Raw genomic sequence first — 72,089 nt, forward strand, 5'->3', positions numbered from 1 at the left:
GAGGGCCTCCTGCATTGCAGGTAGATTCTTTACCAACTGAGCTACCAGAGGGATATACGTTAATAGTGCCTCCAACTAAGGGCTCCTTGTTCATTTTTAATAACTGAGTTTAGTCCTTTTTGGAGAGATTGCCTAAGAGTTAACAATGTAGTTTTTCCTATTTTGTCACATCACCAGTTGAATGGCATTTGTCTGTGCCGTGTAATAACTGAAAATATGGTTGGGAAAGATATCTGGGGCTGTTTTTTGTGGGAGGTGCAGAAGCTGGCACCATGCCTGCTGCTTCTGGTGGAGCTGTTTATACGGTCATGGGGTTGGCAATCAATGTGTCCAAGCTGTTTGTTGAAAGATACCATCCCTAGCAGTCAATTAAATTTAAGTCACTGATAGTGGCTTAGTGTTAAAGAATCCACCTGCTAATTCAGGTGACACAAGAGATTCTGGTTCAATCCCTGGGTAGAGAAGATGCCTCAAAGTAGGAAATGGCAACCCACTCCAGTATTCTTACCTGGGAAATCCCTTGGACAGAGAAGCCTGGCAGGCTACAGTTCATGGGGTCACGAAGAGACACAACTGACCATGCACAACATTTTGGGAGTGCCTGCCCGAGTATTTTTCTTGGGGAGAAAGACTCCAGGTATGTTGTTAAGAAAATTATTTTTAGAATTAGTTTCTCAATAGAGCTATTTTATGGAGCCACCAGCACTATAGTACAAATGTGTTTGTCAATATATAAATATTTTTAAACAGTTTAATGAATTAATTTAATTAAAATTTAATGTTTTATTAAGTAAAATCAATTCGGTAAAAGCTGTGTTCTGGTTTGAATGGCAGATTATTTGGTTATCCTATTTAAGGCCCAGGATAGCTGTTTTTTAGTTTTTTCTGACCTGCAGTGGTAGTCTGCTACCTCTTAACTTGCAGAGCGCAGCCCCTGTACCTTTCATATGCAAAGTCTGCAGACTGCATAGTCTCTGAGTCATATATATTTGTTTCCTACGAAGTCGAAGTTCTTGTATGTGTCTGTGTGTGCTCATTGTGTCCCACTCTTTGCCACCCCATGGACTGTAGCCCACCAGGCTTCTCTGTCCGTGGGATTGTTCAGGCAAGAATAGTGGAGTGGTTTGCCATTTCCTTCTCCAGGGGATCTTCCCGACCTGGGGATCGAACCCATGTCTCTTGCGTCTCCTGCACTTGCAGGTGGATTCTTTACTGCTGAGCCATTGGGAAGCTTTTAAACATTGGTAAAGTAGTTTATTATTTTCTGTCCTTGTTAGGGCCTAATACCATGCTTGGCATATATTTTCAACCTGTGTTTGGTTGAATCACGCATACAGAACCTATGGATACAGAGTGCTGAATGTATTTGTTAAATACCAGCAATTCATTAACTTTTTAAAGCTCAACTCCCACTCAACATTTTACTTAATAAATATTAGAGAAGTCAGCATGGTGATACTTTGTGCTTGGTATTTGAGAATGTATACCTCACTAGAGAATTTTGTGGATTAGATGAAGCAGGTAGTATTCTCGTTTTAAACTTGAGGAAAGTGAGGCTTAAAGACATTTTCTTGCTAAAGGCAAAGAACTTAAAGGCATTGCTAGGATTACAACCCAGGCCTCTTGAATCATTGCTTATTTTTATTTCCATTATAACCTGCATTATTTGCAATTGAATGTACATAAAGGGATTATTGGCCTTCCCTGGTGGCTCAGATGGTAAAGAATCTACCTGCAATGCAGGAGACCCGGGTTCGATCTCTGACTTGGGAAGATCCCCTGGAAAAGGGAATGGAAACCCACTGCAGTACTCTTGCCAGGAGAATTTAATGGACAGAGGAGCCTTTGGGCTACAGTCTATGGGGATGCAAAGAGTTGGACACGACTGAGCAACTAACATTTATACTTTTTCACAAGGGGATTATTCAGTTCAGTTCAGTTCAGTCGCTCAGTCGTGTCCGACTCTTTGCAACCCCATGAATTTTAGCACACCAGGCCTCCCTGTCCATCACCAGCTCCCAGAGTTCACTCAAACTCACGTCCATCGAGTCAGTGATGCCATCCAGCCATCTCATCCTCTGTTGTCCCCTTCTCCTCCTGCCCCCAATCCCTCCCAGCATCAGAGTCTTTTCCAATGAGTCAACTCTTCGCATGAGGTGGCCAAAGTATTGGAGTTTCAGCTTTAGCGTCATTCCTTCCAAAGAACACCCAGGGCTGATCTCCTTTAGAATGGACTGGTTGGATCTCCTTGCAGTCCAAGGGACTCTCAAGAGTCTTCTCCAACACCATGGTTCAAAAGCATCAATTCTTCGGCGCTCAGCTTTCTTCACAGTCCAACTCTCACAACCATACATGACCACTGGAAAAACCATAGCCTTGACTAGACGGACCTTTGTTGGTCTAGATAGGCTCTCTAGGTTGGTCATAACTTTCCTTCCAAGGAGTAAGTGTCTTTTAATTTCATGGCTGCAATCACCATCTGCAGTGATTTTGGAGCCCCCCAAAATAAAATTTGACACTGTTTCCACTGTTTCCCCATCTATTTCCCATGAAGTGATGGGACCAGATGCCATGATCTTAGTTTTCTGAATGTTGAGCTTTAAGCCAACTTCTTGACTCTCATCTTTTCACTTTCATCAAGAGGCTTTTTAGTTCCTCTTCACTTTCTGCCAAAGGGTGGTGTCATCTGCAAAGCTGAGGTTATTGATATTTCTCACAGCAATCTTGATTCCAGCTTGTACTTCTTCCAGCCCAGCGTTTCTCATGATGTACTCTGCATATAAGTTAAATAAGCAGGGTGACAGTATACAGCCTCGACGTACTCCTTTTCCTATTTGGAACCAGTCTGTTGTTCCATGTCCAGTTCTAACTGTTGCTTCCTGACCTGCATATAGGTTTCTCAAGAGGCAGATAAGGTGGTCTGGCATTCCCATCTCTTTCAGAATTTTCCACAGTTTATTGTGATCCACACAGTCAAAGGCTTTGGCATAGTCAATAAAGCAGAAATAGATGTTTTTCTGGAGCTCTCTTGCTTTTTCCATGATCCAGCGGACGTTGGCAATATTAGATAGATTAGAAACATCTATCTCCTTATACATCAAGTTGAGTACTGTGTTTTCCTTTTACAAGGATGTATATGTGTCTAATATAAGGTTATTTAAACAGTGCCACTACTTGAAATTATACCTTTGCAAAAGATTTTGGGACTCTTAATTCAGTGACTTTTGTCGTTGTGGGTTTTTGTGTGATATGTGCAATGTTTTAATGTTTGGTCTTTTTACGGTAGATCTCCAATAGCATAACCAGTGTTAACAGTTGCATCAGCGCCCTTTTGTGCCCTTTCTTGATACTCGTATAATTATAGGTTCAGTTTCGTAAGGTTTTTATTCCCCCAGCTTAATTATGTGGACATTTAGCAACCTGTTATACACATGTGGGTTGTTTCTAGTTCTTCTCTACTACGAATAACAGAGGGCTTCCCTGGTAGCTCAGCTGGTAAAGAGTCCACCTGCAATGCAGGAGACCCTGGTTTGATTCTGGGGTCAGGAAGGTCCCCTGGAGAAGGGATAGGCTACCCACTCCAATAATCTTGCCTGGAGAATCCCTGTGGAAGAGGAGCCTAGTGGACTACAGTCCATGGGGTCACAAAGAGTCGGACACAACAGAGTGACTAAGCACACACACAAATAACATAGTAACTCTCCTCGTACCTGTAACTTTAATACCTGAGTGGGTGCTAATAGATATTTGCTGAACAGAGCAAATTGTGGTAGTAAATGGTATAAATGCCCAAAGTCACAGAGTTGGTTGGTCATTGGTTCAATTTTTTTTTTTTTAATCACTCATTTTTGCAGTTGGTCTAAAGGCTTCTCTAGCTCTGACTGGAAAATAATCTGGAGTATTAGAAAAATGCCCAGACTTTGGAACCAGACATGTTTTAATTAATTTTTTGGCATATGTTAGTTATAGTGATTTTAGGCAAGACACCTACTATCCCTAAGCCTCTTTCACGTAATACTTGCTTTGTAGGAGTTAGGGGAAATCCATTTAAAGCACTATACCCATTGATGTTACTGGTAAATATGACTGTTTTTTTGTTTTTGTTTTTTTTCTCTTGTGATAATACTACTGCCTGACATTTAGTGAACCCTAAAAGTGTGTGAAAGTGTTAGTTACTCAGTCGTGTCTGACTGTGACCCCATGGACTGTAAGCCCACCAGCCTCCTCTGTCCCTGGAATTCTCCAGGCAAGAATACTGGAGCAGGTTGCCATTTCCTTCTCCATAAAGTGTGTGAAGGCACTGTATTGAATGTATGTCATTCATAATAAATTATCTTATGAGATAATAAGTAATCTCCTTTATTCCTCACAACAGCTCTGTGAGTATGGGGATCGAGAAGTCAATGGTAGTGGAGGCAGGGTTCAGACCCTGGCAGTTTGGAGGCCACGTTTTAACCATTACCACGATATGAACTGCTAGAGCTGGAGTCTCCACCTTGTCCTCTTGCCTTGTCTGGATTAGACACTTTGGGTTTGATAATTCATTTTGTTTTGACACTTTGGGCCAGGTAATTATTTGTTTTTGGGTGCTATCCCGTGCATTGTAGGATGTTCAGTATCTCTGGCTTCTACCTCCTAGATGCTGCCCGCCCCCCCAAGTGGCAATAGTGGCAGTAACAATGTCTTCAGACATTTGCAGTGTTCCGTGAGGGAGAGCGGATTATCTTGGTTGAGAACCATTGGGGGACTCTGATGTAGTTGACATTAAATTAAAATTTTAATTTGTATAGTATAAAATTTTAATTTGTATAGTAATTTGTATTTTAAAATGTATAGTATTGGAATTTTGGAAAGGGATCAGAACTGAATACGTGATCTGAAAGTCACTGTTAAGTGACATATTACCACTTTATGGATCGAGTGGACAGTAAGGAAGAAAGAGGGCCGAGGGCAGAATTGTGGAAACTTAGCACTGGCAATGGCACCCCACTCCAGTACTTTTGCCTAGAAAATCCCATGGACGGAGGAGCCTGGTGGGCTGCAGTCCATGGGGTCGCTAGAGTTGGACATGACTGAGCGACTTCACTTTCACTTTTCACTTTCATGCATTGGAAAAGGAAATGGCAACCCACTCCAGTGTTCTTGCCTGGAGAATCCCAAGGACGGGGGAGCCTGGTGGGCTGCCGTCTATGGGGTCGCACAGAGTCGGACACGACTGAAGCGACTTAGCAGCAGCAGCAGCTGAGTGAAGAGGGTGGATGAAGAGGAGCCAGAGATAGAGAGAGACTGAGAAGGGACAGTCACGGGTGGTGCTTCAGTGAAAATAAATGGGGAAAGTTTTTAAAGTTGTCAAAGTAATATACTCCCTTTGTAAATAATTAGAAAATAGTAAAGAAAGGGCTGGGACTTGACTGAACTTGATCAGTTTTACCATTTTCATTTGTCATGTCATATTGCACCTAAATGTACATTTTTTTCCGTTGGTATTTTATTTAATGGTGAAGGGAAAAATGCATTGTTTTGTCTTCTGAAGAAATAATTTCTTATTTCAGGTTGCCGAGGTGCCCAAGTAGAAGAAATATGGAGTTTAGAGCCCGAGAATTTTGAAAAATTAAAGTAAGTATATTTTAAATTATGTTAAAATTATGTCTATACTTAAGCAAACTTAAGCACATTGTCTCCTTTATTTTTTTCAACTGTGTAAAGGGCTTCCCTCATAGCTCAGTTGGTAAAGAATCCTCCTGCAATGCAGGAGACCCTGGTTTGATTCCTGGGTCAGGAAGATCCCCTGGAGAAGGGATAGGCTACCCACTCCAGTATTCTTAGGCTTCCCTTGTGGCTCAGCTGGTAAAGAATCCTCCTGCAATGTAGGAGACCTGGGTTCGATCCCTGGGTTGGGAAGATCCACTGGATCCCCCTGCAGTAGTAGCCTTATCTTGGGCAACATTCTAGTAACTATGAGTAGCAGCGCTGCTGCTGCTAAGTCGCTTCAGTCGTGTCCGACTCTGTGCGACCCCATAGATGGCAGCCCACCAGGCTCCCCCCTCCCTGGGATTCTCCAGGCAAGAACACTGGAGTGGGTTGCCATTTCCTTCTCCAATGCAGGAAAGTGAAAAGTGAAAGTGAAGTCGTTCAGTCATGTCCAATTCTTAGTGACCCCATGGACTACAGCCTACCAGGCTCCTCCGTCCGTGGGATTGTCCAGGCAAGAGTACTGGAGTGGGATGCCATTGCCATCTCCTGTGAGTAGCAATAGAAATCGTAAAAAATTTTCTCACGTTTACTTCATTTGCACTATATTTCTTAAGTAAATGTCTAAAACTTAATATATTGACAACGTTTTATAGGAAGTAAAGAATCTTCCCGCAATGCGGGAGACCTGGCTTTGATCCCTGGGTTGGGAAGATCCCCTGGAGGAGGGCATGGCAACCCACTCCAGGATTCTTGACTGGAGAATCCCCATGGACAGAGGAACCTGGCAGGCTACAGTCTATGGGGTCACAAAGAGTTGGACATGACTGAGTGACTAAACACAGCACACATAGGAAGCAGGGTTTGGTGTCACTAATTTGTATTTTATTTTGTAGGCCAGTTCATGGGTTGATTTTTCTTTTCAAGTGGCAACCAGGAGAAGAACCAGCAGGCTCTGTGGTTCAGGACTCCAGACTGGACACAATCTTTTTTGCCAAGCAGGTATGGTCCTTGGATACTCTGAAGTCTCAAGAGCGATGCTTTTTATAAACAGGATTGTTTTCCACCTGTGTGTCTCTAGTGTAGCAGTTCTCAAGTTTCTTGGTCTTAGGATTCCTTAACATTCTTAAAATTATTGAGATCCCCAAAGATCTTTATTTGAATTTTATTTATTAATATTTATCATTTAGATATTAAACTGAGACATTTAAAGTATTTATTAATTGATTTAAAAGAGTAAATTCTGTAAATGATAACATTTTTAAAATAAAACATATGTATATTTACCAAAGCAAAAGAGTAGTGAAAAGACTGCATTGCTTTACATTTTTGTAAACCTTTTTAATGTCTGGGTTAATAGCACACAACTGGCTTCTCCTATATGCTTTATTCAGTCTATTGCAATATTTTTGTTTTGTCTTGTTTTCAGTTGAAATATATGAAGAAAATTTAGTCTCACACATGTGTATAGTTGAGCAGGGAGGAGTATGTTCTTTTCTAGGAAATTATGGATGTTCTTTGATATCATATCAAAACTCCAAAAATGTTTCTCTTCTAAAGATTGGTTACAATGTGAAATCTGAACTCATATTAGTAAACTTTGTACTTCGTTTTATTAAAATCCTCAAGTTTATCTTGCTCTTCAAAAAGATCTTTTACTCATGCAGCATCTGATAACATTGTGCGTTGGTCATTTTGAAAATTTACCAACTGATTTTGATTTTGTAAATGTTAGTACATATGATGATACACATTATAACAAGTCACATTTATTAATATCATCATCTGTATAGTCAGAAAAATTGTTAAGTATCATGAAACTTTTAAACTCACAGTGGTAGATCTAAGTCTTAGAAAATTCTAATTTTCACTTTGAAGTTCACATTTTATCAAGGATACCAAATATTATCAGGTGTTTTCCTTGAAGTGACAGACTCAATTCACACATTTCAAGAAAATATCTGCCAGATACAGTCTGAACAACTGTATTTATCTGCCATATGTCCTTTCAAGTAAAAATGATGTTCCTGGAGAAAAGTTAGCTGACAGTTCCAACAGTAGCAAGGGTGCCTTTCCTGGACTTGACTGGCGTATTTTGGTTTATAGTAGAAGTGCTTTATTTGTATTTCCTGTTTCACTCAGCAAATATTAAAGAATTGTACTCTGAGGTCAAAATGAAATAAAAATAATTTTTATTGCTTCATCAAAGACGTTCTTCAGTAAAAACTGGTTTTTGTTTAGCTAGTTTTTAGAATTATACCTATGTGTCAGTGAAAGAATTTAGTGCCACTGCCTAAGTATGTTAATAAAATAGCTGCAGTGTTACCCACGATTGCTTTTGTGCTGCAGTGCAAATATGAAAGCAGGGGAAAACCAAAGACTGTCCTAGAATTATAATGGAGACAATTTTGAGCTCACAAATCCCTTGCAAATAGTCTTAGGAGTTCCCAGGGGTCCATGTATCCCATTTTGAGAACTGCAGTTCTAATGTATACAATAAACATTTAAGCAACATTATTAGATGCCTACATATTTTAGAGTCCATTGTTTGGAAAAGCTGAAAAAGAGAATGCTGAAAGAGGCTTGATTAATATATAAAATCTAAGCTAAAGATGATTACATTTGTTTGAAAATAGCACTTCTTTCTAAGACTCAAAAGATTAAGATAAACTGTTAAATCTTTAGAAAGGTGGAAACAATAAAACTGCTAATTCTCATTACTGCCCCTTTAACCAAACGTTTCCTGTTCCAGTTAGTAACTTGTTTCTCTTTTTCCTTTTCTTTTATTACTTCTTTGTTTTCCTACCAACTTTTAAGAACGGAGTGTTTTTAGAGAAATTAGAATTTTCTTGCTTTACCAAGGATTAGAAAAACATTTTATCGTATAGTTAAAGTACTTAAGTTATAGAAACGTCATGATGAGTGAATATACACCTGTGTCTATTAACCCCTCCCAACAGTTTGACTCATTCATTTAATCATCAAATAGTTGCTGAGCACTTCCTTTGTGCTGGACTTTATTTTAGATGCTAGGGGTATAATGGTGGGTAAGACAGGCATGTCTCTTTGATTTGTTATTACTGTCATGATAACAGTACCAATGGAAGCCAATATTTACCATTCCTGTTGTGTGCCAGATATTGTGCTTTAGACTATATTATTTATTTAATCCTTGCAGCAGCCCTGTGAGGTTGTTATCCTCATTTCACAGATGAAGAAATTGAGGCCTAGAAAAATTTACTTGGCTGAGGTCCCACAACTAGTACATGGTGGATCCAGAATTTAAACCCAGGTCTAAAGCCCAGGTTTGTGGTTTCACATTCTGTACTACCTCCCACATTTTCTATCCATCTGTTGACACATTCTTATTGTCATTTTTTTAACTGAAGTTGGACTGTTGTGCAAAATATTTTGCTTCTTTTTTACTTAAAATTTGATTTTGTTCCATTTCAGTGCACATAACAGTATTAGATAACATATTGAAGGTTTATTAGGTACTTATATATATCTTATTTTTTATTACTAATTTACTTGTAGTAACTGATCCTCACAACAACCCTGTGTGGTTTTATAGCTTCCTCGTTATTTCACACATGTGGAAACTGAGTCCCAGAGAGATTAAGAAACTTGCCCAAGTTATGTGGCTAGTCAGTGGCAGAGCTGGGTGCAAACCAAGGCATTGCTACGTTGAAGTCCATCCCATATCACACCACCACTTCTTTTAAAAGCATAGATCAGTGAGTTCAGTCGCTCAGTCGTGTCCGACTCTTTGCAACCCCATGGACTGCAGCATGCTAGGCTTCCCTGTCCATCACCAACTCCCGGAGTTTACCCAAACTCATGTCCATTGAGTCGGTGATACATCCAGCCATCTCATCCTCTGTCGTCCTTAGTATAAGTATCCTGTAATTTTTTAACTCACTTCTTAAAGATAAACATTTTGAGATTCTTCTCATGTAATGCAAATAATCCATTTATGAGTTGTAATATTTTGTATTTATATAAGTACCATTGTACTACAATAATTACAATAATATAGTTATAATCATAATGTGTGATATTCTAGATAGTACAGAAGAAGTAGGGAACAGATAGTTTCACCCTTCAGGCGATTTTTCTAATTTTTAAGAACATTTTTGTTATTTTTTAAAGGTATATGAGACTCTATACCCATTATACAAAAATGTAAGCATAACGGTTGTATGATGTAGAAAGTAAAGACCCTTAAAATCCCTACTCCAGAGATAACCACTTAGAACAATTTATATTTTTCAAGATGTTTTTCTGTGTGTGTCTATTTAATTATATTTCTTCCATACTAAATTGTAAACCCAGGAGTCAGGTATTTTGTTTTCATGTATACTTCCTGGCATGTGGTCAGTATCCACTAAATGTAGAAAGAATATTATAATTAAAGAGCACAGGAATTCACTAACACTAAAACACTAATGATGTCTGACTTCTAGAAGCCTGGGTGTTTTTTTAAGGTATAAGAAAGCCCTCTATAAAGAAAAAAAATGTTACTAGAGTATGAATTTATACTTTCTGGAGTTCTGTGATATTTTTCTAGTTCTGTATTGCATTTCTACCTTACTATAATTTAATGTTTTATTTGTATTACATTATTATTGCCATGTTTACTAATATTCCAGATTAGTGATTTCCTAATTATGTCATATATTTTATTCTGTACTGTGCCAACAGTTCCTGGTCAGTAACTCAACTTTAATATCAGTTCCTTTAGGGTATGTATCCTGTGAGCCTGTGTTGGAACTTTCATAGTATATATTACCTAATATATAATCCTTGGTTCTAGGCTTCACGAGCTTATAGTAATGATTTCTAATCTGGACTCTGAGGAATATTTTCAGACATTTAAAAAATTTAATTAAAATTGTGTCTATTTGTGATAAGGTCACATAGATTAAATATATAGTTATTTCTGTATGGAATCACATCAATTTAGAGAATGTAACTGCCTGTTTTACGCTAATCATACGGTGTAATTGGAAGTATGCAGGTGTGGGGGTCATTGATTAGCAAAATATTAAGAAAAGAAATTGTCTTCTGGTAATGATAATTTGTGTTTAAGGATCCAGGAATGACCTTTTTGGTAATGCTTCTCTGCGAAACATTGTTGTCTTGCTACTGTTTCACCGATGAGAAGCTGAGGTCTGTTTGATGTATTGTTAAGGTCATGCTGTGATGGTATTGGGTGTGTGTGTGACTCCGCCTGTTCAGTCTTTCAAGAAAGATCGGTTGTGTGTCTGCAGTGTGCCAGACACTGTGACAGGTGCTTGGGAGACAAGCAATAGTCAGGATCCCTGCCCTCGAAGGTGTTTAGAGTTTAGTGGAGGAGATTAGTTAAGCAGTGAAATGAAAAACTATAATGGAAATAAATGCTGCATGGAGTGAGCCATCTTGTGAAGTTTGAAAATAATCTATTAAGAGTACACTCACTTTGGACACTAACTGCAGGGTTTTGGGTCTTCAGTCCACCTTCCCTTCTGACTCTTGCAAGTTTGGGGAGTCCCCAAACCCATCCTCAGGTTCTGTAGTTTGTTAGAGTCATAGACCTCACCATAAGCTGTGTATTAAACTATGTTTCAGTCACATGATGACTTTATTACAGTGAGAGGACACATTAAACTCAGCCATGTGAAGAGACACGTGGGTCAGAGGCCAGGAGCGTTCTCTGTACACTGCTTCTGGTTGTCTTCTCCCAGGGGAGTCACAGACAGCACCAACTTCACTGGCAGTGATTGTGACAAAGTGCACAGTGTTCAGACCATCTCAACTGATTCCTGGGATGCAGTGTTTACTGGCCCTCAGTCTCCAGCCACATGAAGGCTGAGCTGTTGATCCAGAAACCACCCCGGTCACATTGTGAGACTGTCTGTGTGGTGCCCAGCCCCCAGGTGAACACAGACGCTTTTACCAGGCATGGCTCTTCAGGAGCTTGGAGGTCACCTCCCAGGAGCCAAGGGCCAAGGCCAGGCCTCTCTTAGGGCGAGGCCGAAGTCTTCACTACGCACATGAAAATGGGACTGACCTTTCAGGGAGATCTGAGAAAGTTTCCCTGAGTAAGTGACAGTTCAGCTGAAATCTAAAGGTTAAGTAGGTGTTAAGTGGGAGAAGGAAGTTGAGGATCATCCCAGATTACTACAGCTGTATGATGGAAAGGAGTAGGGCTGGTAGCGTGTACTGGAAGAAGGCCACTGCAGCTGGACTGGAGAGAACACGGGCTGGGTGGCAAGAGATACAAGCAGCACATGAGTCAGGGTTTAGTATGATCAGCTATAGAGAAACAACGGTTTATGAGAAAGACAGGTTTTTCTCTTTCCCATCCACTGTCAAAGCCAGCAGGGTGGCAGGCTCTTTTACTTTGTTCCTTTGTATGTGCTTTCTATTCCAGTTACTTCTTGGTCTGAGATGACAGTTGGAGTTTCAGCTGTTTCTTCTCAACTCCACATCCTTGACAGTAGGAGAGGACAGCACCCTCCTTTTTGACGGACGTTTTCTAGAATTTGCCTGTGCCGCCTGCTTTCTTTTCTTTGGCTAGAACTCAGTCATATGACTGTACTTGGTGGCAGAGAAGACTGGGGAGCTGTCTTCATTCCAGGTGAATGTGGACCCAGATATATGTGAGTCCTTTGTTCTGGAAGAAGGAGAAGGTGGATATTAGAGACAGACTCCCCGCTTCCTGCCAAGGTGCCGACAGAGGCAGATCATGCTTGAGCCCTTTGTCTGTATCCTAAGAGCAGTAGAAGGTTACTGAGGTGTTTTAAGAAGGGTGATATGATTAGATTTTCATTTAGAAGAGATCACTTTGGCTCCAGTGTGGGGAATGTGTTTGAGGAAGGAGTGGTAAAGGGTATGAGATGACATATCAGTTAGTAGACTTCTGTAGAAGTCCATGCCAGAGTAGGTAACACTCCTAGTAGGGATAGATGTGAACAGATTTGAATAACACTCAAGAGATAAAGTAACTAGCACCTTTAATGTGTAACGATTGGGAGTGTCTAAGGAAGAGAGCATATCAGTCAATGATGATGCCTGTGCTTTTCTTTTCTCCTTTTTAAAAAATTGACCTTCCAGTACACAAAATGGAATTACGATTATCCCTTATTCATGACATACATTCCTGCTCTCCTTTACTTCACTCATTTGGCTACTTTATAACTAGTAAGCACCTTAGAACTTACCCTAGTAAACCTGCCAAGTAAACCTACCATCTGTCATTCCGTGTCCCCCAACATGGCTTTCATCCTCCGTCCCTTCATCTGAGTAACCTGCATGTTGAATTCTGTATCTCATTTCCTTGCTTTCTACTCTATATAATTTTTTCAAATCCTGAAACGGCCGCGTGTGTATAAAATTTTAACTTTATAAAAAGTATCATGTTCTGTGTATTTATTGATAGTTACGGGGTTTTGGATTAATTTTATATTATTAAGATTTATCCAACTTATTTTGCATGGTGTACAATAGTGATTGCATGAACATGCATGAAGAGTAAGCAGTTGTTTGCTGTTGTTTAGTCACTAAGTCCTGTCTGACTCTTCTGTGACCCCATGGACTGTGTAGCCCACCAGGCTTCTCTGTCCATGGGATTTCCCAGGGAAGAATACTGGAGTGGGTTTCCATTTCCTCCTCCAGGGGATATTCCTGATCCAGGGATGAAACCCATGGCTCCTGCATTGGCAGGGAGACTCTTTACCACCGAGCCACCTGGGAAGCTTAAATAATTATTTTTTCTTCGTAAATTAGTGTTTTAGTTTTCATTTGCATCACTGTGAACTGTGTAGCTCTACTTATTTTTGTACATCTATTGTAGATGTGTGAATTTCTCCTGATGTGTAACCAGAAGTACCATACTACTCCATCTGATAGGTAAATGTATAACTTAAGGAGGAAATATCAAAGTGCTTTCTGAAGTAGAGGCTTCAGTTTATACCTGTACTAGCAATATCTGAGTTACTGTGTAGCCATGTACTCCAATATGCGGCATTGTTAGGCCTCTTTGATTTTTGCCAGCCAGCTCATTCTAAAATGGTATGTCTTCGTAGTCTGAGTTTACATCTCCCTGGTCACTAATCCTGTTGATAGGGTCTTGATACCTAGTGGCATATGTGTTTCTTCTGTGAAAGTCTTAAGTTACTTTTCTGTAGGATTAATGTACTTTTCTTTTTGATTTCTAGGCATTGTTTATATATTCATGATACTGCTTCAAATTGGTACTTTATTGTTTTACTTTTTATGGGTGTTTTTTGATGATGGAAATTTGTATTTTAGAGCCTGTGCTTTTTGTATCTTGTTTAATAAAGTGTTATCTATCTGAAGTTATGAAAGATATTTACCTATACATTTAAGTTTTAATTTTTGATATCTATGTCCATAATTCATCAGGAATTGGATTTTGGTCTATCACTTGAGGTAGGGTTTCAATTTTACCTTTTTCCCACCTAGATCACCCTTTTTTTGAACATCCATATTTCCTTATTTATCTTACATGCCACCCCTGTTGTATATGTGTTCCATACGTGTGTGTGTGTTTCCTGAGTTGTGCTGATCACTTTTGTCTGTCTCTGTGCCCATACCACCCTGATTTAATTCTTTTCACTTCTTTGTAAGTTCTCATATCTAATAGGTCATGTCTCCCCTACCTGCTCTTTTTTGGAAATATCCTTCCTGTGCTCTTCATATAAATTTCAGTCATCAAACTGTATCAAACTGTATGAAAACTTCTATTGGAATTTTGACTCGAATAACATTGAATATATATATCAACTTGGGGAGAATTTATATCTTCATGATATTAAGTCACAAACATAATATGTTTCTCTATTTAGACCTGCTTTTATTTATTTACTTTTAGATGTGTGTTTAAGCTTTTATTATCTTTAATATGTTGCATAATTTTCTTGATAAAGGTCTTTTACATATTTTGTTAGAGTTATTTTAATTTCTTGATATCTCTGTTATAAATCATCTTTTCTTCAGTTGCATTTTCTAGATGTTTGCTGCTTGTATAAAAGATAATTAATTTTTATGTCTTAATATTATATTTAGCCATCTTCCTCAACTCTGTTATCTCTGTTATTTGTTGGTTTGAGAGAAGTGTTTCTATCTAAATTACTATATCAATAATACCAGTCTTATTTCCTTATTTTGAATCCCTCTGTCTCTGTTTTTCCTATCTTATTGCCTGGTTTAAACCTCCAATAAAATCATTGTGATTTTAGAGGGAATGCTTTTACCATTTCCCATTTCAGATTTGTTTTTTCCTTAATATTCTTTTTTGGGTAAGGACATTCTTTTAATAATTTAGTAAGTGTCCTTATTATGGAAGGACTAAGTTTTTTCAGATGCTTTTCTGCATCTGTTAACATGATCACTTTTATTTTCCCTCTTAATAGGTTAATATGATTAGTTACATTTATGAATTTTTCTAATATTAAATCATTCTTTCATATCTAAGATAAGCCCTGTTGGTCATGATATATTCTCTTTTTATGCACTGTTTAATTTAATTCAATATTTGTTTAGAGTTTTTTTAACATCTATATTTTTGAATGAAATGGGCCTTAATTTTCCTTTCTTGTAATGACTTTGGCTAGTTTTTGTATTAAGGCTGTGCTTATTTCATGAATTGGGTTGAAATTTCTTCTGTTTTGTAATTGTCCTGAAGAATTTGTATAAAATTTAAATGGTCTGTTTCTTCAAATTTTGGTAGAATTGGCCTATGAAATCATCTGTGCCTGGTATTTTCTTTGTGAATGTATTTTTAACTACTGTAGCCATGTGCTAGTTAAAAGACTTATTTGGGCTACTTATTTTTTCTTGACTTAGTTCTGGTAAGATTTTTTTTTAATTTCTCCATTTTAGTTTAAGTTTACAAAATTGTTTTGTATGATTGTTATTCATATCCCCTTATTTTGTTTTAATCTTATTTTTAGTTGTATACCTGACACCTTGAGTTCTGACTTGCACATTTGGGTAATTCTAGTTTTGTTTGCTCCATTAACCTATTGCCCTTTATTATTTCATACTAGCATTATGTATGCAGAGAAGGCAATGGCACCCCACTCCAGTACTTTTGCCTGGAAAATCCCATGGATGGAGGAGCCTGGTAGGCTGCAGTGCATGGGGTCGCTAGAGTCGGACACGACTGAGCGACTTCCCTTTCACTTTTCACTTTCATGCATTGGAGAAGGAAATGGCAACCCACTCCAGTGTTCTTGCCTGGAGAATCCCAGGGACGGGGAAGCCTGGTGGGCTGCCGTCTCTGGGGTCACAAAGAGTCAGACACGACTGAGGCGACTTAGCAGCATTATGTATGGGGCTTCCCTGGTGTCTCAGTGCTATAAAATCTGCCTGCCAGTGCTGGAGACATGGGTTTGATCTCTGGGTCAGGAAGATTGCCCGGAGAAGAAAATGGCAACCCACTCCAGTATTTTTGCCTGGGAAATCCCATGGACAGAGGAGGTTGGCAGGCATACAGTCCATGGGGTCACAAAAGAGTCAGACATGGCTTAGTGACTAAACAACCACGAGCATTAGGGTTGGAGAAGGAAATGGCAACCCACTCCAGTATTCTTGCATGGAGAACCCTGTGGATGGAGGAGACTGGTGGACTGCTGTCTATGGGGTTGCACAGAGTTGGACACGACTGAAGTGACTTAGCATGCATGCATTGGAGAAGGAAATGGCAACCCATTCCAGTATTCTTGCCTGGAGTATCCCAGGGATGGAGGAGCCTAGTGGACTGCTGTCTATGGGGTTGCACAGAGTTGGACATGACTGAGGCGACTTAGCAGCGGCAGCAGCAGCTTTAGGGTAGCAACCCAGTGGATCTTGTTTGTTTTTAGCCATTTTCAATCCTTCCTGTAAACTGTATTAAACCGAACCTTTCTGAATCACTGTTTTTACTGCTATTTCCTATTTAAAATATCTTACTCCTAGGGTAAGCTCCTAATTACTTACCAATACTGATTTAGTAGATGACTAAGGACCCCATACTCTTGACTACAAGCCTACTAATACAGGCAGACCAATATACTTATTGTATCAAACATGTCATCTTAATTTGTTCCTTTTTGTACCCTTTTCTCTTCCTGGAATGAATTCCCTTCTCTGTTCTCTAGGTTCTACTATGCTTTCAGTGTTCTCTTAAAAGTGGTGGTGGGAAAAACTGGCTCTTGCTCTAGTGGGCAGGGCCTTGCTCAGTAAGCTTTAATCCAAGTGGATTCCCTCCCTGGTAGTTTTTTTGGCCTGAGGTGGCCCAGCCCTCTGGTCTGCAGGCTCTATGGTCCAGTTAATGGCAACCTCCAAGAGGGTTTACGCCAAAGGGGACCTTCCCAGACTGCTGCTGCCAGTGCCCCCATCCCTGTGGTGAGCCCCTGACAACCCACACCTCCACAGGAGACCCTTCAACAGTAGCAGGTAGTTTTGGTTCAGTATCCCGTGGAGTCATTGCTCCTTTCCTCTGAGTCTCGGTGAATACAAGGTTTTGTTTGTGCCCTCTGAGACTGGAGTCTCTGTTTTCCCTAGCCTGTGAAAATCTTGTAATCAAATCCTGCTGGCCTTCAAGGTCAGATTCTCTGGGGATTCTCAGTTCCTTTGTCAGATTCCTAGGCCGGGAAGCCTGACATGGGGTTCAGAACCTTCACAACGGTTGGGAGAACTTCTTTGGTATTATTTTGTGGGTCACCCACTTTTCGGGAATGGGATTTGATTTTATCATGATTGTCCCCCTCCTGCTGTCTTTCTGCAGCTTCTTCGTTGTCTCTGGACGTGGGGTGTCTCTTTGGTAGATCCCAGTGTCCTCCTGTCGATGGCTGCTCAACAGCTAGTTGTGATTTTGGTGCTCTTGCAGGAGGAGATGAGTATGTGTTCTACGCCACCATCTTGAACTGGAAGTCCTGTCTCTGCTTTTTAATATACTGTCTAGGTTCGTCATAGCTTTTCTTCCAAGGAATAAGCGTCATTTAATTTCATGGCTACAGTTACCATCAGTAATTTTGGAGCCCAAGAAAATAAAGTCTGTTAATAAATATTAAAAAAGTATTAATTTATCCTATAGCTATGACTCAGTGAAGATTGACTATAATTTATAATGCAGTACTTCAAGCAGTTTTAGATGCATTTCTCTAGGCATCTGCCATGTTCTTTTCGGTACGCCAGGATAAGAAGTTGTTCTCTAGCCTGTGTGTTGTGAAGTCAGGTAGCTGGCAGCATGAATGTGTGAATTGGATTTTGTGTAAGAGGTAGAGAGTGGAAGAGCTCAGATGAATTAGAGAATATATGGCCTCTTCAAGGAATTCAGACCAAATTCCTAAGGTTCTGGGGCAACCCTTCTTGTGACCTCCTGGTCTAGCCTTCCTTCTGTTGTTAAACTACTGCTTTATTTAAGTGTGTTACAAGTCAGAATGCTTTTAGTAGAACACTCAGGACTAGTTAAAGATTTAAGCAGTTGGAGACTGTATACATAGTTTATACTGCAGAAATTATTTTCTGAAATAAGTTTTAAGTTCTCCCGAAAGGATGTATATAAGGTGATTTTTACATGTTTCATGAGGACAAGGACCGCATCTCTTATGTTCACTGTGTGTTCAGCATTATCACAGTGTCTGGCCCCCAGTGGGTGTTTCAGTAAATATTTGAACTGAATGGCTGTGAACTTTTTAGTGTCTGAAAAAGAATTTTTTGCTACTTCTGTGCAGTATTCCCCCTCTTATCTGCTGTTTTACTTTCCATGGTTTTGGTCAGCTCTATTTGAAAATATTAAATGGAAAATTTCAGAAGTAAACCGTGAGTTTTAAACTGTGTGCTGTTCTGAATAGTGTGACGAAATCTCATGCTGTCCTCCATCCCACATGGGGTGTGACGCATCCCTTTGCCCCTTGTGGATGCTACCAGCTCATTAGCATAGGAAAGAACAGTTTATTTTTCGGGGTTAGTACTGTGCATGTTTGAGGCATCCCCTGAGGGTCTTGGAAGATCTCCCCCAAGAGAGACTCATGTGCTGTTTATAGCCTTACCACTTGGTGGCACTAAACTCATTTAAAAACCTAAAGAGGCATATTTATACCCATGCACGCACATAATGACTATTCTTCACACAAACACAAAACAGGCTGGTAATAAATTATGGATACTGTTAAGTCCTTATTAACTACAGAAGAGGAGGATCAGTAACCACATGATTTTCTCTATCTTTTTTTTTTAAACCCAACTTTATTGACATATAACATACACAAAAAACCTGCATATTTAATGTATACAGTTTGATGATTTTGCATAGAGTTCTTTACTAATCCTTTAAAAAAATTTCTGAAGTGATAGATTACAGATTTGAAGTTCTTAGATCATAGGAGCGTTTGTTAGTATTTTCTGCCATAGCCTCAGTGCCTAGTGTCTAGCATTGGGTATAGACTGTGTCTTTAATGTGTCATCATTTTGAAAGAATGTGTGAATGAGTATAAATTTTAACTTCTGTTGACTTCAGTCCTACCAACCCATCCCCAGATAATTTTGGCCCAAGATAAGACAGCCCTAAGTCTTGTTTTAGTTAATGACCTTTATGATGTCTCCTTTAATCATTACAAATTTTCATCCAAATTTACTAAAGAACTGTTGTTCAGATCAGAATACATATTAAAAGAAGTCAGCGGCAATGTTAATTGGATTCTGGATCTACTGTTACTTTTCTCTAATCGTCAACCATACTGTAAGGGGAATTCGAAGAGTGTGGTGTTATTACTGTTTGAGAGTTGGGAGTAAGAGAGTGTTCTCTAATGGAAAAAGCAGGCTTATCAAGGAATTTCTTAAACATACTGCAGTCAAAAGTGTAAGAACTCACAGATATTTATAAGATTTCAAAAGTCTCTGACCACAAAAAAGTGTAGGCGTGTAAGAGTTAATGAAGGAAGATGATTGAAGAATTTTATTTTGAAATCAGGCAAAATAGAAGTAATTTATCAAATTGTCAGATCATAACATTTTTGGAAAATGGTTTTTAATTACAGTGTAGTAATGAAATACAGCAGTGGGAATAAATTGTATTTTAAAAAATAATTTATCAAGTTTAACTTTACAGTGACTCTAGCTGGCATTTGCAATGATGGTCTGAGACTCTTTCCAGCTCTGTAATCTCAGCTCTGAGTAGGTGCTGTAGGGAGTGTGGCAGAAGCCCTTGTCCATAAGTAGGTTATAATCTCGTTGGAGAGACCACAAGTGTGTATGGAGCCAGCCTCCAATGTTGGCAAAGTACAGGGATTTCTCACACCAGATCACCTGACTCTTAGCTCTGTGCCCTCTGGGCAAGTTACTTAACCTCTTTGTTCCTCAGCTTCCACAAATGTAAAATGAGGATAATAATATTACTCCTTCTTCTTAAATTGTTAACTGACAGGATTAAAAGAAGCCTAGAAAAGTACTTGACACATAAGTGCTATCTAAATGTTTTCTTCTCTCAGTAGAATGTAAGGGCCTCACAATTTGTTAAATAAATAGTTAATAGCTAGAGGTTAGGGCTGTAAAGATTGCATTGAAAAATATGTGGACAGTATACTGCTGTTTATGCTGTCGTTTTTAGGAATTCAAATGAGGGAAGAAACTAATATAGATTGTTGCATAATTTCTCTAAAATTACACAGGTAAGTTAGAGTTTGCAGTGGATTCTGAAATTTGGATTGAGTATTTGTAGGCAGAAACAAGCTTATTAGGAAGTGAATAAGAGGGAAGGATAGGCTCTTTTGGTTTTATCAGGTATATTTTAGACCAGGAAAGATGGATTTCGTTACTCTAACTAGATTAGTCTTCAATTATGAGTTCATTTAATTTATTTGATTCAGCTCCAGAATTGCATAAAATTCCTGAAAATAGATTAAAAATGGAAATTACTCATGTTTATTATGTTTATGCTAATACTATATTAAGTAAAATTTGGAAGATATTTTTTTCATATTTTAGGGGTCAGTGTCACCAGTTGAAAGCTGGGTTTTTTTTAAACACATTGATAATATTTTTCCTTTTATATTTTATAGGTAATTAATAATGCTTGTGCTACTCAAGCCATAGTAAGTGTGTTATTGAACTGCACGCATCAAGATGTCCATTTAGGAGAGACATTATCAGAGTTTAAAGAATTTTCACAAAGTTTCGATGCAGCTGTGAGTACAATCTTATTATTCCTAAAATATCTTGTTTGTGGTGGTTCTTATTTTAATAGGCTACTTTTAAAACTTATTTCAGATGAAAGGTTTGGCGCTGAGTAATTCAGATGTCATCCGACAAGTGCACAACAGTTTTGCCAGGTAAAAGGACTTTATATTAAATATAATATTGGCTGGTTTATCTTTGCCGATTTGTTTCTCATTGTTTTTCTCTTCCCTGTAGACAGCAAATGTTTGAATTTGACGCTAAGACAGCAGCAAAAGAAGAAGATGCTTTTCACTTTGTCAGTTATGTTCCTGTTAATGGAAGACTGTATGAACTAGATGGATTAAGAGAAGGACCGATTGACTTAGGTAATGTGGTTCCTATTCCTGGCATTTCAATTTTGATGAAGAAAAAAGGATTAGATGTTTACCTTTGTTTCAGTCACAGTGTGGTGTAGGTTTTGAAAGGGGAGGTGATGTCCTTAAGCTCTTCAGTCCTTTATGAAACTAAGTAATAGACAGTGAGGACATGTTGACTACTGTAGTTTCATTGGGACCTTTAATTTTTTCCTATGAGAAAAGTGTTTTTAGTCCCTAGATTACATAATTTATTTTTGATTTTTCAGTTAACTTTTAAAAACTACTTCTTTCAGTGAACTTAACTTGTTATTGATAAGAAATATGATCCCATCCCTGTCATCTGTGGTAAAATATTTTCCCTTGGATTTAGATCTTTCAGAATCTCTGTAATTCAGTGTTCAACAGTCTATAGGAATGTTTTTCTTCAAAGCTTCTATTTAAATAGTGCAGTACTGTGCTGTCCTTTGTGCCAAAGGGTGGATTTGTCCTGATCCCACCCCAACTCCAGCCTGGAGCTCATGATAAATGGTTATTGAGTGAGGCTGAGGTGGTTCTGATCTAGTAATGAACTAACAGACCCACAAAAGAAGTTTAACTCCGTATTTTACCTCATTAAGTTTTCCTTTTCTCTTTTTAAAGTTCGGTTTAAGTTCAGTGAAACCTGTTTTTATGAAATTGGAAAAGACTCTGATGCTGGGAGGGATTGGGGGCAGGAGGAGAAGGGGATGGCAGAGGATGAGATGGCTGGATGGCATCACTGACTTGAGGGACGTGAGTCTGAGTGAACTCCGGGAATTGGTGATGGACAGGGAGGCCTGGCGTGCCGCAGCTCATGGGGTCGCAAAGAGTCGGACACGACTGAGCGACTGAACTGAACTGAACTGAATGTTATTTGCTATTCGCAAAACTTTTATACTTCCAGATTAAAAACTAAAAATTGAAGTTTTATTTTGCTTATTCTATTCGTACTGCCCACACCCATGCCTGGAACCAGTAGTTCATCTAATGCAGATTTACATGTTTAAAAATATTTATTTTTCTATGTTTCTTAAAGAAAATTAATAGAGTGTTCTTTGAATTATGTAGAAGTTGATTTTTTCTGGTTGGGGGTTGATCTGATCTCTGCATTTTCTCTCTGGGCATCTGTCTGGTCAGCCACTCTGTATTCATTGGATCCATCAGCTGTAAAGGACGTAAACTATAAAACAGAACGGCCAGTTTTGCTACGCAGCTGGGGCTATGCTAAAATATAGGTGAAAAGGGAGGATTAAAATAACTGGGTAAAATCAGTTTTGCGTTGTGTGTGGATTTCAGTATTTTTTTTTCTATAGTTGTGATGGTGGGGAGTCAGATAAGGATTGAATCCTTATTTTGTCACTAACATGTGAGCAGGCTTTTCTTAGCCCTCAGTTTCATCATCTGTAAAATGAAAGGCAGTCATCCTTATCTCACAGAGACAAAGAGTTTTAATGAAATAATTCCCTAATTCATTACTTTCTCAAACATTTGTCTAGCACCACTAAGGGACACAATAATGTGACAATGCAAATTACGATAACTTATCATTTCCCCATAATCATTCCTGAGAAAGTAAGAGTTGAAGCTTAACATAGTTATGCTAAAAAGTTTTTTACTATAATGAATTTGCCAAAATATTAATAAAAAATACTTTGAGTAAACTTTTGAAATAATATTGATGTCAAATCTGAAGTAAATGCTTTTGCATTTCTTCCTAGGTGCATGCAATCAAGATGACTGGATCAGCGCAGTGAGGCCAGTCATAGAAAAAAGGATACAAAAGTAAATGCTCAGCTTATCTCTTTGGCATAACGAATGTCCTCATTTTTAAACATTTCTTTAAGCCTTTTTTTTTTATTGTTGTTTTAACAATACTTACCAAACTTTTTCTTTGGATTGGATTAATATGTTCAGGAAATCATACAGAAAAATTTCTAAATTCTACATAATAATAAGTTATCTTGTCTTCATAGGAGCTAAATATGCACATCTCTGTTTAGGTAGATACTTTTTACAGTTATTTTGTGAAGTTTATTGTTTCAGGGCTGTCTTTTTTATTAAATTAATTTTTATGTTGAGATAATTATAGATTCACATTAAGTTATAAAAATAAATCAGAGAGATCCTGTGTACCCTCTACCCTTCGGGAGGAACATCTTATAAAACTGTGGTATAGTGTCACAGCCAGATACTGATGCTGATGCAGTCAAGATGCAGGATAATTCCATCACTGCAGTGGTTCTTCATGATGCCCTTTTATAGCTGCAACCACTATACCCCTGCTCTGCCACCCCCATCCTTAATCCCTAGTTCTATAATTTTTGTCATTTTAGGAGTGTCACATAAATGAAATCATAAAATATGTGACCTTTTTGAATTGACTTTTTTCACCCAGTGTAATTCTTTGGAGATTCATCCAGGATGTTAGGATTATCAGTAGTACCTTCTTTTCTATAGATGAGTAGTAGTCCGTGGTATGGATAGTCTATTATTATTTTTTTTTTGTCCATTCAGCTATTGAAGGACATCTGGATTATTTTCTGGTTTTTGCTATTATGAATAAAGCTGCAGTAAACATTTGTGTACATATTTTTATGTGGACATAAATTTTTGTTTCTCTGAGATAATACCTAGCTGTATGGTAAATGCATGTTTGATTTTTTTAAAGAAATTGACAAACTCTTCCAGAGTGGCTGTACTATTTTATTTTACATTTCCACCTGTGGTATAGTATAAGTGATCCAGTTTCTCCACAAGCTAGCTAGGATTTGGTTTTGTCAAAGTTTTTTCTCTTAGCCATTTTAATAGGTGGGTAGTGATATTTCCTTGTGGTTTTAATCTGTGTTTCCCTAATGACTAATGTTGAAGATCATGCCTTTTGTTTATTTTGTAACTGAATTGTTTGTTTTCTGACTGTGGAGCCTTGAGGTTCTTTATACCACCAGTCCTTCCTCAGACACTTGACTGAAAACAGTCTCTCCCGGTCCCATCGACCCATCCTCCATCGTGGTCTTTCACAGAGCAAAAGCTCTCCATTCCAGTCTAGCCCAGTTTGTCAGTTTTCTCAATATGTATTTTTGTTGTCCAACCTAAGAAATCTTTGCCTAAACCTAGGTCCCAAAGATTTTCCCCTTTTTCTCTTTAAGGGTTTATAGGATAATACTTTACGTACAAGTCTGTGATGTATTTTGAATTAATTTTTGTGTGATGTGAAGTTAGGTCAAGGTTCATTTTTTTGCTTCATATTTTCAATTGGTTTAGCACCATTTGTTAAAAAAGGCTATCCTTTACTGAACTGCTCCTGCACCCTTATAAAAAAAAAAAAAATCCGGTTGGGCACATTTGTGTGGTCTGTTTCTGGGTTCACTCTTCTGTTCCACTGATCTGTTTTTTTCTTCTCTGCAAGTACCTCACAGTCTTGATTGCTGTAGCTTTATTATAAGTATTAGAATAGTCTGATGCCTCCAACTTTATTCTTTTTCTTTAAAGTTGTTTTAGCTGTTATAGTTATTCTGCCCTCCATGTAAATTATAGTGTAATTTTGTATCTACAGAAGTTCTTGTTGGGCTATTGATAGGAATTGTGTCAAACATCAATTTTAGGAGAATTGGTATTTTTTTTTAACTCAGCTGATGCTTGCAATCCATGAACATGATATGACCTTCCATTTACTTGGATCTTCTTTAATTTCTTTCATCAGCATTTTGTGGTTTTTAGCATACTAATTCCATACATGTTTTTTCAGATTTATATCCCCAGTAGATCATGTTCTTTTGACTGATAACGAATGATACTGTATTTTAAGTTTTAATTTCCATGTGATCATTGTTAGTGTATAGAAATAAAGTTTAATTTTTTTTCTTTCTTTGTCTTGCATCCTTCAACCTTGCTGAACTCACCCACCAGCTTTAGAAGCTTTTTGTGAATTCCTTGGCATTTCCTACATAGATAATCAGATCATTTGCAAATAGAGACAGTTTTGAATTTGCCTGTTTCTAATTTTGGTTTTATCAGTTTTTAAAGCTTTATATATTGTTGCAGGTCTGTTGTTTGGTGCATGAACACTTAAGATCACTATTTCATTTTGGTGAATTGACATTTTTACCATTATGCAATGCTGTCCCTCTCTAGTAATTTTCTTTACTCTGAAGTTTACTTTATCTCCGGTTCATAGTCTTTTCTTTTAGCACTTGAGAAATGTTATGCCACTCCCTTCTGGTCTCCATGGTTTCTGCTGATAAATTCAGTTATTCAGTGTGTTTTCACCCTGTAGATACGGTTAACTATATTTGTTAACTTTATTCCTAGGTATTTTATTCTTTTTGAAGTAATTGTACATGGAATTGTTTTCTTGGTTTGTCTTTCTGATAGTCATTATTAGTATATAGAAATACAATAGTTTTTATTAGCTATTAAAACTATTAATAGCTCTAATAGTTTTCTGATAGAGTTTTTAGGGTATTTTGTATTTAGTTTCATGTCATCAACAAATAGTGAGTTTTGCTTCTTTCTTTCCAATTTGGATGCCTTTTATTTCTTTTTATTGTGTGGTTGCTGTGGCTAGGACTTCTAATACTGTGTTGAATAAAAGTGGTGAGAGTAGGCATCCTTGTCTTGTTCCTGATCTTAGAGGAAAAGCTTTTAGCTTTTCACCATTGAGTATGATGTTAGCAGTAGGCTTAGCCCTTACTGTGTTGAGATATGTTCCAAAAGTTTGTTAAAGAGTTTTTAATCATGAATGGATATTGAATTTTGTCAAATAGTTTTTCTGCTTCTATTGAGATGATATGTGATTTCTCCCCTTTGTTTTGTTGATGCAGTTATCACACTAATTGATTTGTGTATGTTGAACCATCTTTACATCCCTAGAATAAATCCCACTTGATCATGATGTATGATCTTTTTAATGTATTGTTGAATTCAGTTTACTAATATTTTATTGAGAGTTTTTGCATGTGTGTTCACCAGGGATATTGGCTTGTAATTTTATCTGAAGTGTCTCTGATTTTTTATCAGGGTAATGCCATACTCAGAATGAGTTTGGAAGTATTCTCTCCTCTTAATTTTTTTTAAAATAGTTTGAGAAATATAAGTATTAATATTAACTGTTCTTTAAATGTTTGGTAAAATTCCCCTGTGAAGTTATCTGGTCTTGGATTTTGTTTGTTGGGATTTTTTTTTTTTTTTTATTACTGATTCAACTATTGTTATTGTTTGTTGTTTAGTCTTTAAATCATGTCTGACTCTGTTGCAATCCCAGGATCTTCTGTCCATGGGATTTTTCAGGCAAGAGAATTAGAGTGGGTTGTCATTTCCTTCTCCAGGGGATTTCCCAACCCAGGTATCAAATCCACGTCTCCTGCGTTGGCAGGCATATTCTTTACCACTGAGCCATCAGGGAAACCCTACTCATTCAGTTATATAACTAGTAATCAGTCTATTCAGATTTTCTATTTCTTTCTGATTCGGTCTTAGAAGGTTGTTTCTAGGAATTTATCCATTTGTTGGCATATCATTTTTCATAGTATTCTCTTATGATTGATTGTATTTTTGTGATATTGATTGTAATGTCTCCTCTTTATAAAAGCTTTCTTAAAATGTCAGTTTTTATGGTTAGCCAATTGGTAGATTTGTGTTTACCCCAGAGAATAAGGAAGTAATCAAAATAGATTATCTTAATTATAACAGTGTTACATTTCTTTATTACATTATAAACTGTCATTTTTTCTTAGGTACAGTGAAGGTGAAATTCGATTTAACTTAATGGCCATTGTGTCTGACAGAAAAATGATATATGAACAGAAGATAGCAGAGTTACAAAGACAACTTGCTGAGGTTTGTGGCCATGTGTTTTATGTACAAAGTTCTAGTTATTCTCTCAGGGAAACTATTTTCTTTTCTTCTTTCCTTCCTTCCTTTTTTTAAAATACAGATTTAATCAAGTATCCTGAGTGGTGGTTAAGATAATGCACCCTGGAGTCAGGCTTCCTAAATTCAGCTCCTGCCTTTGCCACTTAGTGAAAGTATGATTTCGAGTGTATTTCTTTGTGCCTCAGTTTCTTCATGTAAAGTTAAAATAATAGTCTTTACCTTAAATGTTGTTGTGAAGAATAACTGAGATGATATATATATACACAGACCACTTCAAAAAAGTGACAAATAGTATGTACTAAATGCTGCTGCTGCTGCTAAGTCACTTCAGTCGTGTCTGACTCTGTGTGACCCCATAGACGGCAGCCACCAGGCTCCCCCATCCCTGGGATTCTCCAGGCAAGAACACTGGAGTGGGTTGCCATTTCCTTCTCCAATGCGTGAAAGTAAAAAGTGAAAGTGAAGTTGCTCAGTTGTGTCCGACTCTCAGCGACCCCATGGACTGCAGCCTACCAGGCTCCTCCATCCATGGGATTTTCCAGGCAAGAGTACTGGAGTGGGGTGCCAAGTGTTCACAATTAACTATTTACTGTAATTTAATTATATAATTAAGCAAGTTAGAATATATTTGTTACAGAATTAATTGGGCACATTAGAGTCACATGTAATCTTTATTATTCCTTATGATGATTATCTTTCTAGTAAATATGATTGGCAAAGAGAATTAGTAATAGACAAAGACTTTTGTTTACATTTCTTTGATCACATTTTCCTGAGTATGTTTAAGCACATTTATTTTATAGCTAACAGAAGATTGTAACAATTCAGTACATTATACAATGGATGGTTTTTAGGTAAAAATTCATACATATTGTAGAACACAGAAATTTGGGAGAAATACTACTTCTTCCTTATGCTTACTTATAGGCCCTAAATAAGTATTTCTTTCATCCTTTAATATTACAGTTATTAAGCTGATACTCCATCCCCGATATTAAGATCAAAATTGGGAAATGACTGTACTATGTTTATCATCTAAAAATGTTTTAGACTTAAGCCTCAGTTATTAGGGTGTGCTGGTTCTTTTTCTTTTCCCCAAGGAGGAACCCATGGATACAGATCAGGGCAGTAATATGTTAAGTGCTATTCAGTCAGAGGTTGCCAAAAATCAGATGCTTATTGAAGAGGAAGTACAGAAATTAAAAAGATATAAGGTAGGTGTTTTTCTTTTGTTCCTTAATGTTTTAATATAGTGTAGTGTATTTTGATGTGAAGGTATATTGACTGCTTGATTGCTCTTCTCCCCATTATTCACATGTTTTCAGAATGTGTTGATTCGCCTGGTACCCTACAGAGGTAACTAGTAAAGTTTCTTTCCTTTTTATTTTTCTTCAAGTATTATTATGAACAGATATTTAACATCTGTTGCTAATGTTCACTGCAGTTATTTTTAATGCTCAAATTACCCTGTCTTTGACCATTAGGAGGCACATCAGGCTATCTCCCAAGTTCTTTGGATGTGACTGTCTTCATGTCTGATAGCTTCCTTGCTTTCTAGCATGATAAGATGTTTCAGACTCTATCTTGTGCATTTCCTGCTTCAGACTTGAAATTGGCCATTTTTTTCAAGAAGTCCTGAGTTCTTTTGGTGAGAAATGGTGTTTAGAAACCATTAGCAACCATTGGTTGCTCAGGGTGCTTAGCGATATTGATTCTTCATTATTTCCAGGACTTTTCAGAGCTAAGAAATACGTTTTTACTAGTTTCTTTTTTTATCTTTGAAGAGAAAATACAATTGGAATTCATGTTAATACTCGAACTAAGGATTAAAGGGCTTTATATTTGAAGTTAAGCATTTGTGTCTTTTCAGTTGAAAATCTTGGTTTCTATCAGCATTAACATATACTTACTTGCTTTGTGCTATATGTATATGTATATATGAATGAAAAGGTTCAGAATAGCAATGCTAGTAGTGTTAACAACTGAGAAGTGTTCTCGTAATTTTTTTCCTGAGGATATATTTCATTTTGAATGTGCAATCAAACTAGCATATTTTAAAATTCACTTGGAAAAATTTTCTCTTGGTGTCATTCTGTCTCCAATTTAGTACATAGCTGGGTTCATTTTTTAAATTTTCTTTCCAATTTTTTTAGGGTTTTAAAATTTTTAAATTATGTCAACCATTGTATAACTCAGGGTGAAATACTAAGCAAGCCTATCTTCAGTTACGTCATTTTTCTTCATTTGCAGTCTGTCTGATAAACCTTTTTCAGAAATGGAGAAGAGTGAAGAACACTTTTTTAATTTTGTAGGACGTTGGAAACAGTACTTTGTTGATCTGTCATGTTTGTCATGGTAGAAAAAGCAGTTTTCATGTGAAGCTCAGTCTCAGGCAGGGATTGTTCTTCTTTCCGTTGTTTACGATAGTGTGAGAACGCTGCTTTGTAACATACTTAACAGCCAACAGTGTGATTGCTAAAACACATGGACCCTGGGTAGGCAGGATTTCTTTAGGTGGAGGTGGTAGGAGCTGGCTCCAGAGTGTTCCAGACAGGAAAAAGAAGGCCAAATTCATGGAGACAGGAAAGTAAGGGATGAAAGCTTGAATGTTATCTTCTCTTTTATGTGGTATTAAAAAACTGCCTACTATTTATGTATTCTGGTGTAGTGTTGTTACATAATTAACTAATTTTTCATGTTTGCCTTAAGTATAACACTGAGTTTTAGAATGTTTGCTTTGTTTGAGAATGCTTTGTTCAAAAATTGGGCTAAAAGAATTAGCCAAAAAGAATTCTCAGACCAGATATAAAATGAACATGCTAAAATTTTATTTACTTCATTAATTGAGCAAACCTGTAAGATGTCACAACTAGTTCAAAGGAGAAGTCAAAGAAGCTCAAATTTATATAAACTGTAGGAATGCCAAAATGAATTTGCAAAAGATGGAAACTTTTTTTTTCCTATGGAAAGGGAAGTAAATTGAACCTCTACCAGACAGTGACAGGCTGCAGTCCCGTAACTTGGGAGAGTGTAGACAATGCATAGTTTTCCACCGGAGCACAGATTTTTCCCTACAGCTATTCCCTTTTTGGTCAAAAATAATCAAAGAAAGATTGTTCTTAATCACACAATAAAACTGGTCTTATTAAGTGTGGCCTTATTGTTTGCATAGGTGTAGTAGCAGGAGTGTTCATTTATCTTGTAGGCCTTTTTAGTTTGCTTTCATGAGTTATGTTTTCATAGATTATCTCAGATTAGACTTTTAAAAGCCTCCGTTGTTTGCTAAGCCAAGAGTAGGATGCTGTACCCCAGAGAACTCTCTCCACATATTTATTGTAATTTATTCTCAGTGGCAATGGAAATCTCATTATTTCTAATGCTTTTTGTATGATAACGGAGGATTTTCTTTCATTTCTATGTTGAGCTAGATCCAAAAATTAAAATATCAGAAGCTTAGTGAAAATAGTGTGGTTTGATATGTGTTTCATTTTCAGATTGAAAATATCAGAAGGAAGCACAATTATCTGCCATTCATTATGGAATTGTTAAAGACTTTAGCAGAACACCAGCAGTTAATACCACTAGTAGAAAAGGTAAGTCTTTTACTGGTGAGTACTTAAATTAGATTTAGAGTCTCTAAAAAATGTTACTTGACTTGAGTAGAGATAAAATTTGTTGAAGCTTTGCTTTTACTTACTTGTTTTTCAGCTTGAGAAATGCTGGATAGGTGTCATATTGCAAAATAAAAATAAGGAATTGCTTTGTTGCTTTAGCTTTCTGGAATCCTTAATGTTAGAAATTCAGATTGTGCTATATTAGAATGAAATTTAAAACATCTTTCTTTCTTCAGCTGAAAACAAATTATTAATTTTAATTATTGAAGTAATAGATGTTTCTCATTTAATTTAGCAAAAATTTGAATTATCATAGAGTTTAAAACTAGAATGAGCATTGAAAGGGGGAAAAGCATAACCTAGCCTGAGAAATAGGTTTCCTTATTCCCAACCTATTACCCTTTGCACTAAGGGAAAACTACTACAGGTTAGTGAAAAATTCTGATTACTAGGATTTTTTTCTTCCATATAAGGCACTTTAAGAAAAATTTTGAATAAATAAAGCGTATTTGTTTTTTGAGTTTATATGGTAAATCAGTGTTTCTGAAAGTGACCACTGGATACTTTTATTTATTTTTTTTATTTTTAACTGGAGGGTGATTGCTTTACAATGTTGTATTGGTTTCTGTGACACAGCATAGATCTCTTTATAACACTTGTTACCTGGCCCCTCCCCAGACAGTCTGGTTTAGGGAGGGAATCTGTAATAAGTTCTCCCAGGGGATTCTAATGAAGCTGGTCAGTTTACCACATTTTGAGAAGATAGTACTAGGCAAGTACAATTTTGGACCGTTAACTTAAAGACCAGAATACATTATAGATGTTTTTTGTTATTAACTTTAAGTTCATGAAGCACAGATACATTTCAACCCAACTGTTTGATACCATCAGGAAATCTGAATAATTCAAGATGTGTGTTCAGGTTTTTGTGTATACTTTATTATATAGATCCTGAACATGCTATGTACTGTGCTTAGTTGCTCAGTTGTGTCCAATTCTTTGCAACCCCATGGACTGCAGCCATCCAAACTCCTCTGGCCATGGGGATTTTCCAGGCAAGAATATTGGAATGGGTTGCCATACCCTCCTCCAGGGTATCTTCCCAACCCAGAGATCAAACCCAAGTCTCCCACATTGCAGGCAGATTCTTTACTGTATGAGCCACCAGGGAAGCCTGAGGATACTGCAGTGGGTAGCTGATCCCTTTTCCAGGGGAACTTCCTGAACCGGGAATTGAACCATGGTCTCCTGGATTGCAGGCGGATTCTTTACCAGCTGAGCTACCAGGGAAGCCTGAATTACCAAGGAAGTCTGAAGCATATGTTCAGCCTATGAACATATGCTTCAGCTTTTAGCATTAAAAGTAAAATTGTTGCAGGAACACTGCGAAATCTTCTCTTTACCCATATAGATTTTTTTCTATTCATGTATCTCAAGGTAGTAAAAATCATAAAAGTCCAAAATGTGAAACTAATTTTTAAAGGTTTAGAAACAATTAGGGTACTGTAATCCTCAAGATTGCCTGATTAACTGAGTATCTAGATATTAATATTCTTTGTATGAAACACTGTGAAATATTTCTCTGTTGAAAATACTAGAATATAGACTGCTATGGCAAATTATATGATATATCAGGTATTAAATATAGATAAATATTATCAGGGACCAGACAAATACTTTAGAGAAATTTTAAATGTATGTATTTTGCTTTAAAATTGGTCCATGAGTAAACTTTTTTGTGCAACTTTAGGACCATTTTTATTTGACTTTAATGACAGTATATTTCCATAATTTTTTTAAAAGCACAGTTAAAACAGCTTTCCAATTTTTGCATTAGAACCATAATTCCTTGGTTCACATTGTATTGGACACAGGGTGGCAGTATATGAATGCCTAGTGTTAGTAGAATACTAACCCAGTCTGTTCTTCATTTGTATTTGTTTTACTGAAAGAGTAGTTACTGACTTTCTTGTTCTTTGACTAATAATACTGCACAGGCAATATTGAGATGTATTTATTTCTTATATATATGCACCATCTGTTACATGCATAGATTTTGAAGGGAATTCAGATTCAGTATTTGATTAAAGTTTTTGAGATGTTTTGATTATCCAACATTTATCTAACTGAAACTGTATTTGAGGCAGTCTGTTAAAGTCAACAGATGTACACATAAGACACATCTCTGTCTTAAGCAACCTAGTTGGGGAGAGGATAGGAATACATAATTATAGTACTGTGCTGTACAATATTATTCTGATAAGTGCCAGAATAAAGTCATGCAAGAGATTCTGGGGGAAGCGCAGGGTAGCTCCTAAATATTAACTTTATGCCATTTAAAATTTTACATCCTCAAATTTTTACATCTGTTGTTAGAATTAGATGCTTAATTTCTACCAGTGAATCAGCTTCTTTAGTACACAAATATATTTTTGTTCATCTTATTTTGGAAAAATCATATTGTATTGAAATATCAGTTTCTGCTGATAACTGTAAATGTTAAAAATTAAAAACAACAGATCAAGATTAAATTTTATAGTTATATACAATATAAAGATTTCAGCAGTGAAAATTACTTAATAAATAAGTAACACTTCTGAGAAAAAATTACATGCAGAGTTCAGAAATGGATTATTACATTAAAACCCATCCTTCTTCCCCACAATGCCAAGTGAAAGAAAAATTAGGGACGAAGTGTGGAAGGGGTGGAAGGAACCGAACAGGAAGGTATGGCTACTTTTGGCGGTGTTGCTAAGAGCTAAAGCTGTCCAGGCTCCGATTTTTGAGAACAGCGGCATTTACTTACTGCCTGTGATGGCTTGGAAATATTTAAGCTGTGAAAATCTGTTAATTTTACAAAATAATAAAGAGCACAGACTTTGATTCTCCCAAGGGCCTGTGCCTTTAATGAATTAGGTTAAGATCTTGCCTTATAAGTGTTCTTGTTCTATGAAGCTTCTATTCTTATCTGATTAGTTCATTGAATGTATGTTAAATAAAAACTGCTCAGGAGGTAATATAAAAATGTATAGTTATAAAATTTCTTGTGCCATACCTCAAATCTGTTCCTTAAAGTATGAAATAAAATCAGCAGATTAACGTTTCACTTGTGAAACTTTTACTGATTCAGATATACTTATAATTCTTTAAAAATTTTATCCCAACTTTTATATATGTTTCTGAATCATTTTCTATCTCAGGTTTTTAGCAACCACCAATACCTACCATAGTTTAAAATCATAGATTTTGTTACTGTGGGGGATTCAGAGCAACCTCAGAGTATTGAATTTTGTCCAAATTTTACAAAGACATTATAATTCAATTGGTATTAAATAACTGATGTACAGAATTTACTTTTTCTAGCCCTTAATAGAGACAAGGTAGAACATAGTTGTTCACAATAATATCTATGTTAATACCTATGATTACAGAATTATCTGATTTGAGTCAACAATTTTTAATATCTCAATAGCACACTAAATAGAAGGAACATATTTCTGAACCGTGAACATTTTTTCGATGCTATTTTGAAATACAGTATTTTTTATTTTTCAATAAAGGCCAGAATACAAACTTTTGGTTTAAATCTCAGAAATGTTACTTATTATTAGCTGTTGCTTTTAGGCAAGTTATTTATTTTACTATAGAATCTATTTCCTCATGTAAAATTTGGGAATAATACTTAGTTCACATTATTGGGGATTAAATGAGATCTTTTTGGTCAAGGTATATAGTTATTTTTAACTTATTTAATTTACCTTTAGTTTTATCTGAATTATATATTTTAATACGTGAATGGGTACTCTACATGTCTTTGCTTATTTAATTATGTTGTAAAATTTGTTATTAACCAGTTAATTCATTCTTATTAATCTTAGTAAGGTACCTGTATATTCAGACATCATTAAGAAAAGAATTACACATTTTATTTCCCAGTTACATCAAAAATGGAATTGTGTTTTTATTATTTGGAAACAGAAAACTTCTTTGAGAAATCATATGCATCAAATTACAAATTATTCTTTTTAATTGAAAATGTTTACATATACAATTTAAAAAACTATATGGTACATACAACGTATTTACTCTTAATATATTGTAAGGCATAGCATTCAGTTTTGTCATACAGTTGTATAATAATTTTATCACCTAATGCAGAATAAAAAAAGATTATAGTTCTAATCAAGGAAGGTTTTTTCCTTAATTGTATAATATCAAGGGTTTAATTTACTTGATCCTTTCTGATTCAAGTGCCATAGTGTAAAGAGCATTATATTCTAGTCTTGTAAAAGCTTGCTTCTCAAATTGTCACCTGAGGGCCAGCAGAATTGGCATAACCTGAGAGTTTGTTAGAAATTTAGATCCTCAGGCATTTTATTGAGTCAGTCTGCATTTTGACACAGTTTCCAGGTTATTAGTTTGATAACACTTTCAGCTCTGGCCTCCTCAACTGCTGAAAAGTGAAATAGAATTACTGTGTTCAAGCTCTATACTTGTTAGGAGCTTCAAGTGAACAACTCTTGAAAATGTTTTTTGAGTCATATTAGTGAGGTTTATCCGGAGAAGGCAATGGCACCCCACTCCAGTACTCTTGCCTGGAAAATCCCATGGATGGAGGGGCCTGGTGGGCTGCAGTCCATGGGATCGCTAGGAGTCGGACACGACTGAGCGACTTCACTTTCACTTTCCACTTTCATGCATTGGAGAAGGAAATGGCAACCCACTCCAGTGTTCTTGCCTGGAGAATCCCAGGGACAGGGGAGCCTGGTGGGCTGCCATCTATGGGGTCGCACAGAGTCAGACATGACTGACGTGACTTAGCAGCAGTGAGGTTTATCAACATTCTGGGTATGTGATCCTTTAGTTAAGTTAAACTCACTTAAACTATTATGTTAAACTCATTTATTCAAATATGTAGAAATCAATATAGGATTTTTCTTATACTCAGTTTGTATGAGAAGTGGACACATAACGTAAATATATTGTTGTGAAATAGTTATGAATGAATACGTCTTTATGGAATGAGTAAATTTTTATCTTAAAATTATTACCATTATAATAATACATTTTCAACTTCGGGTAAGAAATAACCGCAAACCAAATATGATCCTTTTTATTGAGGACAAAGAATCACTATGTAATTGTCCAGGAGGAGTTTGTTGTGAGTCTCAAGTTATAAAAGATAATATTTTAGACATCTTATAAACAATGTATCTCAAGCCTTTTAGCTTAAGAGTGTCCTCTTAGACACATTTTAATATGAACTGAAACATACTTTTAAGATGTTATTGTATGCTGTCTTTAATTTCTAGGCAAAAGAAAAGCAGAATGCAAAGAAAGCACAGGAAACCAAATGAAGAAGACGCTTTGGGATGTGCATACATTTCTGCTTCTGCACTTATCTTCATGGAAACCATTAAGTATAAAGAACCTTGAGCAACTTTCTCACTGACTCAGTGCACGTTTGGCAGTAGTACCAGTCTGTCTTGTCTTTAATGCATGGATCCATAGACTCTCCCTACCTGCATCATGTGCATGTGGTGCGTCCTAAATAAAAGCGGTGTTCAGAGCACTGGCCCAAATTCCATTATTTGACATTGGATCTGAGAACTCCTGTTGGTTCTTTGGATAGATAACTGCCATAATGAATGTAGAAAATGGACAAATGCTATTCTCTACCTGTAATTGTTATAATTAATCTTTCATTCAATCTTCCAGCTCAGTTAAATGCTTAAAATTTATAAATGTCAGACCTTGATTAAACTGAATCTCTTTTCTTCTCATCATTAATGAAAAAAAATAAATATTTCTATCTTATAGTATCTTAAGTATTTTGAAGATTTAAAAATGATTTTATCTTCTATACCAATTATTTAAAAAAGCTTGATTTTTAAGCAGATCATTTGAAAAGAACAAAAGTATAATTTCTAGTGATTTTCATTGCTATGAGTAGAAAAAGTAATAAACATCCCAATTTTATTTTAGCAAACTTTTTTCAGTGTTTGGAATTATTTATGTATTGTAGAATTGTTTCAGGAAGGTGTATTATGCGTCAAAGCAAAATTTTAGATGAAGAGCAAATTATGAAATCTTCAAGATTTGGGGTGTTACTCAGTTTGGCAATGTTTTTTCAAGCTGTTAAGCTGTATCTTTATAAAAAATCAAAGGTTGATCAATTTTGGCTATTATCTGTTTTTTATAAGACAGGTGATGATGGTGATGGAAGATCCTTGTTTGCCAATTTGAACAAAATTAGTACAGCCCAGTAGTTTATAAGAGCCATCTATAGTTTGCCCACAATGGAATTTGCTATTTCTTTTTAGAGTTGCTTTGTTATTTTTTTATGAAATGATACTGTATTCTTGCTCTAAATCTTCTTTTTCAAGTTAAACCCTAAAGGAAATTTTATAAAACTTCTATTTATAAAGGAAATAATCTACTTTTTCTTTACTAGGTACATTTATAAAATTGATCCATGACTCTTTACTATTTTATTATGGAAAAATTTAAATACAAGTAGAGAGACTGTATGCATCCTCTAATTTGAGACATGAATTTTTTAAGGTTTTTTTTTGTGTTTGTTTTTTTTTTTTTTCATTGCTGCAAAAAGCTTTATTGTTTCCATTTGGTCCAAGGCTTGGAAGAGGGCCCTAGGGTGGTTAAAAAACTGCCTAGTGGCAGCAAAGAGGGGCTTTATGCAGAAGTCCTGACACCAGTGGAGCTTCTCAAAGGCCGCTGGGCTCCAGAGTCTCCTAACTGTGCTCAAGGGTGAGCCTCTCAAAGAGACACTCATCCAGTCCAGCCTGGGGACCTCCAGCCTGGGGAGGTTAGCCAGGCAGTGGCTTATCTTCTGGCTGTTTCACCCACTTGTCTAGGAAGCGGCTCTCCAGGAAGTTACAGAGGTGGGGGTCCACCCAGGCAGAACCCAGGGCAAGCAGACCCAAAAGGGCCTGGTTCACAGCGTCCTGGGTTTTGCACCATTCATCTTGGGATGGCTTCTGCACCTCATGAAACAGGGTGTGGCCGCCCCAATTGTTTTGCACTCTTCAAGAGTCACTGGGTCCCTGGTGCTTCATCTTGGCCAATTTACAGAAAAAGTGGCCCACACCCTCCAGAACCACATTGTTGCGGTGGGAGTAGAAGCCCAGAGAGGTAAGTGTAAGAGACCTGCAGGTGCGTGTTGACAGGTGGTGAACCATGGTCTCTCCATCAGTGAAATCGGATGAATCTGGGAACTCATGACTATTCCGGTAACAAGGAGTTCAGTTCAAAAAATAGAGTTGACTGGTTCCAGAGACTGAGTGGCTGATTCTGAGGGTTGAAACTGAATAAAAGCTTGGAGGGTGGTCGAAAGCTGGAGTTTGGGGGCGTCCCTAGGTCTGTTCTGTCCAAACACTGTTGAAATAAGAGACACATTCCCAAGTAGCCAAGTGCACTGCTTAAGGATTGGTTTTATGCTTACTATATTGTGGTATTTTTAAAATAATATGAGGAAACCTAGTGGGAAATTGAGTAGTAAAATTAATGAAATATTTTTCATACATAATTTCAATTAAAGGTCATAAAGAAAATTTTTTGTTTTTCGTTTGTTCATGAGTAAATACATTTTGCTTTGGATACAGTAGTGATTATGGAGTGTTTTCAAAACCATGATACAGTTTAAAAATGATTTCATAAGAATTACTTAAGGTTCATCTTGATCTATACATGTATCTCAACTTTATATATTTTGTAAAGCAATGCAAAGAGTATTATAGTAAGTATTATCCAGTGACCAAAGACAGTTGTTGACCAAAGCATTGTTGTCGTTTAGTTGCTAAATTGTCCCTGACTCTGCAGCCTCATGGACTGTGGCCTGCCCTGCTCCTCTGTCCAGGGAATTCTCCAGGCAAGAGTACTGGAGTGGGTTACCATTTCCTTCTCCAGGGGATCTTCCCGACCCAGATTGAACCCACAGTCTCTTGCATTGGCAGGCAGATTCTTTACCACTTAGCCACCAAATCTGTATTTATAAGGTCACTTGAGTTTTGACAGAGATAGCAAAGTAATCCAACAGAGAAGGAAACTCTTTTCAACAAATGGAGCCAGAAAAGCTGAATATTCCCATGGAAAAGATAACCATGATCTCTCCTACCTCACAAAAATGAATTTGAGGTGAATCCCAGACCTACATGGAATAGCTAAAATATAAAGCTTTTTATAACAAAACAACATGTGACTATCTTAGGTCACAGAAAGCAGTGACCATAAAAGATCTAAAATTAGTGTTCATGAAAATTAAAAACTTGTCATTGAAAGATTCTTTTAACAAAAGTAACTAGTATCAAGTGACATTTAAAAAAATGTGTCATAGAGAGTGAATTAAGTCAGAAAAAATATATTAATGCATTTATGTGGAATCTAGAAAAATGGTATGTTTCTGTCGCTCAGTCGTGTCCAACTGTTTTTGTGACCCCATGGACTACACCACGCCAGGCTTTGCTGTCCACCAACTCCCAGAACTTGCTCAAACTCATATCCATAGAGTCGGTGATGCCATCCAACCATCTCATCCTCTGTTGTCCCGTTCTCCTCCTGCCTTCAGTCTTTCCCAATATCAGGGTCTTTACCAGTGAGTTAGTTCTTCGCATCAGGTGGCCAAAGTATTGGAGTTTCAGTTTCAGCATCAGTCCTTCCAAAGAAATTCCAGGGCTGATCTCCTTCAGAATGGACTGGTTGGATCTCCCTGAAGTCCAAGGGACTCTCAAGAGTCTTCTCCAACACCACAGTTCAAAAGCCTTGATTCAGCACTCAGCCTTCTTTATGGTCCAACTCTCACATCCATACATGACTACTGGAAAAACCATAGCTTTGACTAGATGGACCTTTGTTGGCAAAGTAATGTGTCTGCTTTTTAATATGCTTTCTAGGTTTGTCACAGCTTTTCTTCCAAGGAGCAAGCATCTTTTAATTTCATGGCTACAGTCACTGTGTACAGTGATTTTGGAGCCCCCCAAAATTAAGTCTCACTGTTTTTGTTGCTTCCCCATCTGTTTGCCATGAAGTAATGGGACCAGATGCCATGATCTTTGTTTTCTGAATGTTGAGTTTTAAGCCAGCTTTCTCACTCTTCTCTTTCACTTTCATCAAGAAGCTCTTTAGTTCTTCACTTTGTTCCATAAGGGTGGTGCATCTGCATATCTGAGGTTATTTTATTTCTCTCGGCATCTTGGTTCCAGCTTGTGCGTCATTCAGCCCAACATTTCGCATGATGTATAGTCTTCATAGAAGTTAAATAAGCAGAGTGACAATATACAGCCTTGATGTACTCCTGTCCCAATTTGGAACCAGTCTATTGTTCCATGTCCAGTTGTAACTGTTGCTTCTTGACCTGCATACAGATTTCTCAGGAGGCAGGTAGGGTGGCCTTATATTTCCATCTCTTTAAGAATTTTCCACAATTTATGTGATTCACACAGTCAAAGGCTTTGGCATAGTTAATAAAGCAGAAATAGATGTTTTTCTGGAACTCTTCTGCTTTTTCGATGATCCAGCAGATGTTGGCAATTTGATCTCTGGTTCCTCTGCCTTTTCTAAGTCTAGTTTGAACATCTGGAAGTTCATGGTTCATGTACTGTTGAAGCCTGGATTGGAGAATTTTGAGCATTACTTCGCTAGCGTGTGAGATGAGTACAATTTTGCAGTGGTTGAACATTCTTTTGCATTGCCTTTCCTTGGGATTGGAATGAAAACTGACATTTTTCCAGTCCTGTGGCCACTGCTGAGTTTTCCAAATTTGCTGGCATATTGAGTGCAGCACTTTCACAGCATCATCTTTTAGGATTTGAAATAGCTCAACTGGAATTCCATCACCTCCACTAGCTTTGTTCGTAGTGATGCTTTCTAAGGCCCACTTGACTTTGCATTCCAGGATGTCTGAATGATCACACCATGGTTATCTGGGTCATGAAGATCTTGTTTGTACAGGTCTTCTGTTGTATTCTTGCCACCTCTTCTTAATATCTTCTGCTTCTGTTAGATCCATGCTATTTCTGTCCTTTATTGTGCCCATCTTTGCATGGTATAGATGAACCTATTCGTAGAGCAGGAATAGAGGCCCAGATGTAGAGAACAGATGTGTGGACACGGACTGGGGGAGAGTCGGATGTGGGATGAATTGGGAGATTGTGAGTGATACATCCGAGAGCGAGTGGGAAGTTGCTGTATAGCACAGGGAGCTCAGCTCGGTGCTCTGTGATGACCTAGAGGAGTGGGGTGAGAAGTCCAAGAAGGAAGGGATATATGTATACTTAGAGCTGATTCATGATGTTACACAGCAGAAACGAACATTGTAAAGCAACTATACCCCAGTTTAAAAAAAAAATTAGCTGTATAAAGCCACCGAATTAATAGCTATAAGGTTATTTTCTTATTAACCTAATTCTAATAAAATTCCTTGATAGGCCTGTCCATACCTTAAGAATGGTTTATTTTATCGGCTCCTTCTTTGATGAACGCAAATGCATTGTAACCCTGCATGATAATTTCTGGCAGTGAATAAAGAAATATGTTACCTTTTTCTGTGTCCTAAATCATGAAGCTAGTGGAGAAAATGGAGGAATAAGGAACAATTGCAACCCACTCCAGTTTTCTTGCCTGGAGAATCCCGGGGACGGAGGAGCCTGGTGGGCTGCTGTCTATGGCATCGCAGAGTCGGACACGACTAAAGTGACTTAGCAGCAATAATATATAAACATTGGTTATGTGGAAATTTTTTTTTTGAAGTTTTTAAAAAGAAAGTCTTACTTGTTCATTTCACTTTTGCCCTTTCTTTTCTAAAATATGGTTTAGTGATTGAGTAGATAAAGGCACTTCCATTCGGTTTTATTCCTTTTAATATAGCCAGTCGTAAGGGATATACTTCTACTGTTTTAAACAAAGAAAGCTTGCCAACAGCTGCAGCACTGGCTAGTCTCACTTCATATGTTTAGTTCCCAAGATAGCTGCCCTTTTTCTAGCAGAGAGCAGTCAGCTTGACTGTGTCACTGGAATAGACAAATATTTGTTCTGAGATCATGTGCTGTGGGGACTTGCTCCCCTATTTAGATCATGATGAATACTCCTGTGTGTCTTGTGGTATTACATGTAGATTAATGCCATTTAGTTACTAATCCTAGTTGCCTCAAACATTTCAAGATACATTAAGAAATTGCTCTTTTCCTGTAAGATTATACTGTTGCTTATGTTTGGGGGGGGGGGAATGGCTTTTAAAAGTTTTCCCCTTAAAAGAAAACTTAAAGAAAGACAAGAAAAATAAAATTATTCTTGATTCTACCACCAGAGATGACTACATTAACATTTTAGAACCCTAAATATTAATCAGAAGGACTGATGCTGAAGCTGAAGCTTCAATAATTTGGCCACCTGATGAGAAGAGCTGACTCATTAGAAAAGATTTCAATGTTGGGAAAGATTGAAGGCAAAGGAGAAGGGGGCAGCAGAGGATGAGAGGGTTGGATATCATCACTGATTCAATGGACATGAGTTTGAGCAAACTCCTGGAGATAGTGGAGAACAGGGAAGCCAGGCATGCTGTAGCCCAGGGGGTTGCAAAGAGTTGGACACGACTTAGTACCTGAACAACAACAAAAGTGATCCTTTTCCCTACATGTTTTTGTGTGTTAGTCTTAACATGCCCTTTCCACATTCTGAAATAGATTTACGTAATATACATTATTTTTAATGACACTTTTTTGTATCATTGATAACTTCCTTGCAGGAAATAAACGTCTCTAGCTAGTTTAAGAGGAATGGGAATTAATATTGGGAATTTTGAAACTACTTAGTTCCTTACAAAGTCATCAGAAGGTATAGAGGCGTGAGCTCAAGTTTGGGTCCCCAGAAATGACTTGTAGTAAAATTGCTGGCCAACCAGGGCAGCTGCTGCTGCTGCGGTGTCAAGGGGCTCTCCACTGGGTTCCTGACATCAGAACAGGTTACAGTGGCTGTGTTCTGGGAGAGGGAACCTGCTGCACCGTCTGCAGGCAACAAGTGACCATACGTGGGGAAGCAGAAAACCACCACCTCTGCATGGCTGCACACGCCACGGAGGCGGCTCCACCTTACCTGTCTCCTCCAGGTCTTAGGTTTTCTGCAAAGAGAGTCTGGGAAATTAAGTGTTTAGCCCTTCAGTCTGCAGAGTAGGAAGGCATCCCAAGGATGGATGAGGAGATCGATGTGGGTGCTGGGTGCAAATCCATTTCATTCACACACTGTTACGTTCTCCACCAGAATAACTCCTTTTTACATGAGTGGGACATGTTTATTTTAGAGAAATGAGAAAATAAAGAGAAGGAAAAATGTATAAAAATCCAATTTAATCCCATTACCCAGAGATTAATAGTGTTCTGATACAGATTTCTCCAGAGACTGTGTGTTTACACTCACACATGTAATAGGTTTCTTCTTGTTCTGAAAATGGGACTATGTTGCATGTGCTTTCACCCCAAATGTCTTTTCATATTAGTATTTATGTTTATTCCACACCTTTTTTCAATGGTTGCTTAGAATTCCACTATCTAAATATGCTTTAATGTATTTAACAAGCCCCCATGGAGGCTTATAAGGAATAAAACTTAGAAATGGGCAAACTGGATACCCCAATTTTTAGGGAGAAATTTCATTTTCATTTTAATTTTTTAAACAATGCTTTTTTTTTTGAAGTCTTTTGAATTTGTTACAGTGTTACTTCTGTTTATGTTCTGGCTTTTTTCATGCAAAACATGTTGGGATCTTGGTTCCCCCAGTGGGGATCAAGGGCCTCTCTGGTAGCTCAGGGATAAAGAATCTGCCTGCAATGCAGGAGATACAAGAGACTGGTTCAGTCCCTGGGTCGGGAAGATCCCCGGGAGAAGGAAATGGCAACCTGTTCCAGTATTCTTGCTTGGGAAATCCCATGGACAGAGAAGCCTGGTGGGCTGCAGTCCATGGGGTCGCCAGGACGTGACTTAGTGACTAAACCACCACTACCACCAGAAATCGAACCAGCACCACCAGCATTGGAAAGCAAAGTCTTAACTGTTGGAACCATTGGACCCCCAGGGAAGTTCCTTATTTTTTAAAGTAAATTCAGTTCCTAGATGCGTCAATCACACATATCTTTAATTTGTTGTTTTCCTTATCGCATGGTTACTGGCAGTAAAGCCAGTGACTGACCAACTAAAGATTTATCACTCTTAGGACTTACCTAGGACTTTTGATTTTGACTTGATATGTTAACATCTTGACATACCTTTCTAGATACATTAATATCTTTGGTAACTTATGGTCATTTATTCAGCGTACCTGAATTGTTCTAGATGCTGGAGATATACTGGCGAAAGAGATAAGGCCCCACTATCATGGTAAAACGAGGAATAAACAAGCCTGTATAATGCCATCTTTCAAGTAGTAGTGAGAAGTATAAAAAGAAACCAGGACAAAAGGATGGAGGAAGTTGAGGCTTAATAGGATGGCCATGGAAAATCCCTTTAAAGAGATGATATTTAAGCAGAGACCTGAATGAAGAGAATTGTCTTTCTGAAGTACTAACTCAGCAGTATGAAAGTGAATTGCATATGAGCAGAACTAATGTGATAATTCAGAATATTAATTTGCAGTAATGTTTGATGACAGTTGATTTGGGGTGTCAAGGTAAAAGTAATAGGTTGAATAAAAGTTACATTGAGAAAAGGCTAGGACCACTGGCCGGTGTTTTTTAGGCTATCCAGATATTTTACATAATAAACTCCTTTAACTCTTTCTTGTAACAGTAATAATATAGTACTACTAAACTGTAAATCCAGTGGTAAAAGCCTCATGCAAATGTATTTTTAAAAATAATTTGAGATATGATTAATAATGATTTAGATAATATAACTAAAATGAAATTACTAGAAAAATATGAGAGAATATTTTATTATTTGGGGGTCAGGAAAAACTTCTAAGCAAGAAATAAAACATCAAAAAACGTAAAGAATCCAGAAATGAAATGCTTGATTCTATGAAAACTTCTGTACAATAACAGACACCATAAAACTCTTCTTAAAAAGACAGCAAGCTAATAAAATCTTACCATAAAAATGTAATATATATATTAGAAGTATAACATCTAATATACAGAGAGCTGTTATAAAAAAAAAGAAAAAGGTAACCTAGGAGAAAAATTGGCAAGTAATATGAACAAACAATTCACAGAAGAAATTAAAATGGCTAGTGATATTTTAAAAGATAGCAAATCCCACTAGTGATTAAGAAAATATATATGGAATTTAGAAAGATGGTAACAATAACCCTGTATACGAGACAGCAAAAGAGACACTGATGTATAGAACAGCCTTTTGGACTCTGTGGGAGAGGGAGAGTGTGGGATGATTTGGGAGAATGGCATTGAAACATGTGTAATATCATATATGAAATGAGTCGCCAGTCCAGGTTCGATGCACGATACTGGATGCTTGGGGCTGGTGCACTGGGACGACCCAGAGGGATGGTATGGGGAGGGAGGAGAGAGGAGGCTTCAGGATGGGGAACACATGTATACCTGTGGTGGATTCATTTTGATATATGCCAAAACCAATACAATATTGTAATATTAAAAAATAAAATTAAAAAAGAAAATGAAAGTTAAGATAATAAAGGGATGCCTTTTTCCTGATTATGAAGGCAGTTAAAGTGATTGCCAATGTTTCTTTCCCAGTGTGGACATAAGACAGGCTCCTGAAACAGTGATAGAAGCTGTTTTGAAAAGCAGTTTGGCAATTCTCATGTTTAAGAAAATTCATCATTGTATTCTTTGTGAGTGTGTGTGTGTGTATGTGTGTGCTCAGTCATGTCTGACCCTTTGTGGCCCCATGAATATAGTCCACCAGACTCCTCTGTTCATGGGATTTCTCAGGCAAGAATCCCAGAGTGGGTTGCCATTTCCTACTCCAGGGGATCATCCCAACCCAGAGACTGAACCTGAGTCTCTTGCATTTTCTGTATTGGCAGATGGACTCTTTACCATTGAGCCACCTGTAATTGCAAATAATTGGAGACATCCTAAACACATAGCAATAGGGAAGAATAAAGGAGTTATAGTATGTTGGAATACTGTGCAGTCACTGAAAAGAAGGAGGTGAATTTTTATGTATTAGCATGGAAGGATGTTTGTGATATATTTTTGAAGACAGAGCAAGTTGCATTATACTGATGTAGTAATTCATTTTCTGGAGAAAAATCTTAGATGGGTATATAAGAAAAAATACTTTAAAGTATCATACCAAACTCTTCAAAGTTTTTCAGTCTAGGAACTTAGAACTTTAAGGGTGAAGTGGGGAATTTTTTCCATTTTAAATTTATAGGTTTCTGAGATAACTGAGTCTTTCCTACCAGAATATATTACTTTTGTATTCTAAACAATAAGTAAATTATCAGTAAATTAGCTAATTATTGTCATAACAAAAGTATTGGCAGAATTTTTTTCAATAAGATGCTCCGTAAGTACAGTTAAATATGAACAAAATAAACAAATGTAGCAATATGCATATATATATATACACACATACAAATAACACATATATTTAAAATAAATATATTTATTTTGCAATCTAAGGCATACCTAGAATGCCTTCCGAGCAATAATAATACAGCGGATTATAGAGTTCTCCCCTTTGGTGACCATTCCCCTCACATTTTAAATATATTCTTTGATTTTACTTTCTTCCACCTAGTTATTTTTTCCTTTGAAGCAAACCATCTGTATATAGCTTAGCTACTCACAGACCAGCAGCATCAGGCATCACCTGGGAACTTGTAAGAAATGCAGAATCTCCTTGCCCTAGACCAAGGGAATCAGAACCTGCATTTTAACAAGATGCCCAGTTGTTCCCTATGCACATGAAAATTTAACAAGCACAGCCTCACTTGTTACTTTTATGTTTATGGAAATGTTGTTTTTATAATCAGTGGGTGTTGGGCTTTATTTGTTGCACTTAAGAAACTGGTTTTAGGACTTTTACAGTTTCTGTGGCAAAATATAAAAGTGCAGTTGACTAGAAAATTTATTAGAAATAAAATGCAAAACCATCCACAATGTGCCAGGCATTGTCCTGTGTATTTTTGCATAGCAGCTCTAACTCCCTACAAGATTCAAAGTAAATCCTGTTATACCCATTTTTCACATGAGGACACTAAAGCACTAAGATAGTTCCTTGATCAAGTTCACACAGCTAGTAAGGAGTAGTCCTAGGATTCAAACTCAAGCTAAGACTGCTCAATTCATACTTCTTTCCTTCTCTCCCTCCCTCCTTCCGTCTCTTCTTTTTTCCTCCCTTTCTCTCTTTCCTTCTCTATCTCCCTCTTTCTTCCTTTTTTTCCCTATCCCACTCTTCCTCCCAGCCCCCTTTTCCCTCTCCTCTTCCTTCTACTCTCTTCTTCCCCACCTCCCATTCCTAGAGGTGACGTTGCTGTTGTTCAGTCACTGAATTATGTCTGACTCTTTGCAATCCCATGGACTTCAGCACACCAGGCTTCCCTGTCCTTCAGCATCTCCAGGAGTTTGCTCAAACACATTTCCATGAGTCAGTGATGCCATCCAACCATCTCATCCTCTGTCACCCCCTCCTCCTGCCTTCAGTCTTTCCCAGCATCATGGTCTTTTCCAGTGAGTCAGCTCTTCGCATCAGGTGGCCAAAGTATTGGAGCTTCAGCATCAGTCCTTCCAATGAATATTGAGGGTTGATTTCCTATAGGGTTGACTGGTTTGATTTCCTTACTGTCCAAAGGACTCTTCTATAGCACCACAATTCAAAAGAGGTGAAGTTGCATTATTACAAAGCACAGAGTAGAAGCACTCCCATCAGAAAATTATGTCTGGATTTATTAGATGCTTTGCAGGAGATGCTGATGACCTTTGCTGGGTTATTAAGGAATGCACATAAGTGGTAACCATGATCTCTGGGGCCTGGTTATTATAATGATTCTGATTAGAGACTAACAAACTCTCCAGGTTGGGCTGTGTGTCCTAGTGAGATTACCAAAGTCCAAAATCTGCCCTTTAGGATTATGATTTGAGGCTTTGAGAGTATACACACTGCAGTGATAAGGACATTGGATAGTTGAGACAACTTAATAAAACTTGCAGGAGGCTAATGTACACCTGAAGGACAATTTATTAATTTACTTTACAATTAAAACTGCCAAGAGAGCCAAATATTCCTGATTGCCTATCAGTACATTCTCTCTCGGGTTACCAGGAAAACAGAATTAAGACCAGGAGGTTGGTTGACTGTGGTGGTGTGGTTTAGTTGCTAAGTTGTACCCAACTATTGTGATGACTGGCCCCCCACCCCCGGACTATAGCCCACCAGGCTCCTCTGTCCATGGGATTTCCCAGGCAAGAGTGCTGGAGTCGGTTGCCATTTTCTTATCCTGAGGATCTTCCTGACCCATTAGAAGTGGTCCAAAAGGACTTGTTTTTTAGAGGTACTGGCTGTTGTAGCCTATGACATGTTTTGCCATACTTAATGTCAACCAGATCTGCCTGGTTCACTACTCACCTCCTTGGTCAAAGAGTTATTATATCTTTCCTACACATTGCTAGGACTCAAAGACAAAGTTTTAAACTCCACAATTATCACTGGTTGATATCTTCCTACTACTCATATCACACGTTTTCAAATATGTTATAATTTAGGTTTATTTATTTCAGTGTTATTCTAATCTGGTTTCTTCCAATGACATGTGGAGGGAGCTTTTATATTTTTTACAATTTAATTTTTTTAACTGTCTCCAAATAAGGGTACTATTTCCTATAACCTAGGTAACATCTGGGTTCAGTCCCTGGGTTGGGAAGATCCTCTGGAGAAGGAGATGGCAACCCACTCCAGTATTCTTCTCTGGGAAATTCCATGGATAGAGGAGCCTGTCCATGGGGTTGCTAAGAGTCAGATACAACTGAACACACAAACACACTTAACACCTATGGACATGGAATCAGTGTTTCTGTTCTAACATGGCCGGCATGACCTTTCACCTTCCTGAGACAACTTATATCTAATTTATATATTTGGAATGCCATGCACACTTCTGTGGAAAGTTTTTCTCTTAGAGCACACAAGGTTGTTAATTGGAATAGTTGTTAACACTGTGAACATTTGGTGACACAGTTACTTTTTCAGATTTTTTGAAAAACTTTACTTGGATGAACATTTGCGATCACAAACACTGATGTGTCCATGTAAGTCACCTCTTTATATCTTCTGTGAATCACTTGGTCACTGTAGCCTCTTCTGTCATCCTAAGAACCGAGCATAGTTGCTAACTTGCTCAAAGCTGGTAAACACAGCTTCACAGTTAAAACATTGACCTTTCTGCATAAAATTTTCTTCCCAGATTGTAACTTCCTGATGCAAAATATTACCAGCTACTGTGCTTGGACTTGAGAGGCCTAGGATTCTAGTCTTCCCACACTACTAATTTATCGTGTGACTATGACCTATAGTTTGTTTTCTGCTAAAACGTACTTTGTCCTTTGTTATACATTTCAAGTAGCCCTTATGGGGCAAACAGATGGCTTTCACATCCGTTTATACAACTAACCCTTAAAACAAATACTGCTTTATTAAAGCTTCATTGTTTTAGACACACACTTCTGGCCCTCTCTTGCTCTCATGGTTGAGTCTAAACATAAGAAATCAAGCCTCTGAGTATAAGCTGTATAAACTCTGCGTTCTGACGCAGCATCTCCGATCTGACCCCCAGTTGTTTGTACATACCATCTTTATAGCTTCTTTCCAAATGTATTCACCAAAACGAAAATCAGCTGCTTTCTGGATGTGTCTTTAAATAAATGCAAACAATTCGGGGGCCTTGGGGTAGAACTACCATTTAAAAAAATTTGAGGGACTTGGCTGGTGGCTAATAGTCTGCACTCCCAATGCAGGGGGCCCAGGTTCAGTCCCTGGTCGGGGAACTAGATCCCACATGCCACAGCTAAGAGTTTGCTTTCCACAACTAAAAAGATCCCATGTGCTGCAACTCAGACCTGGTGCAGCCAAACAAATAAATACTTAAAGAATTGAATTCTATATATTAGCATCAGTAAACGTCAGAACAGAAGCTCTGATTTTATAAATGCCGCATGATAGTATTCTAATAGAAGCAAGATTGAGAATAGGCTTTACCCTCTGCTTGCCCATTCACTGGCTCATTCAATCTGAGGTTCACTGCTTTGTTGGGAAAACATGGATGAAGAGACATGGTCTTGCTCTGTAGTCTTGGGCTGGGTTTTAATCTTGAGAGATTATAATAGACACTGGTGATAACTTCCCCAGAGAGCAGGGACAACATGATGATAAGTAACTATTACCCATCCATTAGACAAAACAGTCTAAATGAAGTCTAGTTACTGCCGCACATGCAGTAATAATATTTATGTAGTTCGAACAAATGTTTATGAGAATCAACTTCCACTTCAGATACTGACTTACTATTATATGTTGTGGTCATGGTGTAAATATTCCTGTCAACATTTTTCTTTTTTCAGATTCAGTAACAGCTTCTTGTGGGGGGCAAGAAATAAGAGGAGAAAAAAGAATAGAGGTGTTAGCTGGTTTTCAGTTTAGGTTCTAGATAAATAATATGCAACAGTGGTGACTTCTAAGTTCTGTCAGCATTTGGGGGCTAGAGAAGTGCTCCCCAGGAACTGTGGAATTAAGGAAATAAAATTGCATTCTGCAAGTTAAATTGTAAGGTCAATACCATAACAGAATCCCCAGAATGAGGCAGACTGTTTCTAGGCCATTTGGATATGACATAAACCAGAGGTCACAAACTTGGGTCTGCAGACCCAGGCAGGTCATAGAGTGAAGCTGATCAGGTTTAACATACTGAACACAAAGTGATAGTCTTCACTTTTCACAAAAATATGTGCTTCCTCTACTGTTCTTTGACATACGTGCCCCTCTTTGTTCAATTTCCTTTTCTCTCTCATCTGTGAGATAGAACAGCACATATTTTATTTTTCTCTCAAGTTTGATAGGGAGAAAGAAGAACACAAACAGATTAATGGTGGGTGACCCGTGGCCGGAGTGGCAGAAGTCTAGTGAGCAGGAGAACTCACACCTTACCTGAGGGGCACAGCCATTCCTCAGATATAGCTGATTGTTTCAGGTGAAAACCAGGGCTGTTACTGCAGATCTTCTGTTTTTGAAAGAAGCCCCCAAACCAGGATTTACTAGAATTTCTCAATTTGGCAATGTTGATTTCAGTTTCCTTTAAAACACCATGCACCGAACAAAAACCATCTATGGGCTGAATTTGACCTAGTCTCCACTTTAAAACCTCAGCTATAACGTAATTGAATGTAGTAATATTTTATGAACATAGCTTACTCAAAAGGAGTTAGTCAAAAAAGAATGGCCAACTGTAGACATTCAGTTGTAATACAGTCATAGTACGTATTGAAGTACGTCTGGAGGAAGAGTCTTACCCGCTAAATGCCTAGGTGTCTCTGATCTCAACACTTAGATATCTCTAATGTTAAACCCATCTTGCATTTCTTGGATAAAACCTAGTTTGTTCCTGCTATAGTAGGTGTTTTTATATATTACTGGATTCCGTTTGCTAATATTTTGCTTGGGATTTTTGTCTCTATATCTGTGAGTAATATTGGTCTTATTTTATCTTTCTCGTACTACTTTGCTTTGATTCTGATAATAAGGTTTTGCTGATGCCACATAATGAGTCTGATCATTCCAAAATCTGGAGTCTTACTGGATTATTTTTTGAGGTTTCTTTTAGTGCTTGCTTGAGTTGCCATGTGTGTTCCTTATCTCATTGTTCTTGAAAAGTTATTTGTAGGAAAATTTTGAGGCCTGGGCTGCAGGTTTCCTCCAGAAGAGGTTTATATTGCTTATACCAGGTACCCAGGGCTTCCCTGGTGGCTCAGGTGGTAAAGACACTGCCTTCATTGTGGATTCAATCCCTGGATAGGGAAGATCTGCTGGAGAGCGGAATGTCAACCTACTCCAGTATTCTTGCCTGGAGAACTCCATGAACAGAGGAGCCTGGTGGGCGACAGATGGGGTTGCAAAGACTTGGACACGACTAACACATGCACATATACCAGGTACCCAAGGCTCAGCAAATTTGGAATGACCTTAATCTATTTTGAAGACCAGAGGTTTCTTGAGCTTCCTGAATGGTGCAGACCTGGGCTATTGGATTGCGCAAAGGCTGATTTAAGTACATGTCATACTTTGGAGTCCTTTTTTTTTTTTTCTTGTGGGAAGAATTTACAATTGAATCCTTATTGTACAGAAGACAGGGCTTTGATTTCTCTTCCTGTTGACCTGGGTGGCCATAACAATTAGTTTAAATTTTCAGAGTTTGACATATGTGTAAAGAGCAAAGGCATCTTTCATGGGTTCTTATCTCTCTTTTCTTTGGCCTGGTAATTTCTTATTAACTTGTTGATACTTTGATACTTTCATCCATTGTTTTTTGTTTAAAATTGTTCTAAGCAGGAGATTTAGTCCATTACCAGAATAGCATTACTAGACAATGAAGTTCCTCCTCTGTTCATTTCTACATGTAAAGACTGTCAAGGTTTACTAGTAGAGTTCTTTTTGTTTATTTAAATGTAATTGACATACAACATTATATTAGTTTCAACTATCCAATATAGTATAAAGTTACTTTGATATTATTGACTATATTACTTATATTACATCCCTGTGACTTAATTATTTTAGAGCTGGACATTTGTGCTTCTTAATCCCCTTTACCTGTTTCATTCACCCTCAGGCCCCTACCCTATGGTGACCACCAGTTTGTTCACTGTCTCTATGAATCTGTTTCTGTTTTGTCTTGCTTTTTAGATTCCAACTAGTAGTTCTTACTTATTTTTAAAATTTGAGAATAATTTCAATGAAAATATATGTAGTTCTTATCTCTGCAATAGTGGCATACTTCATATTTCCATTTTCTTTGATTACTAGTGGAGTTCATCTTTTATGTGTTTGATGGCCATTTTTATTTCTTAGCTAGTGAAGTGAAGTACCTACCTGTTATGTATTTAGTCCATTTTTTTCTATTGATGTGTTAATATTTTTAAAATTAATGTTAGAGATTTTAATAGCTTTTTAGATATTAAGAAATGTTCGTTTTATAAGAAACGGTAAAATCTTATTTCTAGAGCTTCTAAACCATCAGGTTACTCCATCAATAAGTGAAAGTCACTCAGTCGTGTCCAATTCTTTGCAACCCCATGGACCATACAGTCCATGGAATTCTCCATGAGAGAATACTAGAGTGTGTAGCCTTTCCCTTCTCCAGAGGATCTTCCCAACCCAGGGATCGAACCCAGGTCTCCTGCATTGCAGGCAGATTCTTTACCAACTGATCTATCAGGAAAGCAATAAAGAGGAGGAATATTGGTATGGGTGGCTTAAGGCTAATGATATTTGTCTCATTATAGTGCTGGAGATAGTGTCCTCTAAATATGTACTCACCATACTAAGCATCAGGTACTTATGAGGTTCTGGGCATATAATAGTAAAAACAAGTTATGACCTTTGTCTTCATTAAGTTTGCTCTTTAGTGAGCTTGACAAACCTGAAAAAGTCATATGTATAGATACACACACACACACACACACACACATATAGATAAACACACACAAACACACATTTGTTATTGTTCAGTCGCTCAGTCATGTCTGACTCCTTTTGACCCCATGGGCTGCAGCACGTTAGGCCTCCCTTTCCTTCACCATCTCCCAGAGCTTGCTCAAACTCATGTTCATTGAGTCAGTGATGCTATCCAACCATCTCGTCCTCTGTCGCCCCCTTCTCCTCCTGCCCTCAGTCTTTCCCTGTATCAGGGTCTTTTCTAATGAGTCAGCTCTTTACATCAGGTGGCCAAAGTATTGTAGCTTCAGTTTCACCATCAGTCCTTCTAATGAACATCCAGGACTGATTTCCTTTAGGATGGACTGCTTGGATCTCCTTACAGTCCAAGGGACACTCAAGAATCTTTTCCAACACCACAGTTCAAAAGCATAGATTCATCAGTGCTCAGCCTTCTTTATAGTCCAACTCTCACATCACGTGACTACTGGAAAAACCATAGCTTTGACTAGATGGATCTTTGTTGGTAATGTCTCTGCTTTTTAATATGCTGTCTAGGTTCATCATAGCTTTCCTTCCAAGGAGCAAGGGTCTTTTACTTTCATGGTTGCAGTCATCATCTGCAGTGATTTTGGAGCCCAAGAAAATAAAGTCTGTCACTGTTTCCATTGTTTCCCCATCTATGTGCCATGAAGTGATGGGACCAGATGCCATGATCTTCATTTTTTTAATGTTGAATTTTAACCCAGCCTTTTCAGTCTTCTCTTTGACTTTCATCAAGAGGCTCTTTAGGTCCTCTTCACTTTCTGCCATAAGGCTGGTGTCATCTGCATATCTGAGGTTATTGATATTTCTCCCAGCAATCATATGTATATATAAAATCAGTATATTTCTCCTGGCAATTATATATATATATATATATATATATATATATATATATATATATATATATATAAAATTATGAACCAGTGTAAGTGCTTTGTGAGTAAAGATCTGTGTGAGATTATAATAGATCATAGGAGACCTGACCTGGAGGCTTTCCTGATGGCTCACTGGGTAAAGAATACACCTGCAATGCAGGAGACACAGGAGTCATGAGGGTTCTATCCCTGGGTTGGGAAGATCCCCTGAAGGAGGAAATGGCAACACATTCCAGTATTCTTGCCTGGATAATCCCATAGACAGAGGAGCCTGGTGGGCCACAGTCCATGGGATCACAAAGAATCAGACACAACTGAGTGACAATACATACACATGATTTGACCTCTCTGGGGGGAACTTTGAGCTGAAATCTGAAGGAGAAGAGGGAGTTTAGTAGACAAACCTGGGGGTTGTGTGTGGAGGGAATTGTCCCAGACAGAAGGAAGGATGAAGGCTGTAGATAGAATAGAGCTAAGGAGGTTTAGAAATGCTAAAGTATGCCTGAGGTATACAGAGTGAACGAATGTGTTGAGTCTGAAGAACTAGCTGTAGTGATTGTGCAGATTTTTGTGAGTTACACCAAGGAGACTGGTCCTCAAACTAATATGAATGGAAACCATTCAAGGGGCTGAAGCAGGAGAATGATGTGGTCATCATGGTGGGTTCTTCTCCAACTGGAGGTGACTCTGGTCTACTTAAGTCTCCATCTGTGTCTTTTTGGTGATACCTCCCTACCACGGATGAGTTATGACTTAAGTGTCTTCTGACTCATGGCTTTTAGCTTCCCTATTCTTCCTTACACTTGTCACATTCTGCCCCCACACAAGGGTGAGCCCTCCTTAGAAACAGGTTACGCTATTTCTTGTGAAGTCTGGGAGCATACGTCCTGTCAGCCACAGCAGCCCGTGATGACGTCCAGGGAGAATTCAGGTTCCTGCGTGAGCCATTGGGCAAATGATGGATGCAGTTGTCTGCTACCCTTGCACTCTGCCACTGCCCAGCTCCCACTCACACATGCTGACTTCATCAGCATCTACACCCACTTCCCTTCCACAAACGTAATAAAGGGTAGCAAGGCTTTTCATTTTGTTAGGATGAGATTAGATAAAAGATTCTACGACTTTTAAGAAAAATAACATTGCTTCTCCTCTCAGTTCACTTCAGTCGCTCAGTCGGGTCCGACTCTTTGCAACCCCATGGACTGCAGCACACCAGGCTTCCCTGTCTATCACCAACTCCTGGGGCTTACTCAAACTCCTGTCCATTGAGTCAGTGATGCCATTCAACCATCTCATCCTCTGTTGTCCCCTTTTCCTCCCACCTTCAATCTTTCCCAGCATCAGGGTCTTTTCTAGTGAGTCAATTCTTCACATCAGGTGGCCAAATTATTGGAGTTTCAGCTTCAGCATCAGTCCTTCCAATGAATATTCAGGACTAATTTCCTTTAGGATAGACTGGTTGGATCTCCTTGCAGTCCAAGGGACTCTCAAGAGTCTTCTCCAACACCACAGTTCAAAAGCATCCATTCTTCAGTGCTCAGCTTTCTTTATAGTCCAACTCTCACATTCATACATGACTACTGGAAAAACCATAGCTTTGACTAGACAGACCTTTGTTGGCAAAGTAATGTCTCTGCTTTTTAATATGCTGTCTAGGTTGATCATAGCTTTCCTTCCAAGGAGCAAGTGTCTTTTACTTTCATGGCTGCAGTCACCATCTGCAGTTATTATGGAACCCCAAAAAATAAAGTCTGTCACTGTTTCCATTGTTTCCCCATCTTTTTGCCATGAACTGATGGGACCAGATGCCGTAATCTAACTTTTCGGAATGTTGAGTTTTAAGCCAACTTTTCCACTCTGCTCTTTCACTTTCATCAAGAGGCTCTTTAGTTCTACTTCAAAGACTTTCTGCCATAAGGGTGGTGTCATCTGCATATCCGAGGTTATTGATATTTCTCCCAGCAATCTTCATTCCAGCCTGTGCTTCATCCAGCCCATCATTTTGCATGATGTACTCTGCATATAAGTTAAATAAACAGGGTGACAATATACAGCCTTGACGTACTTCTTTTCCTATTTGGAACCAGTCCGTTGTTCCATGTCCAGTTCTAACTGTTGCTTCCTGACCTGCACACAGATTTCTCAAGAGGCAGGTCAGGTGGTCTTGTGTTCCCATCCCTTTAATAATTATCCACAGTTTGTTGTGACCACACAAAGGTTTTGGTGTAGTCAATAAAGCAGAAATAGATGTTTTTCTGGAACTCTCTTGCTTTTTCGATCATCCAACCAATGTTGGCAATTTGATCTCTGGTTCTCTGCCTTTCTTGAACATCTGGAAGTTCACGGTTCACATATTGTTGAAGCCTGGCTTGGAGAATTTTGAGCATTACTTTGCTAGCATGTGAGATGAGTGTGGTGGTAGTTGTGTGGTAGTTTGCACTTTCTTTGTCATTGCCTTTCTTTGGGATTAGAATGAAAACTGACCTTTTCCAGTCCTGCAGCCACTGCTGAGTTTCCCAAATTTGCTGGCATATTGAGTGCAGCACTTTCACAGCATTATCTTTTAGCATTTGAAAGAGCTCAACTGGAATTCCATCACCTCCACTAGCTTTGTTTGTAGTGATGTTTCCTAAGGCCCACTTGACTTCACATTCCAGGATTTCTGGCTCTAGGTGAGTGATCACACCATTGTGGTTATCTGGGTCATGAAGATCTTTTTGTGTAGTTCTTCTGTGTATTCTTGCCACCTCTTCTTAATATCTTCTCTGTTAGGTCCCTACCATTTCTGTCCTTTATTGTGCCCATCTTTGCATGAAACGTTCCCTTGGTTTCTCTAATTTTCTTGAAGAGATCTCTAGTCTTTCCCATTCTATTGTTTTCCTCTATTTCTTTGCACTGATAACTGAGGAAGGCTTTCTTATCTATCCTCACTATTCTCTTCTCACACTGTTCTATTTTCTTTGTTAGGCTCCTCCATTCTTACAGGTTCCACACAGAGATCTAGATGACTTCCAAGGTATGGTTCCTCTCCCAAGTGCTGTCCAACTACTGCTTAACTTCTCTTTCTAGATAGTCTTCTGTAATCTCAAAACCATTGTGGCTGAAAATACACTCACATCTTCCTTCCTGACTTATCTGTTCCCTTACTGGTAACTAGACACCCAAAATGAAAAGTCATAGTCTTGTTTGAGTTCCTTTTACCTTCTCGTCCTACTCATTGTGGAGGTCTTGAGGAGATATTTCACCTCTGTAATGGCTTATCATCACTAGCTTGCATTTCCTATGCCACCACCCTGACACTGGCAGGGCTGTCTTTAAAGCTTTAAGGTTCCTTCCTTCCCTGAGCCATACTCAAATGTAAAGCTACGCCAAGGACTTCTCTGGCAGTCCAGTGGTTAAGACTTTGCCTTCCAGTGCGGGGGGTGTGGGTTCAATCCCTAGTGGGAAGCTAAGATCCCACATGCCTTGTGGTCAAAGAGTGAAAATATAAAACAGAAGCAATATTAGGACAAATTCAATAAAAGACTTTTTATATGGCCCACATTAAAAAAGAACCCTTAAAAAATAAAATAAAGCTATATTCAACTCTAACATAGGAAGCTTAACTTGCACATTGAAATTTTAGAAACAATTTACTAGAATTTCTGAAAGCAAAAGCGAGTGTCAGACACAACTGATGAAAGCAAAATTCTGTATATATTCACTGACAGTGAACTTTTTGTTTTCTCACTATCTCAGCTTTATTGTTGCCTTAACTTAGTGGACAGAGTTCAGCCTTACCCAGACTAATACAGACATTTTGCTTTTTAATTCTGTAACTGCATATATTTCCCTTTGCTTTATTCTCTTCTTTAAATTAATCTTCCCCAGTCAGAACTCTTTTCTTCTCAGGAAAATGGAAATGCTCTCTCACTTACCAAATACATAAACTAACCAGACAGCTAAGACTTCGTGCTTCCACTGCAGGGCTCGCGGGTTTGATGCCTGGTTGGGGAACTAAGATCCTGCATGTCACACAATGGGGCCAAAAAGAAAAAAGAAAAAAAAGTGAGTGATTTATAGGCTTCTCATGTTATATTTCTGGGCTGCTCTCCAGAAGTTCACCAAGACTCAGAACCAAAGGTGTCCCAGATATTTGTTGGAATGCAAATGAAGCCGAGTGCCAACTTTTTCTAAACTTGAACTCTGGCTTGGGCTTTCAATTTCTTCCCACCTATTTTAAGTAAGTTCTGCTTACCAGATTCTTCTCTTCCCACATGCTGTTGAATTTCAGACTAAGTGTCTGCTGCTTCCACATTTATAAAAATATTGAACTGCTCCCTCAGAAAAGTCTTGCTTGGACCTAGCAGATTTAGGGCAAGAGAGTGAGATTAATTTCCATTTTACTAAGCAGCCCAGAGCCCATCATTGGGTGCTCCTTTTCACTTTCCTTTTAATCTTTTTTATTTTTTAAATCACAAGTAAGTGGAGAGTATTTTTTCTTCTGTCCTATAGCACACTTTTCTCCTCTTTTCTCTCTGTGTCTTTTTAATGCTGAAAACTCTTTGCCAACAGCTACAGAGCTGCCCGACTCTGAAACCAAACACTCACCCCAGGACTGGGTGAGAATCTGTGAGCCTGGAACAAGTCTGGGGTAGAAAGACTTCCAGAACCCCTCGGTTTTAGGGAGAATTAGAGTTCCTTCTTTGCTGGAGAGAAGAAAGTGGATTTGAGGGAGAATGGGGAGTATTTCTGTCACAAACCAGCTGCTGAGTGTTGAGTAAAGTCTTCTGGTAATTAGCCCCATTGTTTATAGCATATACATGGTATAGATGTATTCTGCCCATTTCTGAGAAATTCAGTAGGTTTTTGAAAATCATCTCACCTTTATTTTTTAAATAATTTTTAAGTCCATGTTTGCCTTTTGAGATGGGAGAATAACCATTTTTTCAACACACTTTACCACTGAAGAAAACAGAGAAAGGCACATTTACATCAATTTCCCAAGGTTATGCAGAGACATGTAGAGCAGAGTCCCTTCTATATATTTCTTAAGTATTTTTGGATTTTAGGCTATTTCAGTGGAATCAGTAACTTCCACTTGCTCTGTTGTTCCGTTGCTAAGTCATTCCCAACTCTTTGCAACTCCATGCATTGCAACACGCCTAGCTTCCCTGTCTTTCAGCATCTCCCAGAGTTTGCTCAAACTCATGTCCATCGAGTCAGTGATGCCATCCAACCATCTTGTCCTCTGTTGTCCCCTTCTTTCTTGCCCTCAATCTTTCTCAGCGTCAGGGTCTTTTCTAATGAGTCAGCTCTTTGCATCAGGTGGCCAAAGTATTGGAGTTTCAGCTTCAGCATCAGTCCTTCCAATGAATATTCAGGTTTGATTACCTTTAGGATGGACTCATTTGCTAGCATTTATACTTGCTACTGCAGAAAATAAAACAGTTAACACTTCCCCTCTCATCAGAATCAAAGGAAACTTTAATACGTTTTGTGTAACACCATCGTGGTCATTTAAAAAAATTACATTGCAGGCGTAAATTATAACATCATAGCAAAAAGTAAAGTGTAGCTTCTCCCATATTACAAATGTTAATAATGCAATTGTCTGCTCCTGAGAAGAACTAAGTAACATAGAAGGCAGTATTTTTGTCAGTCAGTAAACCAGTATTTTGGAGAAGGCAGTGACACCCCACTCCAGTACTCCTGCCTGGAAAATCCTATGGACGGAGGAGCCTGGTAGGCTGCAGTCCGTGGGGTCGCGAGCGACTTCACTTTCACTTTTCACTTTCATGCATTGGAGAAGGAAATGGCAACCCACTCCAGTGTTCTTGCCTGGAGAATCCGGGGGATGGGGGAGCCTGGTGGGCTGCTGTCTATGGGGTCGCAGAGAGTCGGACACGACTGAAGCGACTTAGCAGCAGCAGCAGCAAACCAGTATTTATTGAACAGAAACTACATTACTGGCCCAAGGCAGGGACCCAGCCTGACAAGCCTGTGGCGTGTAGCAGGCACACCTGCTAGTGCACAGGGTGCAGGAAGATGGGGCATTCTTGGCTGTAAATGCCTTGTTGAACTTCAACATCCTTTCTGACAGTTTTCCAGCAACCCCTGCTGGGGAAGTGGCTAGGGAGGTAACTGATTTTCCTTCTCTATCTGAAGTAATCACTATTAATCACTGAATTAACCACTATATGAAAATAAAACTGAATGATGTAGGACTGAGATCATAGACTTTGAAGAGAGATAAAGCTGGGTTCGGAGATTATAGATTTTGAAGAGATAGACAGCTGGGTTCGAGTCATGACTTTTTGATTGTTGTGTATCCGTAAGCAAGTCAGTTAATCTCCCTGAGTCTCAGTTTCCCCATCTGCAAAACAGATAAAAATAACCTCCCAGGACAGGCACTGTGAGCACTAGTGGTCATGGCGTGTAGAAAGTGCTCAGTGAATGTATGAAATGAAAACTTACTCTTCAGAAACATTTAAATGATAAAATGGGTTGATTAGTTTTCATCTGTGTTTGGCATCATATAGGTATCATTACTTTGCCAGCAAAGGTCTGTCTAGTCAAAGCTATGATTTTTCCAGTAGTCATGTATGGGTGTGAGAGTTGGACTACAAAGAAAGCTTAGTGCCGAAGAATTGATGCTTTTGAACTATGGTGTTGGAGAAGACTCTTGAGAGTCCCTTGGCCTGCAAGGAGATCCAACCAAAGTCCAACCTAAAGGAAATTGGTCCTGAATATTCATTGGAAGTACTGATGTTGTAAATGAAACTCCAATCCATTGGCCACCTAATGAGAAGAACTGACTCATTTGAAAAGATCCTGATGCTGGGGAAAATTGAAGGAGGGAGGAGAGGGGATGGCAGAGGATGAGATGGTTGGATGGCATCACCGCCTCAATGTACATGAGTTTGAGTAGGCTCTGGGAGTTGGTGATGGACAGGGAAGCCTGGCCTGCTGCAGTCCATGGGTTCACAAAGAGTTGGACATGACTGAGTGTCTGAACTGACTGAGGTATAGCCCTTGTGGCTCACCTGGTAAAGAATCCTCCCACAGTGTGGGAGACCTGGGTTCGATTCCTGGGTGGGAAGATCCTCTGGAGAAGGTAATGGCTACCCACTCCAGTATTCTTGCCTGGGAAATCCCATGGACAGAAGAGCCTGGCGGGCTACAGTCCATGGGGTTGCAAAGACTTGGACACGACTGAGAGACTGACACTGATTTCAACTGAAAGGTATAGCCCCAAAAAAGTCTTCTAGCTGTTTTCTGATAGAAAGTTAGAAGTTTTCATTATAAGAGTTGTGTAGGAGGAACTTACATTTATTGAGGAACTCTGTTCCGGTCACTATTTAGAAATTTTATAGATTTGTCAGTGGTTCAGATGGTAAAGCGCCTGCCTACAATGTGGGAGACCCAGGTTCAATCCCTGGGTCGGGAAGATCCTCTGAAGAAGGAAATGGCAACCCACTCCTGTATTCTTGCCTGGGAAATCCCATGGACAGAGGAGCCAGGTAGGCTACAGTCCATGGGTCGCAAAGAGTCGGACACGACTGAGCGACTTCACTTTCACTTTTCATTCCTTCCAACAGTGTTTGAGGTCGCCATTATAATTTTCATTTTACACGTGAAGACATGAGGCTAAATTTGTTTAAGGGGGTTATCCTAAATCATATGGCTAAAAAGTGGTAAAATCTAGCTCCAAAACTTCTATCATTTTAAGTACTTGTGTAAGATCAATGAATTGTTTATATCTAAGACATGAGTTTCTGAAACTCCATAATCATATGCCTGAGTATTCAGGCAGTGAGGTATTAACTGCCTATGTCCACTGAAAGCTTTTGTCCCAACAAAGAGGCTTTCAAATTTGACAAAGGATCCTAATGGTCAAGTAAACCTTGATGATATAAACTGAAAAATAAAATACCCAGGCCAGCACCAATTATTTTAGTTTTCTTACAGTTTTTCAAAAAGTGTAAGTAAATTTGGAATCATTAATACTTTGGGAAAATAATCAATGATGTTAAGGTGCATCCTTGGAATGGGGAAACTGTTCTAACTATAGAATCACTACTATGGATATAAATAAAGAGATTTATCCTGATTATAAAAGTAATATTTGCCTATTAGAAAATGTTTAGAAATAAAGAAAATATAAAAAGTGCTTTTCCATTGCCCCAGCTCCTAAAGACTACTGTAATTATTTTGGTTATCCTGTATATTTAAAAATTAAGAAATTTTTGAAAAAGTGAACTGGATAATTTTTAAGATTAGAAAACTAAAGGTTGAGAAAGCTTACATGCCTTACCTAAGGATTTGTTGTTGTTGTTTAGTTGCTAAGTTGTGTCCTACTCTTTCCTACCCCATGGACTGTAGCCCACCAGGCTCCTCTGCCCATCACATTTTCCAGGCAAGAATACTGGAGTGGGTTGCCATTTCCTTTTCCAGGGTATCTTCCCAACCCAAGGATTGAACCTGCTTCTCTTGCATTGACAGGCAGGTTCTTTACCACTGAGCCACCAGGGAAGCCCTACGTACAGATACTAATGACTAAAAACAAGTATTCATTTTGATAAAAAGTAAATAATCATGTGCTAATTTACATGACTTCATTGCAAAGATTGGAATGCATTTTATTACTATTAATAAATGTATTGCCCTGTTTTAATACTCAGATGAGGTATGGAACTTGTAGCAATCACTCCCAAGTCTTTCCTTTTTTCAGTTAACGGAAGCAGATAACATTTAGGGCCTTCCAAGAACACTCACCAGTGAGAAATTCCAAGGGAAATATGAAGTAACAGAAACAATGACATTAGGGGCTATTTTAATGGCCCATGTGGTTGTTCCCTACTCCTACCCTCAATGTTCAAAAGGGCACTTTTGTTCTAGAATGAAAATAAGAAGCAATGTGCTAGATGAAATAGGATCTTTTTGCACCTTGACTCAGAGAAACCAACTGCTCTAAGAAACTCTTCTGGGAACTACACAATTCTGTTCTCATAAATTTGCAAAATAATTTATTTCTTAAAAGTTTGGTAACCTGAGGTTTAAAAAAAGGCCTTATTGAATCTAGGGTGAGTCAGAACACGTTTTATTTTGATGGAGCCAGTTACTTTTATTTGTTCAAAAGCAATCTTTGTTCTAGTTAATTTGTCTTCTGTTTCATTTCTGTTTTTGTTTTGTGGAAATAAAACATGGTAAAGAGACACATGTTCAGTTCCTGGGTCAGGAAGATCTCCTGAGTAGGAAACAACAACCCATTCCAGTATTCTTGCCTGGAAAATTACATGGGCAGAGGAGCCTGGTGAGCTACAGTCCATGGGTCACAAAGTGCTGGACACGACTGAGCGACTGAGCATGTACACATGCCCACAATTAGAGGGTGGAGTAGGACTTTGTTCATGAAAACGAATTCAAATCCCATTTTATTTACACATTGGGTGATGCCAAGTCACTCACTTTCTCTCTAGGTCTCAATTTCTTAATTTTAAAAATTTTATTAGTTTTATTATTGATATATACTTACTTGCTTTACAGCATTGTGTTGGTTTCTGCTGCACGACTAAGTGAATCAACTATATGTATACCCATATCCCCTCCGTCCTGAAGCTCCCTCCCACCCACCTGCATTCAGCTTCTTTAAACTAGCGGTGACCTTGTCTACCTTGTAGAGTTATGATGAAGATTTTAATCTCTGTTTAAATGATAAATGTAAGCTCTTAACAAGTGTTTTGTCCTGTTTCCCTTCTGAATGAATATAATAGCATCAGTTTTGTTGTGTTGTATGTCTTGGTCATGGGAAGCAAGGCTAAATTAACATTTTGCCTTTGTTGCCATTCATTTCCATACAGAGGACTATCCTATCACTATACATACACAATAATGATTACTTGAGACTGAAAGTAGCCACACATGAAGAGTAATGGCTTTAGAAGGACAGCAACTGCAGAGGAAGGTAGGCCTAAGCAGTATGGTGTTTCCATGGAATCAGAAACAGAGGTTCTTTCTAGTTTGTTGTTCTGTCAAACATGGCTCCACCTCCCAAGGTCACCTTTTTGGGAGCTCTACAACAGGAAGGGGGACCCCTTTCAGGGCCCAAGACTGGGGTCTTGTCTAACACTTGGAAATGAATTGTCCAAGGAGATACACGTGCTGACGAAGCAAGAGACTTTATTGGGAAGGGGCTCCTGGGCATAGAGCAGAAGCATAATGGAACCCAGGAGAACTGCTCTGCCACGTGGCTCACAGTCTCAGGTTTTATAGTAATTGGGTTAGTTTCCAAGTTGTCTCTGGCCACATATGGTCCTTCCTGATGGCACATACATCACTCAACCTAGAGGGATTCCAGTGAAGATTCTGGAAGATTGGTAGGACATATGGACTGGAGTCTCCTTTCTCCATTTGACCTTTCTGGAATTCTTCTGGATAGTGGTAGCTTGTTAGTTTCACACTCCTTACCAGGACCTCCTGTTTAAGATAACTCATGCAAGCAGTTACTATTGGGCCTGGCCAACATGGACGGTGTCAGTCAGTGGTTCCCCTAACAGTTCCACCTGGATGTTGGAGCCCAACTCATAACAACCATGGTCCTGGAAGGAGGAAAGGGAGAGTTAGGAGATAATTCTCCCTCCCTTTTAAGTAAAGTCCTTCCCAGGAAGTACCGCACAATGTTTATTTTGATTGTTCCAATTAATCTACTTAATAAAAAGAGGTCAACATATAACGGCAGGTAGGTAGGACTCTCCTCCATGAAGTAATCCAAGGGACCCAGGCTAGTGAGGTGGCCCTGCCACCATCAACACGAGGGTTAAAAGGCTGCCACAAATGTTGCCTGTGGCTATTTCTTAGCCAACAAGGAGAAAGGTAGTTGTAGTGAGACCAGGGCAATCATCCTGGGAGGCTGACACATCACTCCAGTCTTACTGTGATGGTCAAACAGTGTAATGTCTGAGGCTGGCTGTCTGTGACTACAATTTAACTTGGTGAGAAGTTTGTATTACCCACAGGAAAAAGAGAATGGTTACTGGGGTATGGTCAGCAGTCTCTATTCCACGTGTCAGTGGCCAGAACTTAGTCATCAGTCCCTCCCACCTGCAGTGGAGGCTGGGGAGTGTAGTCTTTGGGTTGGGTGGCAAAATATATCTGAAGAATGGGAGTACTTTCATTATAAAAGGAAGGCAGAATGAATAGGGAGAGGAAATTGACAATCTCCATTATAGTATGCGATTAAACTGCTGGATTACTAACACTTTCTTTACTCAAAAAGTTAAGGGCTGGGTTTTTCAAACAGTGAATCATTATTCTCAGGTATTTAGATTGAAGGTAAAATGACTCATGTGATACAGTAAAACCTGTGAGTCTTTAAGATACACACAGTTGATCTATGATCACTGAAAATAAGATGATTTCCATGTTGATTTAGATACAAATTAAAACTATTCTTACTAAGTTCATTGACTTTTAAATTGCCATGTCCATAATTACCTGTCATTTCTTGTGTGACTTTACCTTGCTAGTGAACTTGGTGTTGATTATTTCCTCCTCAGGAAACATCCAACCCCTTTTGTTTCTGGCATTGACTTTCTCTTTGCTTTTCTGAAACTTCTGAGATTGCTCCTTTTAAAGGCCGCCTATTTTTTAAATGTTTGTGCTCCCTAAACCTCTGTCTGGAGAGCTCACTTCATTCCATGTGTTCTCTGTACAGTTTCATGCTCATGGCTCTGCTGCTGCCTTCAGAGCATAGCTCCAGTGTTGGCCTCTTCAGCCCAGGCTTCTCTGAAAACCTCATCTGGATGTTAAATACCTAAGGGACAATTGCCAGTCTTTTAAATGTTTTTTTTTTTTAATTAAAGAATGCAAAATATAATATGCCAGAAAAGTGCACAAATCATAAATGTGTAGTGTACCACATCTTCTTTATCCATTCATCTGTTGATGGACCTTTAGGTTGCTTCCATGTCCTAGCTTTTGTAAATAGTGCTGCAAGAAGATATGGTACATACACAATGAAATATTACTCCACCGTAAAAAGGAACAAAATTGGGTCATTTGTAGAGCTGTGGATGGACCTGGAGTCTGTTGTACAGTGTGAAGTAAGTCAGACAGAAAAATATCATATATTAATGCATATGTGTGAAATCTATAAAAATGGAACTGGTGAACCTATTTGTAGGGCAGGAATAGAGATGCAGATGTAGAAGATGGATGTGTGGCCCCAGTGAAGGGAGGGATGAACTGGGAGATTAGGGTTGACATATACACTAGCCTGTGTAAAACAGATAGCTAGTGGGAACCTGCAGTATAGCACGGAGACCTCAGCTTGATATTTGGTGATGATGACCTAGATGGGTGGAATGGGAGGGGTGCGTCCAAGGGGGAGGGAATATATGTATATACATATAGCTGATTCAATTCATTGTTCAGCGTAAACTACACAATGTTGTAAAGCAACTATGAAAAGTGAAATTGTTAGTTGCTCGGTTGTGTCCAACTCTTTGTGACCCCTTGGACTGTAGCCCACCAGGCTCCTCTGTCGATGGGAGTTCCCAGGCAAGAGCACGGAAGTGGGTAGCCATTCTCTTCTCCAGGGGATGTTCCCGTCCCAGGGATCGAACCTGGGTTTTCTGCACTGCAGGCAGATCTTTACCGACTGAGCCACCAGGTCTAAAATAATTATACTCCAATAAAAAAGAAAACAGCAATAGATGAAAAATAAACATGCAGGGTAGTGAACAGTTAAAACATAGACACCTCTGGAAACATACCCTGCAAAAGACAGAACTTTTTCAGCCCTGCTGAAGGCTCCTGGATATTCCTTACTAACTATATGACCCTTCCTCTCTCCTGGAAGTATTATTGTGGTGTTTGTGATAAAGTCTTTCTTGCTTGTTCAATATAGTCTTACAAACCATATATGTACCTCTAAAGAATAAAATGCAATGTTGCCCATTTTAACTCTTGTAAATACAATAATACTGTATTTATTCTTTTGAAGCACATATTGTTAATCCTCAGAGTATTAAATCTTTTATCATAATGAAGAACACCTCTTTATTTTCAGTAATGTATTTCTCTTGCTTTTGATATAATTACCACAACATTATTATAGTTAGTATTTGAATTTTTCCCATTTTTAAATTTTCAATCCTCTGTACAATTATGTTTTGGAAGTCACACATAGCAAAAGTTAAATCTAGGGTCTCAATATTTGACTTCTACTTGGAGCATTTAGTATATTTAATATAATTGCTGATATGAGGAATTTTAAATCTGCCACTTTAGTTTCATTTTCTACTTGTCTCATCCAATTGATATTTCTTTAAAAGTGTCTTTTTTCTTGCCTTCTTTTGATTTAAGTTGGTTTTTTTATTTGTTAAATCACTCTATTTTGTTCTCCCCCTGTTGGTTTTTGAAGTTATAAATTCCCTCCTTTATTTGCTTCGTAAACACCTTCTGATCGTTCAGAGCACAGCTTAAGTCTATCTTTGGAGAACATCTCTCTTGAATCCTGGCCCTTCCCCACCATGAACTAAACACAGATGACTGTAGTTCCATGTTCCACACTGTACATAAGTCACGTGTAGAGTACTTATCAGCCTTCCCTGGTGGCTCAAATGGTAAAGAATCTGCCTGCAAAGCAGGAGGCCTGGGTTTGATCCCTGTGTCAGGAAGATCCCCTGGAGAAGGAAATGGCAACCCACTCTAGTATTCTTGCCTGAAAAATTCCATGGACAGAGGAGGCTGGCCAGACAGCAATGGACAAATCCCATGAAAATCCCATGGACAAACAGCTGAACATGACTGAGTAACTAACATAGCATAGTACTTAATCACCCTGCAAGTCAACTGTCACTTATGTCTTTCTCTCCTAACAGACAGTGGAGGAAGAAATGGCACTCACTCCAGTGTTCTTGCCTGGGAAATCCCATGGACAGAGGAGCCTGGCGGGCTACAGTCCATGGAGTCGAAAAGAGTCTGACATGACTGAACGACTGAACACACACACACACATGCACACATGTATAAGTCGGCGTGCCTTGAGACTCAGCTGGTCATATACGTGTCCTGCGAAGGAGATCGCCTGGGCGCGATTTCCTTGGAAGGAATGAGTGCGTGGAGAAGGCAATGGCCACCCACTCCAGTACTCTTGCCTAGAAAATCCCATGGACAGAGGAGCCTGGTGGGCTGCAGTCCATGGGGTTGCAAAGAGTCGGACACAACTTAGTGACTTCACTTTCATTTTTCCCTTTCATGCATTGGAGAAGGAAATGGCAACCCACTCCAGTGTTCTTGCCTGGGGAATCCCAGGGATGGCGGAGCCTGGTGGGCTGCCATCTATGGGTCGCACAGAGTTGGACACGACTGAAGTGACTTAGCAGCAGCAACATATATATATGCATACATGTATATGTGGGCTTCCCTTGTGGCTCAGCTGGTAAAATATCTGCCTGCAAAGTAGGACACCTGGGTTCAATTCCTGGGGTGGGAAGATCCCCTGGAGAAGGGAAAGCCTACCCACTCCAGTATTCTGGCCTAGAGAATTCCATGGGGTTGCCAAGAGTCGGACATGACTGAGAGACTTCCACTTTCATATATATATATATATATATATATATATAGCAAATCTCTGAAATTTTAAATGTTTGGCCATAGGGCAAAAATGAGCTCTTTCTTTTTAATGATCTTTTCCCATCAAATTAGATGTCATAATGTATTATAGTGCTATATTTGCCACGGAGAAGGCAGTGGCACCCCACTCCAGTACTCTTGCCTGGAAAATCCCATGGACAGAGGAGCCTGGTAGGCTGCAGTCCATGGGGTCGCGAAGAGTCGGACCCGACTGAGCGACTTCACTTTCACTTTTCACTTTCATGCATTGGAGAAGGAAATGGCAACCCATTCCAGTGTTCTTGCCTGGAGAATCCCAGGGACGGGGGAGCCTGGTCGGCTGCCGCCTGTGGGGTCGCACAGAGACGGACATGACTGAAGCGACATAGTAGTAGTATATTTGCCAAATATCTAAATGAGTGGTTCTCAGATTTTAGTTTGCACAAGAATTACTGGGGAGAGTTTGTTAAAAAGGGTATGCTCCTTGGATCATCTCCAATCTCCTTTCTTCTCTTCTTTACTTACCCAAATTATGCTAATCCTCAAGGTCTTGTTCATAGGTGGGTTCTCTGTAAATCCCATTTCTCATGGAATCCTTTCTTCCTACCCACCCCGTCCCTCAACTCTTCAAGTCCCTTTCCCACTTGGATTCTTAGCCTGAGCTGACAAGTACTGTTTCTTCTGCTTGTTCCCAGAGGAGCGTGCCAAATGAGGTTCCAGTTCACATTTTATCCTCAGGGCCTAATCTATATTCTTCCTGTTCTCAGGTCTCCAAGGCTGATTGTCTTTCTCTCTTTCTCTTACTCTTCCTTGAAGGTAAATGTAGTGTTGTCAAGAGTAACTGAACCTGGAAAAAGAAAAATTGGGTTTCAAATCTCAGCCCTCCTGCTGCTACCTCTGTGTCTCTGTCCAGCCACATTCATCTCACTGGGTTTCATTTTCCTTCTTCCGTCATATGTTGGAGGTATATTATGAAATTATTAAATATATGGTAGCACATTAAAGGTACACAGAAGGTTCTAAGTAAATGTTACTTCAGTTTAAATAATATTTGACTTCCTGATTAAAGCATGAGGGTGAAGCCTATGTCTTACTCATATTTGTGACCCCTCAGGTTTTGCAGTGTTGGTAAAAATGAATTAAATGTAATGAATCCAACTGACTATAAGTAACTGGAAAGCAGTTGGAACCCTGTATACAAATCTGAGAGGCTGCTAAGCCACAAACTTAGTTTACTGCAGATTCTCCAGAAACAGGAGATAACAAGAAACATTTTGAAATGGAGGTTTAATTATGGTACTTGCATTACAGAAGTCTTGAAAACAATGTTTTATCTCAAGTTGACATTTTCTTTATAATTTTTAGAAAAAAGAACTTCATTTTTCTGTTAACTTGATAGCCTTTTTCCCGCCCACTAATACCAAATAATCTACCTTGATGTTTTTTACCCCCGTTTATTATTTGCTTAATGTAATATGAACAAGCCTTAAGATATTTAAGTCCCTGGGGCTGAGCGAAACACATATAACATCACAGGCCTTGTTCAGATTTCTGCTGACTTAAGAACATGTCTTCAACCTTTGGCTTAACTTTGCTACCCGTAGGGAGATGCAGTTTCAAGATAACAAACAAATTGAGGATAATCTGTTGTATAATCTATGACAATAAGACTCACCATTATTTTAGTCAATTATTCAATTAGATTCAGAAGAGTAAGAAACTGCTATCATCAGAATTGAATTATTCAACTATTTAAGTACCAATTAACTAGTCTGAGGGTAATCCATGTCTTTGACTTAATTATATATGTCCTTAGAATTATTCTCTAATTATTTAAGGGTTGTGAATTTATCTGTTCTTGGACAACCAGACATGCTCCTTCAGAATAGGGATTGTATTTTCCAATGCAGTTTCATGGAAAAGAGCCATAAAGTAAAACTTACATACTTGCGTGTCTGTTCTTGACTCTGCCACTGACCAGCAGTGTGGAATCAGACAACTGCCTTGGAACTTGGATCCCCTACCTGTACAACAAATGTGTTAAAGAATGATCTCTAAATTCATTTATTTTTACCTTTTCCCTACTTTTAAAATAACATTATACTGTATATAGCTGTGTGGATCACAACAAACTGAAAAATTCTTAAAAAGATGAGAATACTAGACCACCTTACCTGTCTCCTGAGAAACCTGTATGTGGGTCAAGAAGCAACAGTTAGAACTGGACATGGAACAATGGACTGGTTCAGACTGGGAAAGGAGTATGACAAGGTTTATATTGTCACCCTGCTTGTTTAATTTCTCTGCTGAGTACATGATGTGAAATGCTTGGCTGGATGAATCACAAACTGGAATCAAGACTGCTGGGAGAAATATCAACAACCTCAGATTTGCAGATACCACTCTAATGGCAGAAAGTGAAAAACTAAAGAGCCTCTTGATGAGAGTGAAAGAGGAGAGTGAAAATTCAAGCTAGCTTAAAACTCAACATTCAAAAAACTAAGATTGTGGCGTCTGGTCTCATTGCTTCATGACAAATAGAAGGGGGAAATGTGGAAACAGTCACAGATTTTATTTTCTTGTGCTCCAAAATCACTGTGGATGGTGACTTCAGCCATGAAATTAAAAGATGGTCCTTCCAGTAGTCTTGTACAGATGTGAGAGTTGGACCATAAAAAAGGCTGAGTGCTGAAGAATTGATGCTTTTGAACTGTGGTGTTGGAGAAGACTCTTGAGAGTCCTTTGGACTGCAAGGAGATCCTAAAGGAAATCCTAAAGTCAATCCTAAAGGAAATCAGTCCTGAACATTCATTGGATGGACTGATGCTGAAGCTCCAATTCTTTGGGCACCTGATGCGAAGAGCCAACTCATTGGAAAAGACTCTGATGCTGGAAAAGATTGAAGACAGGAGGAGAAGGGGCAACAGAAAATAAGATGGTTGGATGGCATCACTGACTTAATGGGCATGAGTTTGAGCAAGCTCTGGGAGAAAGTGAAGGACAGGGAAGCCCTGGAATGCTGTAGTCCATGGGGTCACAAAGAGTTGGACACGACTGAGTGGCTTTCATTTGGTGTCAAATCAAAAAAATCATCACCAAGACTATTGTCAAAGAGCTTCCTACTTATATTTTCTTCTAGGGGTTTTATAGTTTCAGATCTTACATTCAAGTCTTTACCATTTTGGGTTTGAACCCAAGAGTATGAACCCAAGGGTAGTGTTC

At 38.4% G+C, this 72,089-nt stretch overlaps 1 protein-coding gene across 1 annotated transcript; it reads left to right on the plus strand.

Annotated features, from left to right (window-relative positions):
- The first annotated feature begins 8,895 nt into the window (after positions 1-8,895).
- UCHL5 (ubiquitin C-terminal hydrolase L5) lies at positions 8,896-36,287 on the plus strand. Its single transcript, XM_061382163.1, has 9 exons — positions 8,896-8,996; positions 20,742-20,867; positions 20,950-21,011; positions 21,094-21,224; positions 22,952-23,015; positions 26,966-27,068; positions 28,205-28,318; positions 30,599-30,697; positions 36,031-36,287. Exons 1-9 carry the CDS (start codon positions 8,958-8,960, stop codon positions 36,073-36,075), a joined length of 783 nt encoding a protein of 260 aa, XP_061238147.1. The 5' UTR covers positions 8,896-8,957; the 3' UTR covers positions 36,076-36,287.
- Positions 36,288-72,089: the final 35,802 nt, after the last annotated feature.

Source organism: Bos javanicus, chromosome 16 (assembly GCF_032452875.1).
Source record: "Bos javanicus breed banteng chromosome 16, ARS-OSU_banteng_1.0, whole genome shotgun sequence".
NCBI classification, from domain to species: domain Eukaryota; kingdom Metazoa; phylum Chordata; class Mammalia; order Artiodactyla; family Bovidae; genus Bos; species Bos javanicus.

Coding starts and splice junctions, on each gene's coding strand:
- UCHL5 (XM_061382163.1), top strand. CDS start 8,958: ATGGTGGATCCAGAATTTAAACCCAGGTCTAAAGCCCAG. Junction 21,012..21,093: donor GTGCACAACAGTTTTGCCAG/GTAAAAGGACTT, acceptor TCTTCCCTGTAG/ACAGCAAATGTTTGAATTTG. Junction 27,069..28,204: donor TACAAAGACAACTTGCTGAG/GTTTGTGGCCAT, acceptor CTTTTCCCCAAG/GAGGAACCCATGGATACAGA.